The sequence below is a fragment of the Sphaerodactylus townsendi genome, linkage group LG10 (assembly GCF_021028975.2).
Source record: "Sphaerodactylus townsendi isolate TG3544 linkage group LG10, MPM_Stown_v2.3, whole genome shotgun sequence".
NCBI lineage: Eukaryota > Metazoa > Chordata > Lepidosauria > Squamata > Sphaerodactylidae > Sphaerodactylus > Sphaerodactylus townsendi.
Window position 1 is genome coordinate 34616216 of NC_059434.1, and position 72089 is coordinate 34688304.

The following is a 72089-nucleotide window of genomic DNA, read 5'->3' on the forward strand; positions in this document are numbered from 1 at the left end:
AAGGTCTTTGTACTTTTAAAGTTATTGTTGATACCATATTGTTCTTGTTGACCCTCTTTTCCACTTACAGAGCCAGTTTATTGTTTTTCTTTGAAATAAATATTCAAAAACCTTTAACCTACGGATGCTTCAATTGATGTAATTTTATTGGTATCTATTTTTATTTTTGAAATTTACCAGCAGCTGCTGCATTTCCCACCCTCGACTTATACGCGAGTCAATAAGTTTTCCCACTTTTTTGTGGTAAAATTAGGTGCCTCGACTTATATGCGGGTCGACTTATACACGAGTATATACGGGTAACTGTATTTTGCCTATCAGTATGTTCCATTTGCTTGAATGGAAAGGGGTGAACTAGGAAAAGAGACAGCCAAACTACATTTGTTCCTCCTGATATAAAAATAGAAGTCTCACAGTGCTGTTTGAGTTTCCAAAAGTTTATTTATTCATTGCACACTTGGTTTCAGGAGAAGACTAGTTGTTTCTATCCCTGGAGGAAGTGCCTACTATGAGGTTTGAAACGTCAGGGATAATTAAGACAAACTGTGCTTTTTACACCAACAGAAGAAATATATCTCCTAGAATAACTCCCTATTGATGCTGTAGAACAACAATAGCAGAGGAAAAGAGAGAGAGGAACTAGCACAGTTAAGGCTGCTTACAATGCTAAATCAAATGTCAGCATTAGCACGGCTCTGAAGCTTACAATTTTAGTGAATCCAGCAGCTATATTATTACCAGTGGAGGCAACTCCAGATAAAATGCTGAGTAGCCAAATGTAAAGGCAATGTAGGAATCAGATAAAAACAGAAAGTGAGTTGTCCTGTGATTCAAAATCTAACCAGATTAGAAAATGCAAATTTAATCAGGTAAATCAGAATGCCAGGCTTAAAAAAAAATCTGAGTGTCCTTATGCTTCATCTCACATATAATATATATTATTTTTAAAAAGTAAACCTAGAAGAACTTACAGTGGAACAAAGGATTTAAACACTAGTTCTACATTGCAGGAAAAATGATCTGTCAATGACAGAATGCAATAGGGATATACAAACATAAATTGGTCCATCTGTTCAACAAACCCAAATTCTTTTCTGCTGAACATTATTTTTAAATGTATCTATTCATCTGTAAAGGTTAGCACATTTTCCACTAATCGTAGAGCCTCCTGTTCTGTGTATTGTACCAATTTCCTTCAGTCAAAAACCCGTTCCGCACATGCAGAATAATGCACTTTCAATCCACTTTCAATGCACTTTGCAGCTGGATTGCACTGTGTGGAATAGCAAAATCCACTTTCAAACAATTGTGAAAGTGGATTGAAAGTTCATTATTCTACATGTGTGGAAGGGGCCTTAGGGGGAAAGATCTGTTAGTGGGCAATTTCTGATACTTGTTGAGAAACATCAGGTGCCATTCTGAGAAATCAACACACCAGCACACTGATTATACAGACAGAAATGAATGGCCCTTTCCCCACTTACCTTAAGCCCCGTGCTACTCTCCTCAAGTAGTGCGGGGTCCAGCTGCACTTCCCACTTCAGGGGCGGTGAGAACACAGCTGCCCCGACGCTGCCTCTCTCACGCCCCCTCAGTGCGCGAAATTCCTGGCGCCTTTTGGAATGGCGGCTTTTGATGACCCCGCGCAAAGCGCGGGGTCGTGGCGAAGCCAGGGCACGCGCAGCAACCCTTGGACAAAGGTAAGTGGGGAAAGGGCCAAAGACAAACAACTACTTTTTAACCATCAGATGAACAAGAGATTTCTAGCCATTTCAAAAGGCTAACTTTTCTTTGCTCAAAGTTGCTTAGCAAAACTTAGTACATTCCTAATGATGTGCAAGCAGACAAAAAAGAATCAAGGTATAAATCCAAACTCTTCTTCAATCAAACATTTCAAATTCAACCTCAAGAAATTATCATCAAATTCTGTCCTAACAAAGTTGAAGTTAAAAAAAATTAGTCCACTATTCTGAACATAAGAAGGAATTCTTCAAATAGGCAAGGGGGAGAAAAAGAGGTCCGATTTATACTCCCATTCCTGTAAGGAGACTCAAAGGGGCTTACAAACTCCTTTCTCTTCTTCTCCTCACACTGACATCTTTATTTATTTATTTATTTATTTATTTATTTTTCAGATTTTTAGACCGCCCCATCCCCTAGGGGCTCTGGGCGATCTTGTGAGGTAGGTGGGGGTGAGAGAGTTCCAAAGAACTGTGACTAGCCCAAGGTCACCCAGGAGAGCAGAAACAAATCTGCTCCACCAGATAAGACTCCATTGCTCATGTGGAGAAGCAGGGAATCAAACCCACTTTTCCAGATTAGAGTCCACCCTCTTTTAATCACTACACCATGCAAACACAGTTGCAGGTTAGAAAAAAATAGTTTAATCCTAAACTTGGACATCAATACTGATGTATATCTTTTGTGACAAACTTTGGATAAGTAGAATATGTTTTGAAAACCATGATTTGAAGAGTTTAAAGGAGTCCAAGCAACCAGTATTTGAGCCAAACCACCAAACCAAAGAAATGATTCTGTTTTCATGCTAAATATATGTCATGAACCAGAGGCGTAGCTCCAAGGAGGCGGGGGGGGCACGACACAATGGGCGTGCGCCCCTGAGAGGGTGTGGTGAGGGTGTCCTGGGGCATGGTGGGGGTGTGCTGGGGTGGGGCAGGGGTGTTCCGGGGCGGGACATGGGCAGAGGATGCACCAGTGCAGCAGGTGCTTTCCCCCCTTGCTATGCCTCTGTCATCAACAGAACTATTAGGAAGTACCACTAGACTGAATTTATTTGAACTTCTACATCATCTTGTTGAGGTATTACAGGTAAAATCAAGTTATGAAAACTGAACACATTCTCATTCTAATGTGATTGCAATAAAGGTATCTCCCAGAATGTAAACATTAATGAATTTAAATGTACTTAAAAGCCCCCAATCTAATAGCTATGCAGGTCAGCTTTTAAAAACTTGGTGTTGTAAACAAATAGGTTTTATTCAGAATGATGGAATAGGTAATGCATAACATTGATTTTATTTTAAAAATTAGGAAAATAATCTTTCCAAATGGAGAATAAACTAGGGATTGGCAAATTTTGTAAAACTGTTTGACAGTTGAACAGTTGACAGTTGAACTTACCATGACTGAAGATGATGATCAGACATGAGCAGTGGTGTACTGCTAATGCAAACATGGCGTATCTCATTTGATCACACGGGGGGCACCCAGCAGCTCCCTCCATACTGCACAGGAGGGTGCCACGGCAGCAGGCCGGCTCCTGTCCAAGAGCCAGCCTCCCTATCAGCAGGAAGGGCTTGGACAGATTTATGGAGGAGAAGGCGATCTATGGCTACCAATCTTGATCCTCTTTGATCTGAGATTGCAAATGCCTTAGCAGACCAGGTGCTCGGGAGCAACAGCCGCAGATGGCCATTGCTTTCACACCCTGCATGTGAGCTCCCAAAGGCACCTGGTGGGCCACTGTGAGTAGCAGAGAGCTGGACTAGATGGACTCTGGTCTGATCCAGCTGGCTTGTTCTTATGTTCTTATGTTCTTAGGGAGGCTGGGAAGGCAGGAGCTGGCCAAAGGCGCCTGCCTGATTTGTGAGCCACAGCCACAATCTGCCTCTAAAGCAGGAGCCAGCCTGTGGCCGTTGCTCAGGAGGTGTGGGGCTCCGCAGGCAAAAGGAGCAGCCTGGCCAGGCCCGGCCAAGGGGCAGCCCATGACAGGCTCCTGGTCTGGCTGCTCCAGCCCACCAGGCGCCCCTCAGTCCAACCCTGCCAGGCTGCAGGGGGTGGGGGTGGGTGCCCAAAGATGTTGTTATCCCGGGCACCATTTTCCCCCAGTATGCCACTGGACATGAGACAAACCCATCATCCAGTATCATTTTGTGACAAATATCTCTAACCAGGTCTTTATCTTTCCCCCCCAAAAAAATTCAGCATGTGCCTCAACACTGCTGATCCAAACAGCTCAGCAGCCAGTGACATTTCCAGGGACTGCTTAGACAAATACCAAATACCAATTATCATACCAATTACCAATATGTATTACCAATTTTTTTTAAGGCCAAAAAGCCCTCTGGTTGCACAGCAGGGAAAACAGCAGATACAGGAATTGCCAATTGTGCAGTATTGCACTGGATCCTGCAATACAGGTGAAGCAATCTGCTGAATACTCTCAAACATTTGAACCACTCAACTGTTGATAAACAGTTGAACCATTCATCAAAAACTTGGCTTGATGTTCATGACTTGTGGACAAGATATGAGCCAAACCAATGGATGTTCAAGCATGCATTGGAAAAAAAAACCTGGCTTGTGAGTTGCAAAAGAACTGTTTCTTAGAACTGTAAAGGGCTGTACAGCTGAAGTGGAGAATTTTCTGAATTATATCTGAATTAATTTTCTGAATTTTCTGAATTATATCTTCCCTCTCCTAGCACTGGCCTTGTTGCCATCATGTGGGTTTAAGCAACCTTGATGTGTTCTGCCATGCCCTTAAAGACATCCTCACCATTTTCTTTATTTGAGCCTCAGTTATACCCTTCGGTAGAATGGGCTTAGTTGTTTTTGTACAATATTCTGTGGGAGGGAACCTTAGTTAGACCCTGTCCTTTTAAGAAGCTCTCTGTAGGCAAAGAGTACTACAGTACTTTATTAGCATGTAGTCCTTTTGTTTTACAGTCTGTTTAGTTTTCAGGTGTCTGAGGGAAGCTGGAAACATCAATATCTTAGCCGTTAAAATGTTAAAGATCCATGGTATTTTGAGTAATCATGTTTCAACCGATCACATGGAAATAGAGTCCAAATAGAGGACAGCGGGAGATCTCAGAAGTGGCACAAGCAGTGCAGACTTTCTTAGAAGCAGATAAAGAAGAATTGGTTGTCTGCAAGTTCTCCAAACAATCTCCAATTGTTTCCAGCATTGCAAGCATTCATTATTAGTTAGATTTCATGGGAGGAGTCAGAGTCCTAAACTTTGAATGTTATTAAACCCTTTTTGGAACTGTTGCTCATTTGTCTGTGGGTTTTACACTCTGTTCTGTCCAAGTGCAAAGCACCTGATTTTAGTTTGCTTGGGGAACAGAACATGTTCATTTTGAAAACCAAGGTTAAGGGTGAGGTAGAAGGCAGGAAGCAGAATCTCTAACTAGTCTCCCTGTTTGAGTTCTTGTCCTTTCAATTCTGACAGAAGGATGGTTCAAGGCTGTAAATGACCCTGAAGCCAGTTCAATGGAGCCAAGAAATATGGGAGGTATTGGAGACAGTGTGTAAAAGAAGTAGAACTCTTTGCCCTGATGTTCATTTTTCTCTCTGCAACTATATGTTGTGGTTCCCACTTGTAAAAACATATGAATTTTGTTTAAAATAAAAAGTTGTGTATTTCATCTGCAAACCTCACTTAAACCACCTTAAGCCATTAGGGAAAGGTGGAATATAAGTGCTTTAAGACTACATAAAGACCACAAGGTAGATTAGTGCCAAACTTCTCTGAGATATCTTAAAATGTCGTAATATTTATCAACATTATAACAGGATATATCTTGAGGCTCCACAATATTCTTCTCTTTCCTTGTGTTATAAAAATGCCTCCTTTTAAAGAAATTAAGCCTGATAGCTCTTCTGCTAATTAGTATTAACAGGGCTAGCACAGTGTCATTTTGGAGATGCACTAAGTAATTAGTCGAGAAAATAAGGAGCTATCTGATTCCCAGAGCCTTTCATGTTTCTTGTTCCATTGCATGGGGGTTGAGTTGGATAGAAACAAAAGTGAATGAAGAAAATTATGTAAGTAGGACTATTTTTAAAACACCTCATTGTATCCTTTGTTTCAAGTATAATGATTTAAAAAATGGTTACTTCCAACAGGAATAACCTGGAATGTAATTCACACAATTAAACATGCTCTATTTTTTTGTTTCACATAGAAGTTAAAAAACATTTGTTACTTAGTATGAATTTTACACATTGACCAGGCAGTCCTGAGCAGGTCTACTTGTAATCCTATTCAAGTGTGTCCATTGGGGCTTCCATTCTCAAAAAAGTATTCTTAGGTTGGCATTACAAGTTATGAACTTACCACAAAACAGAGCTAGATAATTAGGTATAAACTTTATGAAGAAGCACATTTTCAAAGACATGTATCCATAACTGCTTATTCCATTGACCTTACAAATCAACCTGCACATTGCAAACAGGTGCTAGAAAGACTGTGACAACTACAGATCCAACAGTCTCTAATACACATTTTGGTCTCTGCAATGGAATTCTATCAATTTGATTGCTGGAAAAAGTGAAACAAAACAATTTCATGGTTCATAAGGAGAGCATGAAAAGTGATAGGGAAGGTGTAGTTTTTGCATAAAAGTGGCTAAATCAACTGAAAAGTAACAGGCACCCATGATACTTCTGTGTAAAAAAATATTCAGAAGAATGGTTTGTTAAAATTAGAAGAAGAGAAGAAGAAGAGTTTTGTATTTATATCCCCCCTTTCTCTCCTGTAGGAGACTCAAAGGGGCTTATAATCTCCTCGCTCTCTCCCCCTCACAACAAACACCCTGTGAGGTGGGTGGGGCTTGCAAACCTTGCAAACCTAGAGATGCCTTGCAAACAGGCTAGCACTCCCTGTGATTAGAACAGAAGTTTCAACATGATCAATACAAAGTATTGGTCACGTTTATCAAGCACAGTGGAATTTGCTCCAAGTAAATTTCTTTACAGCTGGGTTGTAAGCAACTCCATTAACTTTTTACCCCCGTCAATAAGAAAACAAAAAAGGCCACTTTCATGGCACCATGCTATTTTTCCCTTTACTTTTTTTCTGCTCTCTTTCTTTTCTGTCTTTCGACAGATTTTCAGCAATGATTTTCACCTTGTCCAAAATGACTGATTGAGAATGGTGATATACAATATACATGTTGATTCCAAATATATTTAAGTGGAACTTGTTTGCAATAAGATAATTTGCTTTTTTGTAATTAAAAATCAAACTGATCATGCTTGCAGTATTCATTTCTTTTTGAGCTGAGCATTTTTGCTATGACTGAAAACTCCATACATGCATAAATGACTCCGGTGGCCAGGGATGACACTGCTGTCACACTGTCATGCCTCCTCCAGAGGGCTTCCAGGTGGTGGAGAAAGGCAGCAAACTCCAGAAAATCCCCAATTGTGTGAAAGGTCTCCATAGGGTGAAATGGACTTATGTCACTCTTTTGGAGGTTTCTGTTCTGTTCAGATGGCCTGAAAGTCCTGTGGAAAATGACTAAAATTGGCTCCACCCCCAAGAAATGCCTTTAGCTGGTTCCCAGCAACTCCAGTGTCCAGCTTTAGGCTGGAGCAGCTCTGTGGGGTGCAGGCTCTTCCAGGTCAGGTACCATGAAGCTCTGCAGCACCTCCCATGTCCCTGTCTTCCCTCCCCACTGGCATAAGGGCCACTTGCACTGACAGGATGGACAAGTGTGCCAGCACAGCCCAGTACCAGCTCCAACAGTCAATTTCACCTCCATCTGGATTGGCTTGTTAAAGTACTGTGCCCCAGTCCAGAATTTCCCATGGAGATTGATGCAGGGACACAGTTGCTGAATGGGCTTGCCCCACCCCCAATCTCCACAAGGAGATTGGAAGCAGGGACAGCCAGACTCACCCTATTCCCATCTCCACGTGATGCTCAGGTGTGGAGCCAGTCAGCTGGCCCCACTGCTGAAATCCATATGGAGATGGAAGTGGGGTGAGCCCAGCTGACCTATCTCCCAATTTCCACATGGAGGTGGGGGTTAGGCAGGCTCCACTCAGTGGTGTTCAACTGCATTCCTACCCCAAAATTCATGGAGAGTTCAGGGCAGGGGCACAGCTCTGGGGAGCCACCCCTGTGAAACATTTTAGGAAATTATGCCCCCGGTGGCAACCCTATATATTGGTCTACTATGTATAAACCAACTGCGGGTTGTTCCGTAGTAAAATCAATCAATCACTGAAAAAATAAAAAGCTTAAACTATTACCCTGAATTCCCACCAACATTTGCTTCACAAACTTCTACGGTTGTTGTAGGTATTTTTCATTGTAATATATATTTAAAGTAAATCTACTTCTTTTCAGTATGGCTTGACTTTCTTTTAAAATGTCTCACATTTTAAAAGTGCTTCAGATATTGTATTTATTTGATCACCAGAATCCCAGTTATAAACAACAAAAGTTCACTTTGTATTTCAAGTGGTTGTCCTGGTAACGTCTATTGCAGAATTCTTAGGAAAAAGTTTTCTCTTGGGCCAATTTTGTCCATAAACACTGTTGATGGTTTCTCTGCCCTAAATCATAGTGTTACATTGTTTCTTTCTGGATCCAGAATGCACAATTTTGCAAAAAGCTTCCACTTCTTGCTAATGAAGCAGGTCTACCCAAAGCTTCTGCTTCTTGCACAGTACATTGAAATATTCCACCCTGTGCTTATTTTGCATGCAGGTCTGACTCCAAAAGAATCTGGTCCAGTCAACCATTATATTTTCCTACTTATTGTGTTATGATTATTGTTATGCCAAATAAAGGCTTATTATTATTATTATTATTATATTTTCCTACTATCCTTCTAGAACCTACATTCTGGCCTGATTCAGTTTTACAGGTGGCAAATCCAGACTGCTATATTTAAATCAGTTTCCTCAAGCAATCTTAGGATTATTAGAGTATCAGTATTATAAATGAATCCATAAAGACTGCTTCACCAGATTGGACTTCTTGTGAGATCTACCTTCCTCTTGAGACTCCCTTTTCTGGGCATCTACAAAAAGCAGTATAGACTTCAACTGGTTCCAGATACAGGTCAGGAAGGAATGTGCAGGCAGCAAAAGAGAAGCCTGTAGAAAAAAGGTGGAATTCATTTGCAGTAACCTCCTCCACTGCCATTCTAAAACCTTATGGGGTCCTTGCCAGCAATAGAAGACAGGCCACATGGAGGACAGGAAGAAGACTTGTTTGTAGCCACACAAGAGCCTGTGGATGGTGTCGGGCCCCACACTTCATAAACATATATAAAACCAAAGTATAAGTAAAAGCAGGATGTGATTCTACAACAATCATAAAACAACCTAATTAAAGCTGCAGTCATAAGCAAGTATGATTATAATAAATGGACCATAAGGGTGCTTAATTTTCTGCACAGCCTAAATAAAATGTCCTGGGGATGCTTAAAAAAGGCATCCTGGGACGGCACACCACACAAATTTTTCCCAAGACATCCTCAGGATGCCTTATTTTTAGCTAAGGTGTCTTTTTTGGAGTACGCTTCAAAGTGCACCTTTCCCCCCAAAGCCCACCTGCAAGACATCTCCTGCCTGGCTGTGAAGAATGCAGAGCTCAGGAGGTGTCTTATTTTTCCTGTCTGACCTTTTTGCTCTCTGGTCAGTTTCACCCTCAGCTTGTGCCCAGCCTTTTGTGTACAGCTGAAGGGATTCTCCCTGCCACCATTTGCTGATGGTAGCCCCAAGTCATTTGCTCTACATGCTCTGATTCTGGGTGCCTTTTCAGCCCCAAAAGTACATAATTGTACTCAGCTGGTCCTGCCTATTCTGGCAATATGGGGGGGGGGGTATAATTTTGGAGGAGATCTCTTTAAAGATATGTAGACATGCATAAGAGAATCTTAACTGCTCAGAGGATACCCATTGAAAGGCATTAGGACTGCAGAGGACAGGTCTACCTCCCATTGAAAATACCTGTCCTCCATGACCCCAATGATTTTCAATGGGAGTCCTCCAAGTGGCTAAGATTTTCTTATGCATGTATGTATCTTTGAAGATATCTCCTCCAAAATGAAAAGAAAGAAAGAAAAATATATATTGCCAGAATTGGGAGGATCAGCTGAGTTCAGTTATGTACTTTTTGGGACTGAAAAGGCTCAAAGTCTGCAAAGCAAACATCCTGGGCAACATTCAGCAAATGGGGCTAAAGAGAATCCCTTCAGCTGCGCACAAAATGTCGGGCACAAGCTGAGGGTGAAACTGACCAGAAAGCAAAACGATCAGGTTGGAAACACTCTCTTTGCTCCTATGACACTTTGGAAAGTATACCAAAAGCAGCCTCTGGATGTCTTATTTTGGTTGTGCAGAATGAAAAGTGGCAGTCGTCTCTTTTTAAGAAGTCCCAACGTCATCTTATTTTCAAAGTGCAGAGTGAAAAGAGGAAGTTGCCTCTTTTTAAGACTTCCCACACGTGTCTTTTTTGTTCTGTGTGGAACAAACCTTCATCTGGGTTGTGTTCAGTATAGTGGTAGTAGCAATTACCATAAATACAATATGTTGTTTTCAAATACTTCATTGAACGGTTCCTTTTTAGCTTTTTCTGTCTTAAGGCTCTGTGAATGGGAAAGAAATTTTGTTTCCCTATGACAGTGGTGGCGAACCTTTGGCACTCCAGATGTTATGGACTACAATTCCCATCAGCCCTTGCCAGCATGGTCAATTGGCCATGCTGGCAAGGGTTGATGGGAATTGTAGTCCATAACATCTGGAGTGCCAAAGGTTCGCCACCACGGCCCTATGATGACAGTATGAAATGTCTTCATAAGATTACAGGGCAGCTAAATGCTTTAATTCCACCTCTTTGAAATAAATATCCCCTGCTTCCTGTTAAAAGGGACATTAAGACCTCTTGTGACCCCAAGGAAATTTGTCACAACATTAGTTACCATTGTCATCAGTGGCAAGCCAATTTGACAGCAATCTATTATGTTCTACTTGCATATGCTTGCACATTTTTTATTAGGAAAGATGAGGGATGTCAAGACTGAATTGGCCTCTGGTTGTCTGTAGAGGTGACACAGTTTTGCAAGTATCCAAATGCCTCTTCCAGAAAACAAGGTGGCTGCAGGTACAATTGAAGGTTAAAAGGCAATTTGTATGCTGAAGAGGTTAGCAATATGTCATAGTCACCTTGCATGTCAGCCACTGCACTATTTGTGGAGTAGGAACAACATGACAAAATACAAGCAATTGTTCAACATAACATTTCCATCCCTGCATATTTAGATGTTTTCCTAATGGAAATCAAAGTCTTCCTTTGGGAACTAAATTTGGGAACCACTGGAGTTTCGATTTATCAAGCGCAGAACAGAGATAAATGTGGAGCTGAGGTGAAATCAAACCAGAAGCTTTCTGAATGCACTTTGAATTCAAATAGTATGCACAAGTCATTAAGGACTAGTTTATACCTGAGGTGCTGTGAAGGTTCAATATTTCATGGGCAGGATTTTGATCTATGATTTATCAGTCAGCTGACAACATGAAAGCAGAGAGGGGTCCCCCCCCCCCACGCACTCAGAATCAATTGTTCTTCAGATGGATAGATTTGTATTTCTATCCCCTTTCCAGCATTGAAAGCAAGTGGGATATGCCTGTCAACTTGAGTGACCAGCTATGTATGTCATATTAATGTAGGATTTTTTCCCCTTCAGACTTTATTAAATATTGTGATGAGGAAGAGGGCATGGTCACAATTCACATTTCTTGTGGCTTGTTTGGCTTTTCCCTACCTTTAGTTTGTTTCTAGATTCACTTTCTTTTCCTTCTATAAAGGGTCTTGATTATACATTTCAGTCCTCTCATAACACATTCAAGTATCTAAAAAGCTACATTATCTGTATCCTTTATATTTCCTAAGCTTCATTATTTAATTTTTTGTGACTTTCTTCCCCGTGGGAACCAAAAGCAGCTTACATTATTCTCCAGCCCTTCATTTTTACCCTCACAATAACTATGTGAGGTATGTTGGTCTAAGAATATGTGCCTGGCCCAAGGTTACTCATCAATAGGTTTCATGGCAGAATGTGGATTCAAGTGTAGGTCTCTCAGATTCTAATATGACACTGTAACTACAGTGTGTGAACACCTCAGATTGAAGTACTTTTGATTTTTTGTGGCACTTCCAAGCAAGAATTGTAGCCTGATATTCACCCTTGTTTTTAATCTAAACAACTCTGGTAACAGTGATTTCTCAGCTAAAGTATTATCAGTATATATTTTATCTATGAGATAGACAAGAGCAGTAAACAGACATGTCCTTGCTGGTTCCAAAAGCAAACTTTATTTTGAAAACAAACAAACAAACAAAATTTTAGAGTTTATCATATACCAGTACTGTTACTATTGATTTCCTCTCTGAATGACAAAGGAGATGTGATATAGCTTACACCTAGATGAATACTAAATATTTTGGCGAGGAAGAAAATAACCTGACTTTCAAAGCCATGCCAGCTAGAGGGAGACTTTTTTTCCTCCAACTTAACTTCTTGAAAAGATGTTAGACAACATTCTGAGATCTATTTTGTTGAAAGTCAATCAGAAACTTGTTTGTGTCTATTGAGACTGGTGAAATGGACAGCTTGATATAGCCATGCATGTAATGTTTTTAATGAATCTTTACTACTGAGGGAGAAAGAAAAAAAGACACATTTACCAAGTTTTGACTAGACTGTGCTAGCATCCATTTTACTGCCATTTACTTAGGGAAGACAAAACCAGAGGTCTTTTCTCTCACCAATGTTACCAGAATGAGAACACTAGCCTGGATTACAACTTAACCTTCTCATGACATGGACAGCCTATTTTAATTGGAGGTGGGGAAGTAGAGCAGTGGCTGGGAATAGTGCCAACACACCACTCCCAAAGGGAATTGGTGGCATGGGCATCAGCAGAGAGAGAGAAAACACCTCTTCCAGGTTAGCCTATTCCCTAAATAGACTTCCCTGTGCATTCTGCATAGGAAAGTCTGCGCCACTGAAAGGGGATGTTCCTGGGCTGAAAAGTCCACTGGAAGCTGACTAAAGTTGCCTCCTCCCTTGGGAAAACCCCTGCAATCCCCCTCCCCCACCTCCCGAGCTAGCAAAGGCCTGAACAGCGTAGCAACAGCATGTGACCTGATTTCCATGTTCGGTCGCTGTGCTGAAACTGCTCCCCTGCACCAGTCTAAGTGTCTAAATGCAGGTGTCCGTGGCAGTTGGCATAATAGTGCAATGAATGCTGGCACCAGATCAGGGATCATGTCACCTCTGGTGTGACTTCAGCCCCTCTCCCCCACTTCGATCGCATAATTAGAAGCCTCTAATTGAGGTCTTTTGCAGCATTTCTGCCATTTGCTGCAAATAGTTGTTCTTGGTCCAGGTGCATTCAGGCAGGAAACAATACTGAGAATCATGTTACCACATAACAACCTGCAACAAATCTAGATCAGCTTTGGTCATTGAAATAACTGTCTACAGTTAACTGTCTGAGCTATCAGTAGATAATGTTGTTGCCATTCTAAATAGGGAAAGTATCCTGGAAAGAAATATTTTTGACACCTTGATCACTGGAATTTCTTATAGGCTGCATTCTGAGCCTCACTGTTTAAACAGTCGACAGACAGACAGACAGACAGACAGACAGACAGACAGACAGACAGACAGACAGACAGACAGACAGACAGACAGACAGACAGACAGACAGACAGAGACTAATTATAAATGACATATTACAGAATACCTAATTCAGGCAGGAAATCCACTGTTCAGAACACCAGTGAAAAATATACAATTAAGTGTTATTTCTGTTCAAGGGCTTTTTCTTGGTTCTATTCATCTTTAAGTTCAAAGACTGCAATTTGATTTGACCTTCAATTATATGTTCTAATAGTACTGAATTAGCATCAACTAGCAATAAAGCCCATTGAATGAAGAAATTCAGCGGGTATGTTAAGGGCACCCACTAATCCCTCCTGACTTTCTTCTCTCTTTTGCCCCCCATCCCAGCTGCATCTCTCCCCCCCCCAGGCTACTCCTCACTTTCCATCTGGCCCAACACCTGAGGACCATTGTGTGTGCCAGTGCCTTCACTTTCTTTCAAGGGTCTTCAGCTCTGTTGTCCCTGTTCCCTCACAGTAATTCAGGCAAAAAACTTTGCAGCACACCCCGTACCCTGTTGCAGTGCCTCGCCTTTTGGGCTGGTGCAGTGGACTCATTGCGAGCTGCTTTTGAGCTGCCATTCTTCCTGTTCACCACAGGCCTGCTGCTCCTAACTGTGGCCTCTGCTTGTCGGCCCAGCTCCTCCTGATCCCACTGGTCATAGCAGCAAGTTTTGGGTGCTAGTTCTCCAGGTTGTGGGAGTGGGGCTGGTGGAGGCTAATGGTCTTGCTCTATGGCCATCACGAGACATTGGTCAATCATTATGCAGGACTCACTTCCAGCCAAGAATCACACATGACTTGGCTGGAAGTAAGTCCTGTATGGTGATTGGTTAGAGGTTCATCATCATTATTATGTGTTCCAACCTTACTCAAGGATGTTATTATTATTAATGTTTATTAGAAGGTTTTCTGTGCACTGAAAAAAAAGTAATTTTGCAATATTGGAGCTATCTTTTGAACATGAGATTTTGTTGTTTTTTTCTGGTCATTCCTTATAACAGTACTTCAAAATATGAATGGTGGAACTGCATTTTTGAATTGAAGTCAAAGTATTTATACTAAACAGCAAGCAAGAATTCTAATAAATGAGACTATAATACAGGAGATTGATGTAGCAAAAGGGACACAACACAGTTGCCCAATGTCACTTATTTATTTATTTATTCTAGGAATGGAGATATTAGCTACAAAAATTGGGCAAAATAAGATAATTTTCAGAATAAAAATTGACCAAAGAGTATAAAAGGGGTATAAAGTATATAGTATAAAGTAAATATTATAAAGAAGAGTATAAAATGAGAAGCTAGGCAGATGATGTTGTAGTATCAGTTATGAAACCAAAATGTCTTTGATTTGCAGAATGGAACACACATATAGATTTGGAATCTTCTCTGGATATAAAATGACTAAAATAAGACTGAAGTAATGTCGACATCAGCAACAAAACATAAGAAGAAATAGAAGACAATAACAGAATGTGATATAACCAGAAGTTATAATGACCCTTTCTACACAATTAATTTAAAACATTTTGAGGCAGGAAATAAAATGCTTCCTTCATGGAGTTCCACATTTTTATCCCCCAAATGTTTTATTTCCAGCCTCAAAACATTTTAAATGAACCCCTTGAAATGATTCTTGAGACTGAAATGTTTTGAATACATATTCAGTTGTTGTGCACGAATGGTCCCGGTTGCGGTGAGAAAGACGGTGCTGCGGAGCACCGTCGCCCAGTCGAGCTACCGTCTCTGCAGCTGTCTGGCGCATTGCCTAGGCCAGGGGACACGCCCCCCTGCCCTGCGTGACCAGTCCGGCATCACAGGACAGGGGGGCATGTCCCCAGACCTCGGAGATGCACTGGACGACCGCAGAGACCGTAGGTCAACCGGTCACAGGAGGGAGAGATGGCACCTTCTAGCCACTGCCGTTCGCACAGCAGTGGCTGGAAGGCGCCATTTTCCGTAAACCTAGCTCGGGAAGCGAGGTCGGAAAATGGTGGCTTCGCGCCGCACAGCCTGGAAAACTCACAACAACCAGTTGATTCTGGCCATGAAAGCCTTGTGGGTTTCCTTGGATAACACTACAGTCCTCCTGAGGTTTTCCCCACACATTCAATTTGGATGAAAAACCATGAAGTAAGCCCAATGAAAGAAGGGATCGTCCATCAAAATAATCAGACTGTATTATAAAAATGGAACAACAAAAGAAACGATAATAAAACAAAAACATATGAAACAACTTTTAAAAAACAAAATAGTTCCTTTTGCAATGGATAACAGAAATGAAATAAATTAAAGAAACTCTCATTCACAACCCTAGCATTTATTGCGTGTGCAACTGAGAAGAGAGAAATACCCCCCAGACTAATTTTGGCTCAGAAAACAGCATGGGGGCAAGGCAGGAGCCATTCATCCTCCATGCTGATGTTCTGATCTGAATAAGGTCCCCAGAGAGTTTTAAATTAATATTCCCTACAGCTGTTATGGGGCTGCAGAGAAAGAAAGTTGCGTATAGGAGACTGTAATTAGCCATAATTCTCAGTTGTTCTACTACATTCTTATAGGATGTACCATCAATTTTTCTTGCATCAATAAAAGGAGCCCAGCATTTCAGTAAGAAAAAAAAAACGCACTCAATTCTTACAGAAAACATTGTTTTAAAGGCAACCTGTGAATATTATGTACACTTCAGTTTCATTGTTTTTGTCAGTGTTCTCAAAGGAGTCTTAGAGCCTAAGGGATATTGTATAGCTGCACCTGCTCACATTTTTGATTCTGTGTCACCAGCAGTCCCTGTGCCTTTAGGCTTAGCTTCTCTGAGTGCCACTGTGGTGCATGTAAGATAGAAAGGAAATTTGTGTTTTGAAGCTAAATTGGTGTTAAATTTTACTCCCTCTTTTCCCTTGTCATCTTTTTACAAATGAATTCCCCAGAAACCCCTCCCGGCCTCTCTCATTTACTTTCCATCTTGCATGTTTAGCATTTAAATGTTACCATCACTAGTATGGCTGAAAGGATTCTCATCCAAAGGCCCTTATTGGAAACAATAATCGTTTTATGGTGCTTTCCACCTGAGCCAGAATCATATCACCACTGTTTTCTATCTCTGCCCACCTGCAAAGAGGTGACCAAAGAGTGTCCGTATGACTGGCAGGCACCACAAATGTGCTGTAATAGTCTGACCTTCGCCTGATCATCAAAGCAACATTACAGTTGAGGTTCCATGTCTACGCTGTATACGCTGCTGAATGTTCATATGCGTTGAGTCATATGGGCTAATACAGTTTAGTTTGAACTAATGGATCATGCAAAACAAGAACAGTTTTAATACCCTCTATCTAATTAGTAAAAAAATGCCCTCCCCTTACACAAACCCTCAGAAATTCCCCATAGGCTACAATGGAGCTCAGTCAATTCAAATGGAGAATCTGGGGAATTTGGGAAAATTTCAGTCTGAAAGGGGACATTTTTCAAGGTAGAGGCACCAAACTTGCAGGGTGGCTTCAGGAGACCCTCCTGATAAGTGCACCCTGATTTGGTGAAGTTTGATTCATGGGGTCCAATTCTATGGGTTGCTCCATCTCCCATTAGGAACAATTGGACTTATGGCAATGATGTTGATTGGCTGTTTTTTGTAAGCCCCTTTGACTTTCCTTACAGGAGAGTCCTTCTCCTCTTCTTCTTTCTTGCATACTAAATTTTTTTAATATTGCTAACAATCCATTTATGAATGGACTACTTACCCCACAGCTGTTTGCATTGCTGCTGTTTTTCCCATGGTTTGTTGTTAGCACAGGGATTTTCATCCTGCAAAATGTTTCTAAGGCCGCTTCCGCACAGAGGCAGAAGCGACCGGGTCGGCATAGTCGATGCCGACCCAACGCCGCTGGGACCGTTCGCATGAAAGAACCGGGAAGACGGTGCCACTGGGCACTGTCGCCCAGTGGACTTACCTGGTCTCCGGCCCTCTGGTGTGTCGCCGGGGCCTGGGGACACGCCTCCCCTGCCCTGTGCACCTGCTTCAGCATCGCAGGTCAGGGGGGCGTGTCCCCAGGCCCCGGTGATGCACCGGAGGGCCGGAGACCAGGTAAGTGAAGGGAGGGAGTGGGGGGGGAAGGCGCCTTGGAGCCGCTGCTGTTCGCATGGCAGCGGCTCCAAGCTGGCATTTCCCAACAACCTCACTCCTCGAGCGAGGTTGGGAAATGCCGGCTTTGCGCCGGTCGGGCGGCGCGAGGGCGGCGCGAGGGCGGCGCGGCTCCGCAGCAGCTGCGCCTCCTGTGCGAATGGCGGCCTGGGGACGGCATTTTTGCTGTCCCCAGGCCGCCATATTCCGCCCGTGCAGAAACGGCCAGAGATAATCCACCATTTTGCCCAACTACTGCTTCCTCATTGTTTCCATGCAACCTTTATTTAAGAAGGTTGCCTGATGCCTTTTTTCTGCTTTCCCTGGTCTATTGTTAGTTTGTTAGACCATGCCAATTTCAATTGTTCCAGCAATAGACCTTCAGCCTGAAAATTAAAAAAAGAAAAGAAAGTGCTTCTAACCCTTTAGAAATGGTGGCCTGAAGAGTGGGAAGAACTGCTGAGGGGTACGAGGGAAAACAAAAGGGAGAAAACCCAAAGAAAGCTAAATTCATGCTAATCTCCTTCTCTTTCCCTAAGAAGGGAGAGGGAAAGTTGCACTTTCAACGTTTTCAGATTATCTGCTTTGAAGGTGAGGTGACTGTCAAGGGAGAAAAATGTGCTTAACTGAGAATCAAACTCGAAGAGAATGTACACTATATTTGAAGGAGGCCACAAATGTGTAATGGCCTTAGTTTAGTATGTTGTGGAAAGGGAAGTAAGGCTTTCAGTTCTGCCTTGGGAAATTGCTGGAGATTTGCAGATAGTGTCTTGGAATGGCAGAGTTTCAGGAAAAAACTCAGAGGAAGTGTGGACCCACAGGGGCCATCCTCTGAAGCTGCAATCCTCTGAAGCTGCAATTTCCTCTGGGGGAACTGACCCCTGTGGTCTTGGGTTGTCAGGTGAGTGATGGCAATTAATAGGAGTATTTGGGGGACAGGGACTTTGAAAGTCACATCACATGATATCATAATGTTGCTTCCAATTGAGTTCCTGAAAGTGACATTACAATACTCTAGTAATTCTTCAATATAGTAAAACCACTGAAATGTGGGAACTTTCTAGTGCATCATGATGTCACTTTCTGACTAATCAGCTAGCAGTGATGCCACATGTTACCTCCCATTTTTGTTCCCACTGAAGCTAAGAGCCTTGGTGGAGCTTGGAGCCTTGGGTGGGAGATTACCCATTGACTCTGGCAAAAGGCATCTCTGCTGTAGTCTGTAGCAATTACTGTAATAATTTTAAGAGAATTATAGGACCTATCTTTAGATAGTTAACCCTAGTGTTCAGAAAAGTTCAGAGTCAAAATGGAAGTTTAGTTTCAAAGTTAAGGCAGTAAGGTTATCATTCACAGATAACATATCAATATGTACATACTTGGGGGCTTTCTGCATATGCAGAACAATGTGACTTTATAAATTAAACAAAAGCAGTTTCATCTGGCAATAACTCAAATTGAGTCTCCTGATGGGATGCCCATAGGTCTGCTGTCTCATCACCAGGAAAGAAGAGAAGGGGTGAATATTGGTCCCTTACACCGATAGGTGTTTCTTGTATGATCTGTTAAGAAATGGTTGAAGCAGCAGTAATTTGAGAGCAGATGCTATCAAAGCAAAATTATTCTAACTAAAAGAGCAATGAGCAAATGTTCTTCATTTCAGTTCTTTTCACATTTGATTCTCTGCTTTTCCTTTTTGGCTTGGCAGAGTCATCTGCAATGTGTATGGTGGTTGTAGGGATTTTATAGACAGGTTAGACAGTACTCATGCACAATGTATGTACCAGGTGTCATATGTATATGACACTGATTTATTGATGCACAAATAAAAGTGAAATAGGTGACTTAGCCCCATTGTCTGTATGTGCATTTGTCCCGGGGGCACTCCACTTTGGAGCAAATGGCACAAGAACTGGGTTTTGCACCAGAAATCAGCATAAGTCCCCCTGGGGGGCAGAGTCTCATCAATGTGTGGGTGTACTGTGTGAGGTGGTTTATTTGGGGGTGCAGAAGGCAAACAACAGCTCTCATTCCTAATTAAAATCTTCACTGCAATACAAGCCTCTTTGTGACAACCCAAATAGAAACTCATAGTGCTGGAACCTGTGTCTGGGTGACGCCACTGTATGTCTTCTTGCAAAGGACAGTCTAATGTGTGATGTGAAGTGATCCAAAAATTGTATTGGGGTGCAGCCAGGTCTGTGTTTGTGTGTGCATTTGTCTTGGGGAGTACCCCACTTCATAGCAACTGGAACAAGAACTAGGTTTTGGTCCAAGAACCAGCATATGTCCTCTTGAAGTCCCTGGAATCAGGAAGTGTAGGATGCGTGATGGTTCAAATCTTATTTTGGGGTACAGAGCTTTTATATTGTCCTCAAGGTTCAAGTACTTGGAAATGCAAATAAGGAACTGGGAAATGGGAACCAACCTAAGCCTCATGGCCAAAGCCTGAAAACAAACTTTCAGGCCTATGAATGGTTCCTTTTGATTTACTCCTTTTGCTTTAACTGCTTTTAAATCTTGATTCAACATTGTTTTGAAGTGAAGCACCAGGCCTTATTCTTGGATCATGAGAACATTTGCTGAAGAAACTGAAGGCTGTGTTCTTGGCAATGATTGTCCTAATAGCTCTTTAATCATAGAATGTCTTCATGTGCCTTGGCAGCAAAGAAAATAAGACCCAACTTGGTTGCTAAGGCAGCAATCTTTTAGAGATGATTCTTGATTGTTCTGTTTTATTGCTGTATTGCTGTATATTTTACCAAACATTGCTCTATATTTTAGCCAAAGCTGTATATTTTAATTTATGTACACTTAGAATTTGATATAATTGCTGATGTGTTTGAAATGGCCCATGGCTATATACAAATAAATTCAGTCATCAAATAGCTCTTTAAAAAAACACTTCAGTTTTAACTTCTACCAAGTGTTATAAGCTATGGAGTAGGCTTCCTACATAGACTGGTGCTATAGGTTCAGGAAAGTGTATTTAAGGAAAGCTAGGAGCAAATTTAAAAGTAAAAAGAAATCATGTCCTGTATTTGAAGACACAATCTTTTGGGAGGGATATCTGAGGAGCTTGAATAAGTGTTAAGAGATGTTTTAGATGACCTTGGCATTGACTAAAGACTCGTTGTTCTCTGCTTTATCAAGACAGATTTTTTAAAATAGCATGTTAGTTCCTATATCCTTAGCAAATTGGGCCAAGGACACCTTGTGTAGTGAAACCCAAGTAAGTGGAGTCATATTCTCAGATGGTTATTTGAGTTGCATGGCCCTGAGGCTTCCTAAGGCTAAGATGGCTCTGTTTAAAAAGAGAGAAAGAAAAAGAGATAAATTAATGAACCAAAGCCATTTTTCTATTGGGGAAACTAAAGCTTTCATTGTAGACTTATGCTTGGAGTTTGAACGATAGCTAGGAATGTTCTTTAATATTGCATGCTCATGCAGCCATCACTATAGTGATATTAAATGATGCCCCAAAGATATGTAACTACACTGTGCTACAGCTTCTTAGATCACAGATGAGAAAAGAACTTGCTGAACAGTTAGATGAGAAACACAAACCATTTATAATGTTTATTGCCATGTTAATTTAGAAAAATAGTTGTTACTATTTGGTTTTGAGAGAAAAAATTGTTTCTTATAAAATAGATAAAAGTTTTAGCACAGCAGAGGCTAATAACTGGAGAGATAGCAGCTTCTCTCATTTCATCCAGAGCCTCATGTACACCCTAATTTAAATACAGAGATACACCAGCAAATTAACTGAATCAGAAAACACTGCAACTGGAGTTGTATTTATTCATTGGAGCCTCACAAGAAACTACTAGATCAGGGCAACAAATTCCTTGTACTACTTTTTGTAGCTCTAGGGCCGTTTCTGCACGGCCCCCCAGGCGCCCCCACGCCAGCAAGAAATCTGCCGGCGTGGGGGCGGAGGCTGTTCACACGCAAGCGTGCGTGCGGCCTCAGGAGAGGCCGGCGGATTCATTGACAGGCGACTGGCCGCCAAGATGGAGTCGCCTCTGTTCTTCTTCTTTCATCTCACTCTGACCTTGAATACTGTCGTCGGCCTGCTGGCCTCCGAAGCCTTCACCCACGCTGCCCTCTGACCTTCAGGGGTCGGAGGACAGTGAGGAGAGAATGGCTTCCAGAGGCCAGCAGGCCGACGACGGGGACAAGGTGAGTGGGAAAGGGAAGGGAAACAGCGTGTTCCCGGCTGCGCTGTTCGCACCGTTCCTCCGGGAAGACGCTGTTCCCTCAAAAACAACCCTTTAAAGGGTTGTTTTTTAGGGCAGCCTGACGCCGCCCTGAGGGAGGGGAAGGGCAGCCAGGTCGGCGCTGCTGCGTTTCAGCAGTGCCTCCTGTGCGAACGGCGGCCTGGGGCGGCGTTTTTACCGCCCCCAGGCCGCCGTTTTTGGCCCATGCGGAAACGGCCTAACTCTTTACATTTTAAAGAGTATCTAAAGAGAAATGACCAATAGTTCATACATAGAAAATTCCCAGTGGCTAGATACATCAATATGGGAATTTTACACAATTGCTGTATGCAGGTATGACCACTCAACACTGGTACCCTGACCCAGGGAAAAACACTCTTCCATCATAAACGTTTATAACTGACCTTTGCTGTATGTATTTGCGTGAGAGAGAATGATGATGATGATGATGATGATGATGAAGATGAAGAAGAAGAAGAAGAAGAAGATGATGATGATGATGATGATGATGATGATGATGATGATGGAACATGGGGATTATCAGTTTATCCCACTAGCATGAGACTGTGAACTTATGTTTTCTTATCTACAGCCTTGTTTTCTGGTGGCAACATTTACCCTTAAAGGTAAAATAGCCTCCCCCCCTTTTTTCCCCTTACTTGTACAGTGTAAAGAGCTGTCAAGTTGCAGCTGACTTATGGCAAACCAGTAGTGTTTTCATGGCAGGAGACCAACAGAAGTGTTTTTTCCTCGCTATAGTGACCCTGGTTTTCCTGGCAGGTCCTCCATCAAAGTACTAGCCAGGACCAACACTGCTTAGCTCTTGAGATCTGGTGAGATTGGGCTAGCCTGAACCATCCAAGTCAAGACAATGATTTCCTATGGTATTAATGTAAATAAGGTAGGGTAGCAAACTTTATTAGTTCTAAATAAGGAGGATAGCAATCGTTTTTCTCCCTGATCAAATCAAACAGTCAGCTTTCTTTGTCATTGTAGTCTAACATCTTTCATTGGGTTAGCTTTTCCTTATCTTCTTCTGTAACTTGAAGACATGTATGAAACTAGTTGTTTGTGTCTGGACAGAGATATGCTCACTGTAAATACTGGGAAAAGGATACCAGGAAAAAGTCTTATTTTCTTTGTTTGACCCTCTCAGGCTATTTGACCCCCTATGTTTGAAACCCCCCCCCCACTTTCATCTTCTCAGTTCCTTTTTTAATCACTGACTTCTTTCAAACAGAACTTCTGATGCTGTCCTCTTCTTCAGCTCCACTAAGAACTGCCAAACATCAGGGACATAGGTATAGATATTTTATGGGAGGGGTTCTGGGGCGGGGCCTCCTCAAGCCTCGCCCCTGGATTCAGTGCTTATAAAAGCAGCTCTCCAAAGCCAGCGATGGCAGACTCCCCTGCTCTGCCCCCCCACCCCCACCCCCACCAACTGGGCTCCCAGCCAGCAGCTGGCAGCCCTTTCTGCCCTCCCCTCTGGGCAGAGGTGTAGCTAGGAAAAATGGAACCCAGTGAAAAATCTGAGTTTTACACCCCCTTCCCCCCCCCCCCGGACAGCTACTATGATACTGGAATCCACCCCTAATAGCATCATTTTCAATGATATTTAAACTAGAGAGCCTAAATTCTCTTTTTCAATCCACCTTAAAGAGAGAATCTGGGGTCTCCAGTTAAAACAACATTGAAAGTGATGCTGTTTTGGGAAGGATTATCCCCCACCCTGAAACAGCATCACTTTCAATGTTTCAGCTGGGGACCTCAGATTCTTCCTTTAAATCCATGCTGAAGGGGGTGGATTTAGAAGGAGAATCTGGAGAAATTTGGGGTGTGCCTGCTGTCAGGGGTGCAATTGTTAAGAAAGCAGCACCAAACTTTCAGAGTATCTTTAGGAGACTTTTCTAATATTACTTTCCAGGTTTGGTGAAGTTTGGTTCAGGGGGTCCAAAGTTATGGACCCTCAAATGTGTAGCCTCCATCTTCTATTAGCTCCCATTGGAAACAATGGGGGTGAGGGCACCCCCTTTGGGAGTCCATAGTTTTGGACCCCCTGGACCAAACCTCACAAAACCTGCATGGTAAGAGACTTTCCTGATGATACCACCCAGGTTTGGTGAAGTTTGGTTCATGGGGGCCAAAGTTATGGACCCTCAAAGGTGTAACTCCATCTTTCATTAGCTCCTATTGGAAACAATGGGGGATGGGGCACCCACTTTGGGAGCCCATAACTTTGTACCCCCTGAACCAAACATCACCAAACCTGGGTATAATCATCAGGAGAGTCTCCCAAAACATCCCTGAAATTTTGGTGCTGCTAGTTTAAAAACTGCACCCCCTGCAGGCCAAAAACCAAACCAAACCACTAAAAATACAAAAAAACACAAACAGGGGGACAGAGCTTTGTACATGCAATGGGGGGGGGTTGAACCTGAGAAACCCCCCCTTACCTACATCCTTGCCAAACATTAACACTTCATGAATGACTCACAATCTACTCCCAACTTATTATTTTTTGATCTTCCCTAACTGGGCTAAGAATGGCTGTTATTGTCTTTCATCTAAGTAAAGCTCACTGTTTTTGAGGCCTTTAGTTCATCAGTTCTAAAGGCCAATAAATGTGGTTGCATTAATCATTAATTGACCAGTCATAAGTTCAGCCAATCACAATGATGCATTTTGAATCCTTTTGTATTGTATAAATATGAGAGATTCACTGAAAACCTTTAAGAGAACATCTTTCTCTTTCGTAATCATAACTAGGCATCAGCTCGTCAGCTTTATAGATGTAGTTCTCTCACAGAATCACTTCACATTCACGTTTTTTTAATTAAACACTGCCTTATGTACACAGAAATATTATTTACAATCTTCATATACATTTGTCAACTTACCACACAAGATTTTAGTTATTTTAGTTATTTAGTTAGTCCTCAATATGTATGAGAAATGTTAAACTGCTTATCTGAGAACATGTTTTGTGCAACTGAAAAGCTTCCACACAAGTAAAAAGACAGTTTAGTAATAATATGACATATTTTGTATGTTTTTTTGTTTCTGAGCCAATATGGCAACAACAGTCTGAATCCTGAATATCAATCCCATTCATTTATGATTCTTTTTCACATCTAGAAATACAGAAAAAAAATAATTTCACATGCTTTCAACCGAATGGCTATGTTGAGTGAATAAAATAAAGAATATTTTGTGTAAAAATAAATGCCTTCAAAGGGAGGGGTCAGCCTAATGAAAAGGTGGGTGGTAGAGTGGTGGCTGAGGATAGCGCTGCCTATCCACACAGCTTCCAATGGGGTTTCAGGAGGCATAGGAAGGAAGAAAAATGACTGCCAGAAAAATCCCATAGGAAATATCGACTTATGCCACACTTTTTGGTGGTGTAAGTCGGCTTCCAGCGTAAGGGGGATTCCCAGACTGAAAGTCTTTTAGGAACCTCTGGAATACCCTCAGAACACTGGAGCAGTATCCTGCGGTGAAGGAACAACAGCCACTTCCTGGTTCTTGCACCATGGCACCCAGCTGCTAGCGTGAATCTTGAGCCCTGTTGGGAAGGGTGGAATATAAGTCGAAAAATAAATATAAATAAATAAATAAATCTCTTTGTGCTGGTATCCATGCCACTTTGAACAGTGCTGGTGTCATACACACACACACACACACACACACGCACAAAGCTTAGATCCAACAAATCTCTACAAAAAGCTGTAACAAAAGTTGATATTAATTACTGTTATTCTTACAATGGGATTGTTTTTTTAAAAAATCACTTTTAAAATTACTTTTAATATAAAATTGTTTTTTTTAATTTACCTCTTTCACTATTTGTTTCTCTCCCCCAAATCTTTGTATATAAAACGGTCAGTGCAAAAAGAAATAATGAATACATGTAGTCTCTTCATTTCTATGCAGAGCAGAGGAAGGAAAGCAAGCTCTTGTCCTTGACTTAACATTCACAGAAAATCAACCTACTGAAAGATAAATATGAAAAAAGTATCAGCACGTGTAATGTAATGATGGATTTCTGTTTAACAGTTTATAGTTTAAAATTAGAAGTCTCTTTTAAAATAAAACCAAAAGAGACAGCCCTTGTTTACTACCATAGTGTTCATATAAAGATGAAAATATTTCCTGAAACTCAAAACTTCATACAACCACCTTTGAAGAAATTATAAGATGGGAACATGTGAAACTGTCAAAAGTGACAATAATAATGCATTTATAATTAGCGAAAGTAACATATGTAGTTTTTAATATACTCTGGGGGTTGTATTCACCTGAAAGTTCAGATTCTCAAATTTCTTGATGCAAACAAAACATCAGATCAAAATCGCATAAAAATCAGATTGTTATATACCATCGCTTGAGTATCCAAGGTGTATTTAGCTTTCTTTTACTTCATTTATTTTGTTTTTTTATATTTATGGAAGCAAGATTATTCCTCCAGTAAATAAAAGTGAATGGAAAACAAATACTGAAAAGATTAAACTAGGGGAAGGAGTCCATTATCTTTAATCTCCCACTGTCTTGCTGAGCTTTGTTTGTCTTTTTTGGCCTGTTGCTTTGTTTCCTCTTTTTTAAGGCTTCTTGCATTAACTAGTTTTGATCTCTTTTTCCCTTTCTAAAAAAAGCTTCTGAATTGGTAATAAAGGGAGCAGGCATTTAAAGCATAAGAAATTCCAAATCAAGCTTGTATCCTAACACGCTTTTCATATTTACCATTGTACTCCATGATTTACTGTACTATGATTTACCTCCACTGATTTTCAGGAGTCCCTCTGCTTAGGACTTCTTTTGGAGCTCTTTTCAACTGTATTTACATAAATCTGATTTTTGTAGTGGTGTCTAAATTGGCACACATTTTATAAACATCAGCCAACTGCTTTTTGTATAATGTACATCATATAATGTAATGATATTAAATGGTACCCCTACCTAAGTGCTAATCTATCATCATCAACTCTTTATTTTTTAACCCTTTTAAAGAAAACTACTAATGGAGTAAATGAAGATATTTATCCCTTTGATGTTAATTGTATTCTGTAGGCACCTTAGTTCAGTTGCCTCCAAAAAACACATTCAAGAAGCTTTTGATGTGCTTGGAGTTCTTGGTATGTAGCTTAGGCCTTTACAATTCAGTTTAGTGTTGGGAACAGCTCCAAGAATTGTATAAGTATTGACTGCATCCAAGCTTTGTGCACTCTTGGTTCAGGAATGAATACTTAAAAAGACAAACAAGTCATTTTTTTGTTGGTTTGTAAAAATCTGTCTCAAGCTTACAATGAAAAGAGTTCAGTAAAATGTTGTAAATAAATCAGCCATCAAATGAAGTGAAGCGAGTGTAGTGAAACTTCCATGTTTTCAGGAACTTATTACACCCAATGAAGCATGCTGGATGGGTTGGAGGCAAGTTGTCTCTCTTTTTCCTGTCTGTCTCATGAGATTGTTATAGGATAGACTGGGCAAAAGAGCTACATTAGCACTGTCAGCTTATTTCTTCACACAATTCATGATTGAATTTATGGAACTTTGCTACCACCAGGGAAGTTATCATGGCCAGCCATATCAGAGTAGATGTTTTTTTAAAAGGGATGAAACAACTTCTTGGAGGACATGGTCCATCAATATCTATTCCCCACAGTGGTTCAGTGAAATTCCTCTCATATTCAGAGGATATGAACCTCTGAATCACCTAGTTTTTTTGGTGGGGAGAAGGGCAACAATATGTGAGGGCTTCTAAAATGTTCTGTGCCCCATCTGATTACTGGCCTATATGAGAGATACAGCATATTGGATCTAAGGAGGAGCTAAACATTTCTTATAGTTCCATAGCAAAATTGGCTAGCCTCTAGGAAAATGGGTAGAGTATGATACTGTTGCCTACAAAGTATATATAAAGTTAATACAGTTTTTTAACATTTTTTCTTCTAAGGATTAAGGATTGAGCACTGATCTCTTGCAAAACACCATTGCAAGGAGAGTTTTTTTAAAAGGAGTAATGCTGGATGATCTGCTCAGAATCTATAAAACCTTTTTTTCATGGAAGAAATCAATTATTCATTCGAGTACTTGACAATATTCCAACACATTCTTTTAAAATATATATGTGGATCAAAAAAAAACAGACAAGAGATATTGGACTTGGAATACTACAAATATTAGATGCAAATAATTTTTTTTTATAAGTGGAGCTTCAACATAATATATGTAAGCAAGGTGTTACCTTCTGAACCATATTTGAATGATCAGGATTTTAAACTTTTTTTTGGTGCGTTGGGTTTTACATATTATCATTTAATGAGACTTTAAGAACTTATTTGCATAATCCTCTGCAAGCAAAAATAATATTCTGTAATTGAAAAGGAGCCATCAGCATTCCTTTTTCACAGCTTCTGTATTAATTCAGCTTCAAAAGAGGGATGTTTATGACACCTGAAGATAAGAAAATACAAAATACAGTTGTTAATCACTGTGTAATTACAGAAAGCTCTTTTTTCTTTAAAGTCCACAGCACACAAATAGCTTCTGTGTTTGTTTCCACATTCAGCCTCTCTTTTTAATATTCTTTTGTTTTAACCTTTGCAAAAGAAAGTTACAATAACTTATCCTGCAACCTGAGACAATGAAAGGGAATTCCATTATAAGTTTTAAAAAGAGAGTGCAGAAGCCTCACTGGCAATGAATCTGGTTTCAATGATATGAGATTTCCCCGGGCAGATATTTCACTGCATCCCACATGTGCTGTTCAAATAGATTGGAGAAGGGCTTGGGTCTCGAGTGGTAAAGCATATGTTTTATGTACCAGGTTCCAAGTTCATTCTCTGAAATCTCTCAGTTAAAAGGATTAGGTGAAGGTATGAACTGCAAGCCATCAGAGTAACTGCAAGCCCATCAGAGTAAAATAGTGCAACTAGTGAGCTTATTTAGGTTAAAGGCAGATTTAAATGTTCTACATGAATGCAGTGCTATGCATCTGGTTTGTAAATGCTCTTTGGGCATCCCATTTAATTGTTTGGGTGTGGCTTTTTTGATGCAGGTGGATTGATGGTGCACATCTATGTCCTGTATAGCAACAAGAGATTTATCATTTTAGAGATTATTTGGGAAAATCTGATATTTTTAGTTGCTTTGATGTGAAAAAATCTACTGTTGTAACGCTTGATTATTTGGATGATGCCAAGATTATGATAATACTTATATTTAAAATAACCTGTAATGCAATTTAAGAGTAGGCGACGAGGAGGACACCGTGAATGGGGCGGAGACGGGAGACAGTGTCTTCCCGGTGGCGCGGTTCGCGGTTCGCACCGCGCCGCAGGGAAGACGCTCCCTCCCCAACAACAACCCTTTAAAGGGTTGTTGTTTAGGGCGACTTGACGCCGCCCTGGGGCCGTCATAAATGGAGCGCGTGCAAGGAAACGGGCCTTGACAGCAACTTTTTTTGTCCCACATAGTGCTACGACAAAAAAAAAGAAACTGTCTATTGTCCAGAAAGCAGTTATTTTTCCCACGCACCCCATTAGCTCTCACTTCCTTTTTAGCTACAGCTCACATCCACCATTTTCTCTTGCTTGTGATTTTGCTGCCCACTATTTGGTAAAGCTACTGAGAACTCACTCACCAGCCATTTCCCTGTAATAAGTACATGTATAAAGTTAGTTTTGACAGCCAATTCAATGCACATGTCATTTTTCCTATTTTGTGTTTTGTTTTGAGGGAGGTGTCTTTGAAGTTATGATGATATGATACAAGAATCTGCAATACGCACATATTTCAAGTCATCGCAGCTTCAAAGACACCTCCTTCAAAACACTTGAGAACCAATGTAGTGTAGTGGCTAAAAGCAGGTGGACTCTAATCTACAGAACTGAGTTTGATTCCCCACTCTTCCACTTGAGCAGCAGATTCTAATCTGGTGAACTGGATTTGGTTCCCCATTCCTACATTATAGGTGGGTGACATGGGGTGTCTGTTGTGAAAAGAGGAAGGGAAAAGAGTTTGCAAGTCCCTTTGAGTCTCCTTATAGGAAAGAAAGGGGGGGTGTATAAATCCAAAACTCTTCTTCTATTTGTTGACACAACAAAGCACCCTTATTTGCATGAGTTTCATTGAGAGTAAAATTGATGGTAAAATCAATGGATTTGATACGTGTTTATGTACGTAGCACCTATCTTTGATTCCCTGATCTCATGAATGCTGTCATTGAATGCAGTGATTCTCATTTAACATTCTGAGCTGGAGAACTCAAGGAAGAGGTTGTAAAACAACTGAGTTATTACAAGCAGGACAAATTGTTGTTCCCAACTAAATAATTGCCAACTTTAATACTGTCAAGAGCCTCATGGTCCAGAATGGTAAGGTGCAGTACTACAGTCAAAGCTCTGTTCATGACCTGAGTTAGATCCCGATTGAAGTTAACTTCAGGTAGCTGATTCAAAGTTGACTCATCCTTCCATATTTCACAACCATCCATCTTGTTGAGGTAAAGTATAGATGTTGGGGAAGGCAATGGCAAACCACCCCATAAACATAGTCTGCCTGGTAAACGAGGTGATGTGACATCACCCCATGGGTGAGTAGTGACCTGATGCCTGCACAAGGAGATCATCTTTGCCTTTTTTCATATCATCACTAATTAAAGGATATGAGTTCTCTAGGCATGGATGGTTTATCTGACCTAAAGCCAGAGGTTTGACAAAAGGCTTTCAATGTGCTGATTGTTTTTGTCAAGCACATGCATGGTCTGTTACCTGATTTCAGAGGTTAGGCCAATCCATAGAAAATAATGACCCTTTAAAATGTAAAGGGGAGGAAGACCCTGCCAAAAACAGTTTGGCAGATCAGATTCTGTTTTCTCTCCCTCTTGGCTCCTGGCACCCAAATTAGAAAATTCTGAGGAATAAATTTGCTTCATTTGTGAAATTTGGGAGAGTTTTAGGAAATTTTGGATATTTCTAATCTGACTCAAAACAGCTTATAGTTTATTTTTGGCTCAAGCTTATCTACATAACCATGGTACTAATATGATTTATTCCAATAGTATACGAGTACCCTTATTAAGGTGGGAATAAGTTGGGTTGAACATGGTTTCCTAAGCATGTCAAATAGAAGAAGAGTTTGGATGTATATACCCCACATCTTTCTTCTGTAAAGAGACTCAAGGTGGCTTACAAACTCCTTTCCCTTCTTCTCTCCACAACATACACATTGTGAGGTAGGAGGGGATGAGAAAGGTCCAAAGAACTGTGACTAGCTCAATGTCACCCAGCAATCTTCATATGTAGAAATGGGGTTTTCAGAAGCAGCCTTGAGGAGGGCTTGGGGGATTTTCTCAAAAATAATTTGAAAATACATTCTGAGTGTGTATGTGTGCCTTTCTTGACAAAGCCTGAACACTGAAAACATGGGGTCAGACTCAGAGCAACAATTTTTCAGGTACAAGGAGTTCCACCATAGGTTGCAACCTTCTCAACTCCCCCTTCTGCAACAGCCTGATATATTCACTGTAAATCCGCACTTGTGTGAAAGGGATTTGCTCAGGAACAAGATTTTGGAGAGTATTTTGGGGCTGCTATGGGATGGAGAAGACAAGAAAGTCAAGCTTCTTAGTCAGAAGTCCTTGTACCATCTGAAAATCCATGCTGTATCTAACATATTGTTTTTATGCTCCATTTGTTACATAGCCTTTATCTACAATGAATATCAGTTACCATTTAAGAACATAAGAACAAGCCTGCTGGATCAGACCAGAGTACATCTAGTCCAGCACTCTGCTACTCACAGTGGCCCACCAGGTGCCTTTGGGAGCTCACATGCAGGATGTGAAAGCAATGGCCTTCTGCTGCTGTTGCTCCCGAGTACCTGGTCTGCTAAGGCATTTGCAATTTCAGATCAAGGAGGATCAAGATTGGTAGCTATAGCTAGACTTCTCCTCCATCAATCTGTCCAAGCCCCTTTTAAAGCTATCCAGGTTAGTGGCCATCACCACCTCCTGTGGCAGCATATTCCAAACACCAATCACATGTTGTGTGAAGAAAAGTCCTAATTCTTCCCCCCAGCATTTTCAATATATGCCCCCTGGTTCTAGTATTGTGAGAAAGAGAGCAAAATTTCTCTCTGTCAACATTTTCTACCCCATGCATAATTTTATAGACTTCAATCATATCCTCCTCAGATGTTTCAGCATTCACATTCTTGAGCAACTGGATTAAGCAAGAATCTGCAATAAGTGTGATTAGAAAAGGTAGGGGGGATTTTTTGGGGATTAGAAAAAACATTTTTAAGTGAGCAGAATGATAATCAGCTGTCCTTTTTCAGATGCATTTGACTTTCTAATCACCTGCTAGCTAGTGGAGACATGCAAGTGTATGGTAGGCACCAATTAACAAGAGAAGTCCACCAAGGATAATAGAACTGTTGATAGCTGTCTGTGGAACTGTAAACATGAACCAAGATGACAGAACTGACTGGGAACAAGCCAAACTGTTTCATGTGTTTAGTTTTTTCATGGGAGGGTGATTATTAACATGATAAAAGCCATTTTTCTCTACCTATGTGAAATTTCAAAGAATTTTGGGCCATTGCTTTCCACTAGCTTGTTAAAGCTGTACTGTCCAGAAAGGACATACCATTACAACTCAAGCTGAGATCCTCTTTTGTTGTCTGTTACTTTGAACTCAAGATAGATTTGATCTTTTTTTGTGCACAAGGGGCTGAATTCACTCAGATTTTGTGACAGTTTGTGTACAGTTGCTGCTATGCTGCTTTACAGTGTTTGCTTCTTCCCATCACTGGTGAGACCATTCAATTGATCTGTTCCATACTGTAACACTCATTCTTCATCAGTAGACACAACATCCTTTACACCCACACTTAGAGGATTCAAGCAATAAATTATATTAAGGAATAATGATTTCTGTAATTTCACTAATGATATCTGTAGGGTTTTTTTTAAGTGGGAATATGGGCTTCCAGCAGGGTTTCACATATGTGGGCAGCTTGTTCAGAATGTGGCACTATGATTGCATTTCTATATGCTAAGAAGCTGAGAAGTTGTTGCTTGCTAGTACATCAGTGATTCCATTCTGTTTGCCAGATTGCATCTAGAGTGCAGTCCACATTGCTTTGCCCACTGTGAGATGATTGTATAGTATACCTCAGGGCTAGGCATTAATACAGATATTTTGTAATAACTGCATGAAGAAACTTAAAGACATAGCCAGTATGGTTAACTATCATTAAAATACTCAGCTGAAATGGGTGCTATTTTACATAGAAGTGTCAGCTTTCTAAAAAAAAAAAAAATCTTCTCTCATTTTTATTGGGGATAATCTTTCCAGGGATGATGATGATGATGATGATGATGATGATGATGATGATGATGATGATGATGATGATGATGATGATGATTGTTGTAGATTTCACAGCTGCCAGATCTTTAGCTGGTTGTTGGCCTTCATTACAATTCGAGCCTCACCCAGAGGTCTAGGAAGTTGTAATGTATTGGCGTAGTATTCATGCGGATCCAAGCAGGACTGCCTTCTGAAGTTGACAGATGTTAATTTTGTCAATTCAAAGATGTTTCAAGTGCTGCCCTAGTGTTTTTGGGATGGCGCCCAGCGTGGCGATTACCACTGGGACGACTTCAGCTGGTTTGTGCCATAGACACTGAAGCTCACTTTCCAAATTGCAATATCTAGTGACCTTCTCGTGTTCTTTTTCAATGACCCTGCTGTCACCAGGGACTGCTATGTCGATGATGGTCACTTTCTTGTCCTCGATCACATGTCTGGTGATGTCTGGTGTATTGTGTTTCAACACTTTGTCCATTTGGGTTCGAAAGTCCCACAGGATGTTGACCTTCTCATTTTCCATTACTTTCTCTGGACAATGTTCCCACCAGTTATTATTATTAAAAATTAATTTTCTTATGCCGCCCAATCCCCAAAGGGCTCTGAGCGGTGAACAAAGGCCAATAGGCACATTAAAAATACAATAATAAAAAAATAAATATATCAGCATTAAAATTATTTAAAATACAGTACTGTATTTAAAATACAATAGCAGCGGCACATAAAAATGTATTGGTGGCGCCCGACCCCAGACTTGGGAGGGAACTCGGCAAAAAACCAAGGAGAACATAAACAGAATCAAAGAGGGGTATCATAAAAGGTGGCAAATCCACAGCCAGCCTCCCCAAAAGCCCGGTGGAACAATTCAGTCTTACAGGCTCTGCGGAACTCTCCAAGGTCCCACAGATGGAGGAAGAGTGTTCCACCAGGCAGGAGCCATGGCTGTAAATGACCTGACCCGAGTAAAGGCTAGCCATATCATTGAGGGGCAGGGGACTACCAGAAGATTTGCCTCTGCAGAGCACAGAGGCCTACTTGGGACATATGGGGTCAAACGGTCCTGAAGGTATGAGAACCCCAGGCCATGAAGGACCTTAAAGGTCAACACCAACACCTTAAAGATTATCTGGAAGTCTACCGGGAGCCAGTGCAGGCGGCACAATATGGGGGAGATATGATCTCTGATAGAACCACTCATAAGAAGGCGAGCGCCTGCATGCTGGACCAGTTTCAATTTCTGGGTCAGCCACAAGGAAAGGAACATAAATATTTGCCTCCTTTAAAGTGACAACTGCCACTTTAATGGAGAAAAATCCAAAATATTACGTGAACTAGTGCTGTGTAAACTAGTTTTTCCCCCTCCTCCAAATATGTTGCAAGCTCTTAAAAAGAGGCAATCTTCAGTACAATGGCAGTCTACACTCTCTTTCCTAGTGTGTACTTTGCTACAAAAAAGAGAAGACTAGTCCACAAAAAGTATAAATAAAGGGAAAAGGCTAGTTTCTTTTAGAAGGTATGAGCTGTGTCCTTGTTTGTCACCTTTCACTGGGAAAAAAACATAATGATGTGGCTTCATTTTTTATTCCTAGTTCAAAGAATATCAACCATCCATAACTCTGCGTTAGGATATCATTACCTGCACAGGTACAGATTTCAACTTTTTTGCCTCAAAAGGGAAGCAGTGGATCCCAAATCATGCAAAATTTTCAGCATAATTCAGGACACTTTGGCTTTGCTGCCATTTTTTTAAAAAATCCCCTTTCCAGTGGGTCAACCATGCTAGACTGTCAGCTCTGGCCTCCAGGTTCCATGTGGGACTCATAGACCAGGGAAGGTGCAGGGCTCCACTGCAACAGCCTCTGGATTTCAGGTGGGACTCGGAAGTTGGAGTGGGCACAGAGCAGCATCCCCAGTTTGGCTGGGCCAAGCCAAGCTCATAGCTCTACACAGAGCTCCATCACTAGGGCCTCAGTCCCATCCTCCACATGGGACTCAAAGGTCATGACCAATGTAGAGTTCCATTGTCACAGCTTCCAGATTCCATGTGAGACTCAGAGGCAGCCCCACCCCGCCCCTTCAGGTAAGTGAAGGGAGGGAGGAGGAAATGGGGGTAGAGATGGGAGGTGGATAGATCGATAGATACAAACACATGCTACATATATATGAAAGTGACTGAACTTCATATGACTAATAAAGGTCTCTGAATTCTGAATTCTGGCTGAACTAAATGGGTGGTTGCCAATAATATTTTTTCTGCTTTATTTTTAAATTTAAAAGTTGGACATTATTGGCCACAGGCACTGCTAGAGTGATTATATGTGTTAGACAAATATAGATACTTCCCACTTTGTATGAAAGGCAACTTGGAAAGTCAGCAAGACTATGTGCAGATCCAACATTATTTGTTCCAACTGGCACAGAGTCTCCTACCATTCCTAAAAGCTTTTAGTTTCATTGTCATGTCATGTGGAGACTGCCAAATATGAGTCACATTCTCACATTCTGTAGGAGCAGAATTAATGTAAGGCACATGTTTCCATTCTGTTTATATTTACAAAAGTATACTTCTGGGGAGCTGCATTATGATTCTGTGTCATTGCTTTCAGATGCAAGTTTTGGAAGCTGTTTACTTGAGATTTAATAGAAGCTATTGTGTTGATTGGAATTGAGTAGAAAAATTCAACCCAAATATCTCATACAAATTTTGATCAAGCCACAGTCAAGCTCATGCTAGAGGAATGCAGATATCACCTATATTCCACTGCAAGGGTCACACATTTTGTTCACAATTGAAAACCCAGACAACCCTTGGCTGATCTGTTTCCTTCCCAGTTACACAAAAGCTCACTAATCAGATGCAGAGACAGCTAATATATTTTGGCACCTGAAAATGAAAAAATAGCATTTTAAAAAATCTGTAGCACTTTACTGGTTTGCCCATTTGTTAAGTGCCTTGGAGATTCAAACTAAGAGTTCTAGGATCAAGAGCTATGCTGCTCCACTTGGCAAGTCACTGAACTGCCCAAGGAATAATTTTAAAGGGATTTAAGAAGCCTTGAACCCTAGAAAGGTTCCTCCTTTCAACATTGTGTATTGACTCTTACAAGCAGGAAACAGCTACAATGCTCCAGAGAGGACTGAGAATCCCTGGCTAATGACCTTTACTGCTGATCTTCCTACTGTTTTTCTCATCACTGATGATGGTTTCTGTTCTGGCTTCTGGTGTGTGATTCAGAGGTAGAGCTTCCATTGGGACATCTGGGGACAAATGCTCCAGGTGGCTGCCATTCTGTCACATGGGGAGGCAGAAAATCGCCCCCAGACAGTTGCACCCCCATCCCGAGGCAACAGTGCCTTCTGCTGCTGCTCCAGGGCTCTAAAAGCCCCATTGCCACCCTTCCCCACCCCCAACAAGCCCTCTCGGGCTCACCCCACCCCAAGCCTTACCTTTTAATCACCCCTGCCCCAAGCCTCACCTTGCCAGCTCTTCAAATCCAGTCTTCACTTTGCACTCTCCCCACCCCAATACTAACCTGCCAACCCTCCTCATTTTCATACTCACCTACCAACCTTTCCCTCACCTAGCCACACCTTCCAACATTCCCACCACCCAAAGCCTTACTTTTCAACCCTACCCCACCCCAACCCTCCCCTTGCCATCCTACCCCACCCCAACACTAACCTGCTAACCCTACCCACCCTCTGAGGGGGCAGAAAACTTGGGCTCCATTTTTCTTAGCTAAGCCTCTGGTGTGATTTGTCAAGGTCTCATATTCTGATTTTGTGATATCAGACCACTGGTCTCCTTGGCTCTTGATTTATGACTTGTTTTCTGATATTCTGAATTTTGGGTTCCTCTTCTTGATTCGGTCTACCTGCTGTCCATGACCCTCTCTGATACCCGAAACACTGTAGTCTCTTCATTCTGACTAATGGTAGAGACAGTCCTGATCAATCAAACATATTAGAGCTTTAAAAAGTTTTTTTTTCTGGCAATACCATCACAGTAGCTTGGTCATCTTTGTTATGAATACAACCATACTATGGTTGTTTTTGCACAGTAAAAATGCCCTGTGCTATATCAGGGTGTGCAGCTGCCATGGCACTCTTTACACTGCTGTTGACTTTGCACTGCTCCCCGGCTCTCCTCCACTTGCACTGTGAGGTCTTTGGCAATGTCTTCCATGAATCTCCCCCACTCTACTCCCCCCACTCATTTTCACCAATTTAGTTGACTCTGCACAAAACAGGTGCTGGGAATTGGTGCTCTCTGCCCCCCCCCCCATCAAAAATCCCTGCATATGCGAGGCAGTACTCCAAACCTCCCTCATCTAAACTCCTTGTCTATGTAAGGGAATTTCCCCCCTCCCGTTTGCACATGCCTCTTCTCTGCAAGGTTTCTCAAGGTTTTTGCAAGGTTTTACAAAGGTTTCTCCCTCCATGTTTTTAATTCCGCTGCAGGGGTGGGGATGGCGCCCGTTCATTGGAGGGGTGGGCCAGAGCGGTGAGGAAGGAAAATGGCCTTGTTCTGCTGCCAAGGAGGTTTCTTGGCAGCAAAAGCCACCAGAGCAATAGCGGGGCATTCCAAAAGGTCCCCAACCTTTGCAGTTCTGTAAAGTCCCCTAGCAAATCCACTGCTGCAGGGTGGTGCTGGGGCAACAGGGTGCCAGACACACTGCAGCGCCGGGTGCTATGGGGAACTCCCCATTGCTCCAGGGCATTCCCCATGTCAACAACAGGGCACTTTTAACGTGCAAAATTAGCCAAAATAATGAAGAGTAATGCAACATGTTAGGCTCCTGAAAAGTGACTATGTCCAAATTCTGATCTTGTAACTCAATTAAAGCAAATGTAAATACAGATTTCAGAAGTTGGAGACCGAAACCTGACTGTATAGCAAATGCATTCTCCATAAGTTAATTTGCTTTACTCTACCTGGAAAGATTCAGATATTATTTGATAAATTGCTAGTTGATTGCCAATTTTGACGTTAAGAGGAGTGACATTTGCTTTTTATCAAGCACTCAAAATTGTTGTCAGTTTTAGTACAGATGGTTTGCACATGCAAATTTCTGTACTATGTTCCTGTTCATGTCTCTCTTTTCCCTCCCCATCTGCTGTTTCCCCAACCCTCAGAAAAAAATATATATATGAGAGGATTTTTTTGGCTGATTTGGTCCTAATGAGACTGTAAAATTGTAAACTGTGTGCAGGAGTCTCCTAATCTTTTGTTTCACTGTCCTACAGCTAAGCTGTTCATTGAGTGTTCTAAACTGGATCACAAACACATTATGTGTTCTTGCATTATAGATTGATTCAATACATTCAATCAGAATACAGGACACCGGGGCATGCTCAGACATGCTTCCAAAGTAAATGGAGCAAACTTGAGCATTTCTTCCCAGTCCTAACTCTGCTCCTAGGAAGAAGTAGGGAGTGGCGCAGAAGAAGAAAGAGGGATATGTAAGGGGTTATATAAGACCCCGTTTCAAACCTGGTATAATTGTACCATGTAGAAACAGCCATGGTTCCCACCACAAAAAACTACACATGAGCAAATAGGTGCCAGTCCAAACAGATCAGCAGCCATAAATATTCCTAAAGACTACTTAGATATACACTGAACGGTATTTTATTTTTAAGTGCCATTCATGGCATTAGCAGCAGTAGATATGTTTGCCTTGGCCCCTTTTTGCCAAATGAGACACAAGGCAGCACTAGTCAAAAATGAAAATGTTCCAGTTAAGGGGAAAGGACAGCAAAGCAGCTACATGAAGAAGCTATGCATATCCCTCCCTCTCATGGGATATAATAGGATTATTCAGTCAGTTTCAAAGAGCAACAAGAATGTTTCAGGTTCAGTGGCGTATCTGCCTAGGGACAAGGGGTACTCCTTGTCCCTGGGCGCCACTCTTTTGGTCACGTGGGGGGTGCAAAATCGGCCCCCCACATGACCAGGAAGTCCTGCTGTCTCGTCATTTTCGCGTGCCTTGACCCTGTCCAAGGCACGCAAAAATGAGACAGCAATACTTCCTGCTGCCTCCAAGCGCCCTCAACCCCACCCTGGACTCCCCCTCCCTTCCTTCCCCCCTGCCGGCTGGGCTCCCAGTTGGCAGCCTGCAGTCTCTTCTGACCTCCCCTCCGGGCAGGCCAGAAGAGATTGCAGTCCCGGCCTTGGAGACCTTCTTTTATAAGCACTGAGGCGGGGGGTGGGGCTTGGGGAGCAGGAAGTGTGGACCCTAGGTGGGCACCCTAGACCTTGCCCATGATGACATGGGCAGGGTCAAGGGCAGTGGAGGGTGGAGCCTGGGGGGGGCAGAGCCTAGGGGTGTCCTGGAGACAATTTGTCTCCCAGAGCCATTTACCCCTGGTACGCCTCTGTTCAGGTTCCCCTGGATTGGTTGGTGGGGGGCCTTTTTTCTCTGCTTCACAATGTCACTAAAAGGGGGTGTTAAAATTAATTAGGCAATAACTAGTTGGCAGGGATAAGGGGATTGTTCATGACAGGTGGGGATGAGCAGCAAGGACCCTGTAGTATAAATGTTAGGAAATGTGCAAAAAAAATTCCTCATTTTATAGCCCATTGCAATCCATACTTGCACAGTGGACACAGGAAAATATTTGGTAAAACAGAGCTCTGTGGGTAGAAACAATATATACAAATAAACAATTATCTGTGTATTTATATAAGCGCTCTCTCTCTCTCTCTCTCTCTCTCTCTCTCTCTCTTTCTCTTTCTCTCTCTCTCTCTCTTACATGCAACAAAAAGCCACCATAGCTCTTGACTATGTCTGAATCCACAGCTTTGAATCTTTACACAAACATCGGAGTGTGTCCAACTGTAATAGCCTAACATTTTCTCTGGAATTGTCAAGGAAGTATCCTGCACAAGGGTATTTTCCAAGAATAATTTGCAGTCTCTTTAAAGTCTGTTTTCATGCTACCAGAGCTATAATAAACAAAGCTTTATAGCACTACTGAATCACAGAAGGAAAGTGCTTGATATATTTAGCACCAAACAAGATGGTCACCAGCTTCTTCAATATCTCTTGCAAGCTTGAGTCTGACATGCTATATTACTATAAAAATAACTAATTTACTGATACTTGGCACAGCTGATGTATTTTTAGTTGCTGCAATCCTTTCACAGCACTTTTTAGTCTTATTAAGAACGCACTCTTTATATTTTGCCTATACCCATCCATTTTGATATTTGATTTGTAGTTCTTTTGATTTGTCAAACAGCTTACATTTTGTGATGCTGCTGTTCAACAACTTTATTTAGTCATTTAGAAGATGTATCTGCCACTTCTTCTGAGAATGGTTTCAAGTGGTTCAAAGAGAAAAATAAAATAAAATTCAAATGAAAGCCATAATGCCGAAATCAACAGTCAGAGAAATCCAGCAGTCAGTTAAACCAATACTACTAGCAGAAACAGCATAAAGAGACCTGGGCAAACCATGAATGCTTAGACCTTTTGCCTCAAAATAAACATTAAATTCAATACATGAATACCATTGAACATCTAATTTATTTGTAGCCCACAGGGACCTGAATCAGCTTTCATAATTTTTCTCTTCTCCATTTTATCCTCCCAACAACTGTGTGACATAGGTTAGACTGAGATAATATGACTGGCTCAAACTTACCCACAGCGACATCCTAAGCGGGGGAATCACCCTTTGAATGCAGCACAAGCCTGTACCATTTAAGAAACAATTGTATAACATCTAAACTGAACTGTAACTGAGAACTGACACTGAACAATCTTATAAAGTCTGGGTTGGTAAAACCAAATACTGAAATATATCCTTCTGATTTGCCTCATCCATTCTATCTCTCCAATTTATTCAGCTCCCTATCCTATCTCTTATCTATGTTAATAAAGCTTTTATTTTGTTTATCTGTGCCTCAATATTATTTCTTTGTGTGCTTTATATAAAGGAGTTTGCCAATAAATGTTTTAAAATCACAGGCTTCCTTCACCTTCAGGGAGTATAACAGGGCTGAGGAAAAATGCTTCTTGTCACCAAATGCTACCATTTCTGAAACAGTTCAGTTCCTGAGGTGAAAAAGGTAGGACAATCTGACAAGTCAAGTCAGAGAGTAGTTTCTCTGCTTTGCGGAGGTGTAATGGCAGAAAATGGCACCCAGGACAAGACCTAATTTTTCCACCACCACCCACCCCCCTGCCCAGAGAGGTTGCTTCCAGCGAGCACCCCTCCTGCCCCTCACGGTTCCCACAGTGGGAAACCAAGTGCTTTGGGAAAGTTTATCAGCAAGGTTGAAAAATATTGTTTATGCAACTCAGGCAGTGATTCAAGGCTACTCAATCAGTCTCCTTAGCCATGAAACTCACAAGTAGGACAAGAAAAGCTGGGGGAGGTCATTCCTGGGCACTCTTTCTCAACAAAGCCTACCTCACATGACTTTTATGTGGATACATTGAAACAGTGAGAAAAACCATGCAGGCTACCCTGGCAGCCCTTACAGCCCTTACAAACCCCTCGTAAACAGTCTATTCCTGGTTCTGGGGCAGGAGTACACTCACAGACACTCACGCAGCAGCGACCCAAACCTAGCAGCCATTTTCTTCTTTTCTTTCCCACCAACACCCAGCTGGCCTCCTTGCAAATACTAAAAATGCAAGCATACACTGTAGGATTTGGCTTGCACGCATAGTGTCCCTGTCTTTCTTTCCCCACCAGCATTTCTCTGCCTGCTCCTCTGTGTCTTTTCCCAAGCAGTAATTCTCTGCCTGTCTCTCTTTGTCTTTGGCAGAATGATCCCACCCCTAAACTCTGCAAAATTGTCTTTGCAAGAAGATGGACCTTTATTCTTGCTGCAAAGTCCAGGAGGTAAGAATGTCTTGGTCCCCTCCCTCCCTCCATTTGCATTCTTACCTCCTGGACTTTGCAGCAAGAATTCCGCTAAAGAAAGAGAGAGGAAGGCACAGCATCACTGTTGGGGAAAAGACACAGAGGGGCAGGCAGATAATCACTGTTGAGGGAAAGAAAGATAGAGGGACAGGCAGAGAATCGCTGTTGGGGGAAAGAAAGACAGGCACTATGGGAGTTGGGTTCTGTGAATTTTGTTGCAATCATATTGGAGGGTCCAACTTATTGTGTTTGCTGGTGGTGGTTAAATGTGAGCTGATAACTTGATCATTTTGGTTTGTGCCAAGCAGCCATAAATACCTGTCAAACTAATTTGCATCAGGTTTTTTCCAAAACTGTATATGTGCAAAGATGTACAAGGATGCTGCTGATTTAAACTGATCAACATTCATTAGCAACACTAAGGACTTAGCGATACATGGGAAGGTAGGATTTCATTGAAGTACATCATTTATCGATAATTGATGTTGATGACTTCCAAGTGATCTAATTTTCTATTTACGTAATTGCCTACTGAGAGAAACAGTTGTGCAGCAAAATAGCAGAATGCAACTAAGGTGTGTGGAAACAAGCATGCACAAAGAACCAGTTATGCTATACTGCATGGTTAGTAATGAGCACCATGAAACAACCCATTGAATGCCCGCAAACAAGCTGATGACTCATCAAACTGATGGTAGAAACATCAGGTCTTTCTTTGTATCCAACAATCAAGGTGCCAGATAGGGTTGGAGGTTCAGATGGTCCAAACCTGAGGTTTGGACCAAACCCCCGCGTATTTGGACGGATTCAGACAAACATTATCCGAACCTGAGCCATCTGAATCCAGCTCAATCCAAATTCATGGTATTCGGCTCGCCAGCCATACCAAGATGCAGCTCATCCAAATTTAAAAAAACACTCCACCCGCCCCACCCCACCCACTGCCAGCACCACTCTGTAACACCCCCAAAAAACACTCCCCAAAGAAAAACTCCCCCCCCCGAAAAATACTCACCCCACTCAACCACATTCTGGCTGGTGCTGCCACTGCCGAAGTCTCCAAGTGAATGAATGAAGCAGCAGCACAAAGCTGGGCTGCTGTATGCTGATACTGCTGGAAAATGGCTGGGAGTTTCTTCCCCACCAAAGAATCTCCATCCAGTTCAACCTACCTTGTCTGTGATTGCTGCTGGCACTGGCAAATGGCAATGGTGATATGCTCAGTATTCTTTGTTGTTGCTCTCTCTGCTGTGCTTCATCCTGGGAAGCTGTGGGTGAAGGGAACAGACACTTCATTCATTGATTTCCCTGTGCCAGCAAGATTCTCCTTACAGGATCTCCTGTGCTTCCCTTATTGCATTGATTATTATTATTAACCTGTGGCTTCAGGTCTCTGAGTCTCAGTCCATTGCATTGGTTTTCTGCTTTGATACCTTGTTGCCAGGAGAATGTGCACCCCACAGCCCTTCACCAGAAATTCCCCATAGGCTGCAATGGAGCAAAGTCACTGCAAAACAAAGAATCTTGGACAGATTTCTGGGGGTGTCTGTCAGGAGTGCATTTTTAAAGCTAGCAGCACCAAAATTTCAGAGTATCTTTAGGAGACTTTCCTTATGATGCCATCTGAGGTTGGTGAATTTTGGTTTGGGGGGGGCAAAGTTATGGATCCTCAAAGGGGTAGCCCTTATCTCCTTAGCTTCCTTTGGAAACAATGGGGAATGGGTGCACTCCATTTGGAGGTATATAACTTTGACCCCCCTGAACCAAACTTCACCAAGCTTGGGTGGTATAGTCAGGACAGTTTCCTGATGATACTCTGCAATTTTGGTGCTGATACATCTACAAATGTGCTCCCTGCAGGCCGAAACATGCAAAAACACCTAAAAATAAATACACATCCGAATTTCTCGGATATTCCCAGAGATTCGGACATGTCTGAATCTGCATCTATTAGTCCAAGAAAAATCTGAATCAGCCCGAATTCTTTTGGTATAGAACAACTCTAGTGCCAGCCAAATAGAAGGACAGAAGAGAAGATTTTTTTTATTTATACCCAACTTTTCTTATACCCCATAGGTGTAAGGAGTCTCAAAGCAGCTTACAAACTCATTTCCTTCCTCTCCCCACAACAGACAACCTGTCAGGAAGGGCAGAGAGAATTCCGAGAACACTGTGACTAACCCAAGGCCACCCAGCAGGCTTCATGTGGAAGATTAGAATCCACTGCTCTTCACTACATCATGCTGGCATGTATTTTTGCACTACTGGTTCCTATGCTGGTACCAATATATTTCTTGAAATACTAAAGTATATTTAAAATATGCTGGCTTATTTTGGAGCAATGCTAATGTTGGAATTAGTTGACATCCTAAAACATTCAGAGGTAAGTTTCATGTTAGCATCCAAAGTGACACAAGATCCATCAGTTATGCTCTGGTATATAATTAGCAGTGCAATCTTTTTTTAAAAAAGGTACATCCTTCTAAATATTATAAGGGTATGATTCTATTTAGGACTTCACTGTTAGAACTGTAAAGTAGGACAAGATTTTCAGAAGAATGCTTCATTTGAATGAAGGAAAAACAGTACTTTATTTTCCACATATTTTCTTCTGTAGGAGAGATGGTTTAATCCTTGTGTTTTTTTGAGATGGGCCACCAACATAACATAATTGAGCAACATAAAAAAAACAAGGATGATATAAGGAAAACTGATGGCCAAAAATGAGTTTTATTGAAGTCCTACCAAATTAAGTCATATACATATCTTTTTTTCTGCTTGCCAAATTCAATCAAAGAGTCTCCTGCTCACTCAAAAGTCATTTGCAGAAGTAATTTGCATCATTAGCTGCAGATTACAAAAACTGAACTAATTCCCTTAATCATTGGTCCAAAACAGGTGGAACCTGTTTTTGTTATAATCCATTGTTCCTGAGATCAAAGATCTACATCTGATAAGGAAGAACAGAGCTTTTTGCTAGTTTGGTGTTTGAAGTTTTAATCTTTATGCATTAGTTTAATCATGAAAGAGTGTTTCAAGATAGTGATCATTGGTTCATCTTAAATAAAATATAAATGATTTACTTAGGGTCCTATGAAGAGGAAGTAATAATAAACTTGCTCTGTAATTCATCATACTATGTTAATAAAATCAAAGAAATGTAGTGCTTATTTGGAGTATGGGAAGCAAAACTTAGCTCAAAAAGGTCAAAAGGCCCAGCTGAGAAGATTTGGCACTAAGGTTCAGAAAAACTTATTTTTGGTGAAGTGAGTAAGGTTCCTTCACACAGCAGAATTGGGACATATATTAAAGGACAGGAAGTCATCAATGGTTTGATTTATTTTACCACTACAGAAATAGCAATGAAATTACATTCTCCCGACTCAAAAATAGTTGGGCTGTTTCAGTTAGGTAAAGTCATGTTACCTAGCTTAAAGGGGGGAAGGATTGGGGGGGGTTAGCACTGGGGAAGAATAGCTTGGTTTAGCAAATACGTTGGGGAAAGATCTTAGCTTGGCAGAGCACTGGGGAGAGCAACTTAGCTTGGCAGAGCTTTGGGGAGTTAACTCACTTGGCAATGCGAGAGGAGGCTAGATTGGAATCTTTGAGACTATGTATATGGGGAAATATGGCATGGAGCGTTCCGCAGAGTAACACAAGAAGTCCAAATCAAGTTTAAAATGTTTATATAAATTTGGTTTCAAGCACACATACAGTAAGATATGGAGGCACATACACACAAGTTCCTAGAGATATAAAAAAGTGAGAAAAATAGGTTTGGATGATAGAAAGGGAATTGGGAGGCAGCAGGGTGATACGTTACCTAATGGTTCCAATGCAGCAGTTGAAGGAGAAGGCAGGGACTCTATGCCAGAGATCCCGTAGAAGGATGATATCGTGTGTCACACCAACTTGACCAAGGGAGGTTCAGGTTAGAAATGAGCAATGAGCTTAAGGTAAGCAGGACTCTTATAGGGTGGATTGCTAGTTTGGCGAGAAAAGAGACCCTTTGCATTAGGTTTTGTTTCTTGCATCTGTGCTGGATTGCAGGGCTAAGCTAATTAGCAGCTCTATTGTTCTAAACCTAGGGGATTGGTAGTCAATTGTTCTCTTGATTACATTAGCAACACCTTGAATAGGTGGCCGGCAGAGTGAGTCTCTGGCTATTGTAATTTAGCAGAGGTAGCGAGATTAAATCAGGGATGGGAGCACTTAGGAGGTTTTAGGAACAGCTGAAGGGAAGGTTGCAGCATCTCAATTCAAAGGATAGTGCACTTCCTTTGATCGACACTTATGATCAAATTGTGAGCTATGATGAATTCCACCACTTTGATCTATATGGGCAGGTGGAATTCAGAATCCAAGTGATTAATAGAGAATTCCATGTGATTGGCTAGCTTGAACTAAGGAGAGTTCAGAAACAGTCAGCCAGGGCCTGTGGCTGGGGGCAAGCTCTGGGTGCCATTTTATAACGGTACACCACTACATTTCTCTGAGGGAAATAGCCACTCAGGAAAATAAGTGAGGTGGCTTATTAGAGTGGTGATATTTGTATAGAGAAAAGGGGAGGATTTTTATTCACTGAAAAGGAGTCAGAATTAGTCAGAAAATTATTCTCTGGAAAACAACCAGTAGGCAGGACAAATGCAAAGAAAATGGAATGTCTGGGAGTGTGAGAGAGAAAAAACTTAAATTTATACTAAATGTTAACTGAAAGTCCTTCTTAAGGAAAGAAGCCAAACTATATATTTAAGGTTGAAACATCCATAAGTATCCAAATAAGGAAGCCTGAAATTGTGTCCACTGTGAAGTCTGAACTCCAGGAAATTACCTAATTTGTAGTAAACACAACTGTGAACTACAGTGTCAACTTAACTTGTATTAACTCCATAACCTACTTGCTTCCATTTCCTTGTTATATTTTTACCTTGCCAAACCTTTGTTGTTCTTATAAATAAATACTTTTATTCTTTTCATCTTTTAAAGAACCAAAGCTTCTGGCGGCTTAATGTTATGTTTCTGGCAGCAAAGAAATTTTTTGTGTGTGATTTCTTTTTATCAAAGTTTTCTGTCCATACTGACCAGCAGATCTTCCCTGTTTCTGGAAGTTTATGCTACTGAATTCTTAAAATCATGGGGGCAGCTGCTCAGTAAACCCTGAAAATGTCAGACTTTTAAAGGGAAAGTTTTCCTCAGGGCACTTGTGGGCAGAGCGGAAAATCATTGCAAGAGCCAATCAAAGATATATTACACAGATAAATTCAAAGAGTTGTTAAACACTAAGTTTGCAGATGCCAGTTGCCCAGAAGCTGACTCACAGCTGATCAGGAGAGTCCACTGGGAGGGGAGTTCTGACTCTGGCTACTCAGCAAAGTAGCTACACAGTGAAGTTGCAAAAAAAGGAGAGAAAGAGCTCATTTCTCCACCCTCTCACCCAGCTGGGCAGGGACAGAAGCTAAACTTGAACTCTCCATTCCCAAAAACAAAACAAAACAAAAAAACATATTGCCTCCCATGCAGTCTGGTTCACACAAAAGCAGTGTAGTAGTAGTATTTTATTTACGATCAATAGATCCATAGTCACACATTAAAGGAATTTAAATTTTTTAATAAGTTTAAAAGACAAAATATACATTATAGAAATAAAATCAAATTGGAAATATGCAGATTTAAAATCAGACAAATTGCAATCAACAATTAATCTCACAATCCAAGTTAAAAGTGGAAGCCCTGATCCTTGCTGCCACAGACAGAAATGTAGTGGCCATGAAAGTAATATTATTATGTTGATCCTCTAGGAGAATCTTTACTAACTTTACAGGTGGATAATTTTTCCAACCTGGTATCAGCGGTAATAATCCATCATGGTGTATCCTCTGGTATAACTTACAAAAAAGCAAAACATGCATCAATGATTCCACGGCATTACCAGTACACGGACAAAATCTTTTAGAAAATGCAATTCCCAAAAAATGACCACATACAGCCTCAGTGGGGAGCATGTTAAATCTGGCCTTCGTAAAGATTATTCTGTACTGAAAATGTGATATATTTATCAAATAATTTGCTGGACTAAGTGGATTATTATAATTCAATCCCAAAAAACAAAGACAGCAGTCAGATAGTGATTGAATTCAGAGTTCAGCCAAAATAACATCCTTACATCTCTGGATCACAGTTTTTAAAGCCATATCAGGTCCCAATAAAGTAAGAAAAGATGTACAAAGGCGGTGTGAAGTTACTAACAAAAGCAGTGCTTTTAGTAACTTCATTGTAAAAAAGAGAGATCCTCCTACACCCCAAAGCTGAGTGTACAATGGTACACTGCAAAAAAGGAGAGTTTCTCTCCTTTTCTTTGCAGCTCAAGTGGGGAGTGCAGGAGGAAAGAAGGAAAAAAATCATCGCATGAATGGTCCCGGAAACTACCGGGAAGACGGCGCCATGCTATGCCGTCGCCCGATCAACCAACCTTCCCTGCGACCGTATGGCGCGTCGCTGAGGCCAGGGGACACGCCCCCCTGCCCTGCGTGACCACTCTGGAGTCGCAGGGCAGGGGGGCGTGTCCCCAGGCCTCGGCGACATGCCGGATGGTTGCAGGGAAGGTAGGTCGATTGGGAAAGGGGGGAGGAATGGCGCCTTCCAGCCGCTGCCATTTGCACGGCAGTGGTTGGAAGCCGCTGTTTCCCAAAAACCTCGCTTGGGGAGTGAGGTTGGGAAACAGCAGCTTCACACCGCTGGGGAAGAGTGAGGGTGACGCGGCTGCGAAGCAGCTGTGCCCCCTTGCAAACAACTCCCTGGGGACGACGTTTTTGCCGTCCCCAGGGTGCTGTTTTTGGCCCATGCGGAAAGGACCTACGTTTTATTAATTCTCCACAGCTTACCTGTATCTGGTAGATTGTTTATTTTCCTTACCAGAAAAGCTACCAATGAATTCACTGTTGTTTGGACAATCCTATCTTTGCTCCAACTTAAGAGAGATAAACCAGCAGCTTTTTATTCATTCTTTCCTGCATACTAAATGGTTTAAGAGATGCTACCCATCAAAAATATCAAGTGAATATGCTTTAACTTCCTCACCAATTGCATTGATGTCCAAAGTGGGACAGAACTTAAACTGTGCTGCAATTTAGTTAGTTCAGGGGAGGGAGGGAGCTTTACATTGCTTCTATAGCTATGTCCAACATCTAATTGAAAATCTGGCATATAGCTGCTTTATTTTAATCAAGCACCTGTAAGATTTTATTCATATTCTTTTATGATTAAAATATAACAAAAGGAGCATTAAAAATGTTGAAGAACCAGAGGCATGATTTTTTAAAAAAAATTAGGGGGTTTCCTACTAAAAATGATTCTGTGTATTAGCTGGTGATGAAGACTGACTTCTATGACACTGTCTTTGTTCATATTGTAACATTTGCCATACCGCTTGAGAATCTTCTTCAAGTCCCTGTGCTCTTGCATTAATTGAACTTGGCTGTCTAACATTTTTCCACTCAGACACTCTACACTGTATATCTGATACATCTTTTATTGAAGAGATCTAAGAATGCTTCATCAAATGTTGAGCTATTTCCTTCAAAAGAAAGGTGAATGGAATTGCTTGTTGCCAGTGAAAAATGATATAGAAAGCATCAAATTCACCCCAATCCTAAAATTCATGGAGGTTCCAGTTGTCTGAATGAGCCACACGAGTAAGAGGTCAATTGGGGCAGCAAAAGGATCAGTGCCCTGATGAACTCAATGTACTACCTGTTTTGCTTTCATCTGCTCATTGTAACTGACCTGCTAGCTCTGGATTCTTAAATGCTTATTCATCAGCTGTCCCATAGAAATCATTCACCAAGCGTCCCTCACCATCTTTGTTTTGTAGTATTTAGATGAGCACAGTCCAATCCTAAACATAACTCTCCCCTTCCAAGTCCACTGAAGTCAATGATACAGTGGAATTCTCTGCCAAGAAACTTGTCGAAGCCAACTGAAGCTACCATGTTTCCCTGAAAATAAGACAGGGTCTTATGTTATTTTTGCTCCAAAAGATGTGTTAGGCTTATTTTCAGGGAATGTCTTATTTTTTTCCCATGATTTTGCACTCCCCCCTCGCCCCCACATGACTAGATCAGCTGCTTCAGGGGATCTGTAACTAGGGCTTATTTTTGGAGTAGGGCTTATATTTCAAGCATCTTCCAAAAATTCCAAAAAATCATGCTAGGGCTTATTTTCAGGGTAGGTATTATTTTCAGGAAAGCAGGGTAGTAGTTACCTACAACGTAGTCTTTCCTGGGTGGCAGATATGTCAACATAATTTGACATCTTGCATATTATAGCATCACAAACCCCAGTCCTACTCCCTTATAATAGTAGATTATCTAAGTTAGGGAGGCATGATAAGATGTTGACATAAAATTCATCATTTTCAATCAATCTGCTGATTTGTCTTCCCTAAACTTTCCTCATCTATATATATAAATGTGAAATATCACTCACTGACAGACTGACTCATCAACAGAACTCAAAAACCACCAAAGCCACACACATGAAATTTGGCACACCTGGTCCTTACATACCCCAGGTGCTCAGTAAGAAAGGATTTCCCAAAATATTCACTTTCAATCAATTTATTACCTATTTACTGTTTTAACTGCTCATCTCTGGCCATCTGCATGAACATTCTAAGGGCAAACCAACCACCCAGTCCACAGACATGCTGCATGAACATTGTAAGAGTGACAGTTCAACACCACCAGCTTCATGTCCTTCACTAACTGCACTCTACCACTGCCCTCCACAATGCATGTGAACCTATTTGAAAACAAACCCATCAGTCCACAGACAGGCTGTGAGGAAATATGCTGCATGTCACCCCAAAGTTCACAAACAGGCTGCAAAAAAGTATGCTGAATGTCACCCTGAAGTTAACAGACAGGCTGTGAAAAAGTACTGCTCCACCCACCCTCACGTTAACAACACTGCTACAGCCAAATACTATCAAAATAGATTACAAACCACACTATCACCTTGGACTACTAAACATTTGTTGGTTTTTGCTCTCGGCCTCTGATCACCCTGTGCTTGGTGTCGTGCTCTGAAGCATCAGGATGAGTCCCCAGGAATGTGCTGCAGTGGCGGTACAGTCCAGCTCCCTGCCCTTCAACCCTACCCTGAACCTTTTCACAGCCTCCTCACTCATCAGCATCCAATGGCAGAACACTTCCTTTCTGAATCCCAAAAATACAACGGTTGCTTCCAAATGATGTCTTTTGGAGCCCACCAGGTGAAAGAGAGCAATAACACATTGCATTAGAAAAAGACAACTACAGGAAGCTGCTGCAACATATGTGAAAACAAACCCATTAGTCCACAGACAGGCTGTGAGGAAATATGCTGCATGTCACCCCAAAGTTCACAAACAGGCTGTAAAGAAGTATGCTGAATTTCACCCCGAAATTCATAGAGAGCCTGTGATGAAGTATGCGCAGCGAAGCACAGGTGCCGCGGTGGTATTAAATACATGCTAGATGCATTTGCTAGTGTTGACTATCCCAGCCCACTCATACAGAAGAAGTCAACAAGGGGATGGAACAAGAGTTTCTAGGATAGGACGTTAACCAGTGAAGAAATCTGGGGAAAGTTTCTTTAAACTCTACAAACATTTCAAATGCTAGAATGTCCAATTTCAACAATTCAAATATGAGAATATTTTTTAAAAATATTTTGGTAAGTTTTTTTAAAAAATACATTTTTTAATAGATGAAAGTTGGCAAAAGGGGGATAAATTAAGAATGCATTTTTTTCTGGGCAACAGAGGTACGGATTTGACAGGAAACATCTACTCTGGCTGACAGGGGCTCTCCAGGGACTTAGGTAGAGATCTTTTACAACACTCACTCTCTGATGCTTTTTTTTTTCATTTGGAGATGCTGGGGATCTGAGCTGGGACTTTTTATATGCAAAGCAAATGATCTGAAGCAGAAGTACAGTTCCTACACATTATATTCAATCCACTCTATCCCAGGAAACTAAAGGTTGTTTTCCATACATTTATGTTCTATTGTTTAGAGACTAATGAACATGAAAAGCAAAACTATTCCTTGGCGGGGGATGGGGGACAGTGACAACATTCCTTGAACTGGTTTTAGTTCTAGTTTCCAAGTTTCCATGGCTTCAGTATGTGAACATGAAAAAAGTCAGTTGGGGTGATGTTCATGAATTTCTGGATACACATCAGAGCCATGACATAAACTGGAGTTGATGAGGTACAACTTGATAAGCGAACAAATGTTCCAATACAGATACTGTTATCAGGATTGTATTTGAATGGTAATTCAAATATTGTCTATCTACGTTATACAGAATAAATCATCACCTTCTCCTTGTATCTTGAACAAGGCCTGTATTTTGGACAGAATTGTTAATGTGTCTCCCAGCTGTGACTGAGCTTTTATAGAAGACATTTGAACAAATTTCAGCATAAGGCCACCTGATGCAAGAAGACCAAATATTCAAGTCACTATGTACTCAGTAACACTCATCGTGCTTCCAATACCTAGAGTTCTATGTATAGGGATTTATCTTTTCTGGGCAAAGCACATTGCCAACTACATGATCATTTGGTTGCCTTGAAAAGCAACCTCTTTGGGATAGGAAGAGAACCAAATCCAAGTCTTCCCATATTTTTTAATTGGTGCTATTAAGCTATTTTTAATTGGTGCTATTAAGATCATGCTATCCAGGGATGTACTCATATAGGTTCCACAGTGAGGATGCAGTGGGCATGAAAGTTGGGACCATATTGGCTATTGTCTGATTATTACAAAAAAAAACTGACAAACCCTATCCCTTGGATTATGGGTTTAATTACTTTGCCTTATTACCCATGAGAATAAACAAACAAGCAAGAATTAAATTCCTCCCTGGCCAGCATAAAGTAGTATCAGCAGGCAAACAGAGATCTGGGGCTCAGCTGTTGATTTGCTTGTTGAATCTGTTTGCTTGCTGTTCTTCATTCCAACCTCTTCTAAACTCTATAAAAGAAATCTGTTTTTCCGCCTGGGGGGATGTCAGATGGAACTGTGTTACTGATTTGTCTCTTCTGAGTGCCATTATTTTTACTCATTTTCAAAAAAGAAATATGTTATCCTTTTTGAAATGGATACATGTTCAAATAACTACAATGAATATTAGAAAGACCTTAAAGTGAGAAATCCTTTCACTTTATCATAGCTACACATTAGTGTGAGTATGCAAAAATTCCTGATGAAATGCAGATGATGTTAAAATTATTTGAAAGGATAATTGGGTCCTGCAACTGCTAATTGAATATTGTCATCAGAGTTTTTTTGTTAGAAAAAAAGTGGGAATAAAAGGACTTTTTAAAGTATCAGAAAGAACTGATGTATAAGTTTGACTTCAGCCATTTGACTAATTTCATTACATTTCCCCCCTTGGCTATGAACTGCAAAATAACATTTCCTGTCTTAACTTTTTTCTCTAGGAACATTTATTTAGGGAATGCTGAAGTCGATTCCTTTCACTGAAGTTAAAAAGAAAAATGGCGTTTTTGTTGGTGTTTGTCAGAGGTAACATGTTTGCAGCAACTGTCAGCCGAACAATTTATGTGCTTCCAGCTGAAATGGAATATTTTATTTTAACAAGTGTTAGACAAACTAAGATGCCATTTGAAAAAACGTAAAGAGATGTCATGAACGGTAGAGTTTTCCAGGGCTGAACTTAAACCTGCATTTCAAAACAGCAAACAGTTTTGAATGGGGAAAACACATTCAATACATTACATAAACCAAATATAGAAATTATACCAGTGGCCTTGAACTCCAGACTGAACCATGAACAAGATGCTGTTCATGGCATCTTGAACAGCAACAACTTTGTTGAAATACAAAGACCTGTTAAATGGGACAAAGCTAGCTAACTTTATGCTGCTATAATTTCACTTGAGATTTGTATAGGTATTTCTACTGTTTTGATCACTTTATCACTGGAGGTCAAAACCTATGTCAAAACTATATTATTATTTCAGACTTTCACTGGTCCTTCAAAATCTGATATCCAAGGAGGTAATGCTTTCCTCCAAAATGGCTCTATTGGAAACTTTGTACTACAAGATCCCAGTGTCAGTCCTTGACATCTCCAGTAAAATGCTCTCAAATAGCAAGTACTGGGGATGCCTTTTTATTCTAAGAACCTAAACAGACACAGCATAAGGCAACATAGTGCATGAATTACCAAGATATACCCTAACCTGCTCTAACAATTTAATGTGTGTGTAAAGTGCTATCAAATCTCAGCCAAGTTATGGAGATCCAATAGGGCTTTCAAGGCAAGAGACAAACAGTAGACAGACATTCTTGTCTCTGTATAGCAACCCTGGAATTCTTTGGTGATCTTCTATCCAAATTCTGACCAGGACTGATCTTGCTTAGGTTTTGAGATCTGAAGAAATCGGGCCACCCTGGATCATGCAGGTATTTTAATACAGCTCAGTAAAAATGGCCTTTGCTATTTTCCTTGGCAACTTATCTTAGGGGGTTACTTACCTAAACCTTTAATTCAATTACATAACACTAGATTGCATGCCAACTGTATAATATTTTCCATTCAATCTGTCACACCTATCACGACAGATAGATTATCTGGGATCAGCTCAGAAAAAGCAAAATCTACACGATGTTATCAGAAAATGTGTGAGCTTGAAATAGCTGTGAATAGCAGTGAACATGTAATTACAGAATGCTTTTATGAAGATACTGTACCTACGTCTCCTTTATAAAATATTAACAAAAATGACTTTGACTGTTAACAAGAACAAAATAGATGAAATCCAAGTGTGTCCCATTCCTTTAATAGGATACTAAACACAATACATTAATATATTTTACAGACTTACCAGGAAACATCAAGGGATCCCACACTCACTCAATTACTCATTTCTTCAACGGCTGTTAATTCCCTGTAGATTCCAACACATCTGTTGCTACCATCCTGAATTTAAATTGACCATGTTAATATACATTTCATATGATTTTAACTAAGTTGTTCTTCGGTACCAATGGTTCTTGGTACTTGAAAAGTGTTTTGAGGTTGATGAGCCATTTATATGTCAATGAGGCATACTAGCACATTGTCATGTGTAGATTAAATAATTTGGTTATCATTTTCTAGCAAAGCCGTGCAGTACAAATTCTGAATATTACCTATTGCAGTAATCACTCCAAGGAAGAACTATACAGTGAGATTTGCTTTTACTCAAGTATACCGAATTGAGACAAGGAGATGCTACTTTAGTCTCTAGCATCAATTACTCAAAAACATGGCTGCCAATAAAAACAGCTTCAAATAAATGGATGCACAGGAGGTCTATTAAAAATCTATAAATGCTTGATTGGAATCATGAAGCTGCTTCTTCTGGTTCAGTATATTAAACCCAAGTGCCATTAATGTTTAAATTTTAGTGCAATTACCTGATATAATCAGGGCAAGATTAAGACTTTTAGAGGTTCTAAGCCCGTGGTGGCGAACCTTTGGCACTCCAGATGTTATGGACTACAATTCCCATCAGCCCCTGCCAGCATGGCCAATTGGCAGGGGCTGATGAGAATTGTAGTCCATAACATCTGGAGTGCCAAAGGTTTGCCACCACTGCTCTAAGCACTGAAAAGATTATGGTGCCCCCATATACTGCTTTGTACACCCATATACTGTATAAGTAATCTATATATAAAAAAAGCTAACCATCCGTTTGTTGGTGACTAGGGTTGGCGGTTCGGCTCAGCCCGACCCTTGGATCGGGCCGAGCTGAGTCTGTTCGGAAGGTCTCAGAGGGCAGAGAGCCCGACCCTGACCCCTCCGAACTATGCCCTTTCCGAACGCCATGTGTTCGAATCGGGCTTTCCCCAAGCGGCGAACTGGTGCCGCTGTAATCTCCCTGCTGGTCCTCGGCTCCGTCCACATCCCCAAAGGGGAGGGGGGCCGGGTGGAGGCCAGGGGGAGTATTGAAACGCTCTGCGCCGGGCACCAATGGAGCCCATCCTGCCACCGGCCTCTTTTTGGGATCTATCAACCCTATTGGTGACTCCCTAATGCCGAAACGGCTGGAAGGATCGCCCCCAAATTTTCACAGGACGCCCCTCCCTGTTGCGGGCAGGTAATCGGACCTTCAAATCACCAAAAGTCCATACCTGAGCCAGGTAAAACGTCTTTTTCCTGGTGCACCAGGCCATGAAGCTGGCTGTGTTTAACTGTCACCCTTAGAATGTTCGTGCAGCCTGTGGCCTGAGGGCTTGGTATGAGGACTTAGAATGTTCATGCAGATGGGCAGAGATGAGCAGTGAAAACAGTAAATAGGTAATACTGGTAGGTAATATGAGTGAAGTGAAACACATACACACTTTGCCATGTGAGATGTCAGGTGGGGTTCTCCCCCCACACACACATGCAGGTAACTTTCACTCTCTGTGCCTCACCCACTACTACCACACAACACACATACTCTCATCCACATCCAGCTCATCCTCACACACCTCATTCTGCCCTCCCTCACATCCAACCACCACTTACCCACTTCGTCAAGCCATATAAGCCTGTAAGACAGAATTATTCCACTGGGCCTTTGGAGAGGCCGGCCACGGTTCTACTGCCCCCCACTGAAACACTGCCGAATTTTCATCTTTGTCACCTTGGTTGGGCCTGCTATGACTCCATCAGGGCCCACCTGTTCCCTCCCTTCCTTCTTTTATCTTTCCCTTGCTTTTAGCCTTAGGAACGGGCGCCTGTCTGAACTGTTTTATACTGTTGAATGGCTTGGATCGTTTAAATTTATATGTAACTGCTGCCGGAATTTTAATGCTTAAGTTATATTGTTGAGTTGCTGTTAATAACAGCCATGTTGTTGAGCCGCCTCGAGCCCTTCGGGGAAGAGGCGGCCTATAAATCTAAAATATAAATAAATAAATAAATAAATATTTGCCACAGCTCTCTTTAACTAAAAGCAAGCTGGAGTTTGCCTTTTTCTTCTAAGAAAATCTGTGGGGTGGGGGTGAACCAACACTACTGCTTCTGCTTCTTTTGCACATGGCCCTTTAAAAACCCAGGGAGCTGGCCTCAATCTGAGCACCTCACCACCCTGCCTCTGCTGCCTGAGTGGGATAGCCTCCTAGCCCCAGTTCTGCTTACCCAAGCCAGGACTGTGCGTGTCAACTAGCCTCATGGACAGCAGGATTCGCACTCTGGGCAGTTCCGTTGTGGAATGGAAAGGGTTACCTTATACTAAAAACCAAGACAGCACCATATAATAATGTGAATTGAAAAGGGAAAGAGGGATTCCATTTAACCATCCCAAAAGAAGAAAAAGAAGAAGAGGAGGAGCAGGAGGAGGAAGAAGAAAAGGAGGAGTTTGGATTTACATCCCCCCTTTCTCTCCTGTAGGAAGCTCAAAGGGGCTTACAACCTCCTTGCCCTTCACCCCTTACAACAAACACCCTGAAAGATAGGTGGGGCTGAGAGAGCTCTGAAAATCTGTGACTATCCCAAGGTCACACAGCTGGTGTGTGTGGAAGTGCACAGGCTAATCTGAATTCCCCAGATAAGCCTCCACAACTCAAGCTGCAGAGCTGGGAATCAAACCCGGTTCCTCCAGATCAGAGTGCACCTGCTCTTAGCCACTATGCCACTGCTGTTCCCAAAAGGCTATGCTGGGGATCATTGGACCTGCATGGACATCTGTGTGGGTTGCTGATTGTGATGAGAAGGACAATTGCCACAGCAACGCGTGGCCGGGCCCCGCTAGTTCCAAATAAAAACAATAGCAAATTGTTTTAAATAGATACACACACACACACACACACACACACACACACACACACATTATAATGAATAAATATCCTTATTTATATGAAACAAAACACCTACTATATCATTGACTTGAAGATAAAATACTCAAAATTGAAAGTTTCTATTTTTGAAAAGAATTTTTTCCCTTGTTGATGGCCTCTAAATGCTAATTTGTTGGAGCAAGTAAGGAATTTTCAGTACCTGGGTTTAATCTTCCACCATACAGTCTCCTTGTCTACTCATAGTAAATTTGCTCTTAAGAAAGCTACTACCAGCTTACTAGCTATCTTACATTTTTTATTCCTCCAGGGGAGAGTTTTCCATTCCACCTGCTTTAAAAATGTTTAATGTCAAAGTAACAATGCTGTTATTTTATGCTACAGATGTATGAATAAACAGAACATCTCAGGAACTTGCTGTTGTTGATACATTTCAAGCTATTTTTCTGAGACCAATTTTAAATGTACCAAATTGGGTTTCAAATGTCATACTGCTATTAGAAACTGGTGAACACCCACTCATTAACAGAGCATGGTTTGTAACATAGAGCCTCTGGCTGAAGATGATCATTTCTTGGGACTCAGGCCTTTTATCTTAAATCCAGGATGATTACTCCAATAAATGGATGAAGAACACTGTCTAGAGAGCAGCTTCCATTGGCATTTCTTCATCTCTCCTTGCTGTAATGGATTATGATGTTGCTCTCAAGTCAATTGACCAGAGACTATGGGGCATTGTATATGCAGAGCGTTGGTCTCACTCTCATTTGATTTGTTCGCCAAATACATTTCATTAAAACTATGAGATTCCTTTTGTATCTTCTGAGTGCACTGATTGTACCACATTATAGAAGGTTATTCATGAACGCAAGGTTAAATATATTTCCTTCTGAAAATCTTAATGGTTAAGTGGTACTCCTTATTCTTTTAGAGTATGTTCTTGTAGTGCTCAGGATATTGAAACTGTGCAGTGTATCCTCTTATCGTGTCAATATTATCAGCGCCAGTGGCAACAAAGGATTTTTCCACTTTTGTTAAAATTGAGAGATAGATTGAATTATTTTTGTATACAATATTTGTTGAGAAATAAAAATGCTCATGTGACACTGGAGGTGGCAAAATGTTTGGCAGAGGTTTTTTAATTTAAAAATCAGAGAATCCCCAAATCTGTATTTTAAAATGAAAACTGTATATAAACTTAAGGAAAAAATAAATATTTTAGATGACAAGACTGTCTTATTTTGGGATTTATTTGTATATGGTTTGTTTTGTGTATATGGGTTTATTGACTACCATAAATTTAACTAACATCGTTTAAATTTTCATCAATCGAAGATGCAAAATAATGTTTACTGTTGCTTATAACTTTGTACTACAAAAAGTTTTCTCCTGCATTTTTTAATTGCAAAGTCTTTTATCATAACCTCAAAATTAATCTGACAACAAATCTGCTTCAGTACTTAGCAGAATAAAGGAGAAAAGACCTCCACTGGGAGCTAGTTATTTGAGGCCCTAAGATCATGTTAATTTTGCTCAATGGTTAATACAGGACAGCATATCATTAATTAATATTTTAGAACATAGGAAAGCAATATGATCATACATGGAAAAACATTGCTGAGATTATTAAAATAAGAAATTTACCTAATTTTGCAAAACATCCAGTCACATAAATTCATGACCTGCCTGGCTGATAACTTCCTTGATCAAATGGTAGAGAAAGCTATGGAAGGCTGTACTCAATGTAATACTGGCTAATGGACAAGAGATGGGGTGAATGTTGAGGGGATCTTAGGACAAAAGGACCATGCCCCTTATAATTCCTTTAGCTGTGGGAGACCAAGGAAACTCTCAGGCACACATGTATGTTAGATTTTAGTATGACAGACTTTAATAAACTCAGAAGCATGGTGAACGTCAGTATATGGGAAAGGCTGCTGGAAGGGAAAGTGAGGAGTGGGCTCTCATAAAAGAAGAGCTCTTGAAAGCTCAAACTATTGCTATTCCAACAAGAAGGAAACTGTTGAAGATGAACAGAGAACCCCCTTATGAGCTAAGGGTGAAAAAGGATTTATTCAAGAAATGGAGGCAAGGACATAACTCTAAAGAAAAGTACCTGCAGGTTTCTAGGAACTTTAGGTCAGTCAGAGAAACCAAAACTCACATGAGCTGATGATGATCAGGGAGACTCACTACACCAAGAAAATATTCAGATGTTTGAAGAGCAAACATAAGATAAATGAGGCAATAGATCTACTTTCAGGCAAAAATGATAAAAAAAACTCTGACAGAGGACAGAGAAAAAGCAGAAAGGCAAAGAGGTTTTTTTGTCTAATTTTTCCTCCAAAGTAATAAATAGGATTATATAGCAATGTAGTAGGTAAGGCTTGGGTTAATATGAACAGAGAGATAGCATTGGAGGAGTTCAAAGCTCCTGGTCAGATGGTATACATTCAAGAGTGCTCAAATAACTTTCTAGAGAGTTTGCAGAGACTTTATCAATTGTATTCCCAAACCACTTGAAGGATAGGAGTTGGGTAAAAGTTATCCCAATTTTCAAACTCAGGAAACTACAGGTCAGTCAACTCTGTCCCAGTGAAGAAACTGGAGCAAATTTTAAAGGGATACATCTGTGAGCATCTAAAGGAGATGATATGGAGAAGTCAGCACAAATGTGTCCCTAAAAGGTGCTGTCAGACTGACTTCATTTTCTTCTTTGATCAACTGATGAATTTACTGGATTGAGGGAATATTGTTGATGTTGTTTACCTGGATTTCAGTAAAGCTTTCAACAAGCTTCCCCATGATGCTCTGATGAGTAAATTGGAAGACTGCAGATGAATTATAGAATTTTTAGGTGGATAAGGAACGAGTTGGAGAACTACACCCAAAGAGTAGTTGTCAACATCCATCTGAATGGTGGGAGATGTTCACTAAGGTGATACAGGGCATGCTTATGAGCTCTAGATTCCACAGACTATTTTGATGACCACTGACACTTCACTTATAGGTTGTGGTGCACACTGCCAAGGCTTTCAGGTCTAGGGCTTCTGGTCACAACATGAAACTTTTCTGCATATTAATTTGCTTGAATTTAGGGTATCAGTCATGCTCTGGTCTCTTTTTCAGGTCTCCTGTGAAACAAAGAAGTAATCATCACCATAGACAACATGGTGGCCAAGTTCTATGTCAACAAACAGAAAGATCTTTCAAGGTCTTCCAAAATACATTATTGAGGAAAAGAATTGAATTCAATTTATTACAACAGCACTTAATAAAGAGAGAAATAAAATATTATCAGATAATACCTTTTTGCAGTAGAGGTAATCCTACCTACTGGAAAGAATATAATTTCAACATTGAAACACACACAACAGTTAGCTGAACATCTTAGAGGTGAGAAATATCCAAAAGGCTCATAAGAAAGTTCCAGATCAGAGCAGTTTATCAGATAAAAAAGAAGGCAAACTGAATCAAGTAATGGCCATAGTGTCTAAAAAGTAAAATGAAGATTTTCTTATTTAATGTTAATGGACTGAACTCCCCCTCAAAGGCCCTTTCTGCACGGGCGGAATATGGCGACCTGGGGACGCCAAAAACGCCATCCCCAGCTTCGCAGCCGCGCCGCCCTCGCTCCGCCCTCGCGGCGCGAAGCCACCATTTTCCAACTTCGCTTGCCAAACGAGGTTTATGGAAAACGGCGGCTTGGAGCCGCTGCCGTGCAAATGGCAGTGGCTCCGAGGCGCCTTCCCTCCCCCCATGTCCGGGCGACCTACCTTTCCTTTGGCCCTCCGGCGTGTTGCCAAGGCCTGGGGACACGCCCCCTCTGCCCTGCAACTCCAGAGCGGTCGCACAGGGCAGGGGGGCATGTCCCCTGGCCTCGGTGATGTGCCGGAGGGCTGCAGGACAGGTAGGTCGACCTGACGATGGCGCAGCTCTGCGCCGTCGTCCCGGGAGATTCTGGGACGGTTCATGCGAACGGTCCCAGAGGGGTCGGGTCGGCGTCATCTATGCCGACCCGACCCCTTCCGCCGCCGTGCGGAAGCGGCCAAAGAGAAAAAGAATATTTAACTGACTTCAAAAGCAAGATGGAGATGTTATTTGTATACAAGATACACTTGAGAAGAGAAAGCACCAACATTTGTTGATTAATAAAAATGGGTATTGAATACTCAGCTTCAACTCAACCAAAAAAAGTAGAATTGTTCATTTATATACAAAATAGATAATAATTCTTAATCAAATAAAAAATTAGATGACAGATCTGTTGTGAAAATCAAAATGTATATGCTCCCAATAATTCTAAAGATTTTTAAAAAATACTGTTTCAACTAGTACTGGACTTTCAGGACACCGAAGTAATCTTAATAGGAGACATAAATGCAGTAAAGCGTGGCCGCGCCTTACCGCAGCCGCCATTGCGGGGGTGGGGCCCGAGGAGGGAGGCTGCTGCCTGCCGCCGATGCGGCCGGTCGGCGGAAGGCTTCCGCGCATGCGCGCCGGGTCGGGCGCATGCGCGGTTGGCGGCAGCGACATCGGCTGGCCTGTTGGGAGGGCCAGCCGAGTGGTCGTCGCTGTGACTGGCAGCTCTTGTGTCAGGAGAGAACGCATCAGTCAAGGGGGCGGGGCAGAGCCTTTAAAAGGCCCTGCCTCAAGGCCAGGCCCCATTCGGATCCTGGCAAGAAGACGGTTTTCCCTCCCACCCGGTCCCTGCTTTGTTGGGTTGTATTTTACTTGTTGTTTTGTCATAGCCATTGGCGGGTTGCGCATGGGGGATGATCTGATGGAAAGGGGAGCTGTGGGAGCTCCCCTGTTTTGGCACACCTCCTTAAGAGGTGGGGGTGGAGCAAGCTCAAGGAAGGGACGCCCCGCGGGGGGCTGAGAAGCTTGCGCCCTTAGAGTAAGTTGGATGGGGCCTCCAGTCATGGGCATTTCGCCAAACTGGACATTGTCTCACTCCAATCTTTCGCCTGTTTTATTCCTCCAGCACCGGGCTGAGGAATCAGTTTGCCCTGGGGTCAGCACTTGTGCTGCCCAGAGGCTTGGATCACCCCCCATGCTGCGCCATCTATATTTCCTATGCTTTCTGTTAATAAAGTTCTTTGGCTATGGCCATTTACTCATCCACTTTAAAATTGTGTCGGTAGTTTCTTTGGGGGAAGCATGACCGAGCAGGAGGGCCACCAATCCACCCGCAATAGATATGATTGTATAGAAAACGAAACAATAAATAGGTAAGTAAGTAAGTAAGTAAGTAAGTAAGTAAGTAAGTAAGTAAGTAAGTAAGTAGGGAAAGATAAACAAGCAACATCAACAATGGAGGTAAACTTTCTAAGAATGTGTTCTCATGCATGAAATTATTAAACCTGTGGATTTGTGGGATGTTAAAATCTGATTGTGAGAGATTATATGTTCTATTCTGACAGACATCAATCATATTCCACAACTGATATGTGTTGGATCTCAAAAAAGTTAATTACTGATCTAGAAAAGATTAAAATAAAACTAAAGATTTATGTGGATTATAACCCAATAGAAATAGCAAGGCATACTATGAGAAAAGGAAGTAGGAGAAAAACCTGCAATGGGATGTTACACTGGTTTTAAACTATTTGACATGTACTCCTTTTGAACCCATGGCTTCATGACTTTCAATATTCCTGTCTTAAAAGGCAGTTTTCCTGGTAGCCGTCACTTCAGCACACAGGGTTAATGATATGAGAGCACAATGGTGTGATCCTTCATTCACCCAGTTTTTTTCCTGACAAGTTCAAGTTAGGACTTAGTCTTGAGCATTTTTCCTGAGGTGTTGTCATGGTTTCACCTTTCACACGATGTAGTCTTGTCAGTGTTTTTTCAGGATTCCCCAGTCTGTTGAAGAAAGAGCTATGCATGTCCTAGTTGTGTGCAGTTCTCATTTTACGTCACTAGCACCAAGACCTTTAGGAAGGACAAGACATTGTGCATGCATTTCAGAGGACCCAAGAAGAACTCTCAGGTATCTGTCTCCCTCCCACACTATCTGGTTGAGTGATGTTTGCAATCAGATTGGCTTACTGCAAGGCTAAGGTTCCTTGCCCAATTGGCATTAGGCTAGAGTTCTATCCACTTCAATGTTTTTTTTAGAACAGAGTGGACCTTAATGATGTGTGCAGAGCAGCTACGTCTACTCCCTTGACATTCAACAAGCATTACGCTGTGGATGTCAATGCTAGGGATGAGACTAATGTGGGTCAAGCTGTATTTCAATCAGTGCTTCGTTGACAGCACACACTCACCTTCACAGTGTAAAAGCATGGCATTCTGCTACATGGGACTGCACAAAGGCTACGCCAATGAAAAACAATAGTGCTTACAGTAACTGTTGTTCATCTAGTGGTCTTCTGTGCAGGCACACATCCCTTCCTTCTTCTCCACTGTGGGCTGTCATCTAATGAAAGGGGTGGCTTCTCATGGTGGTGAAGGAAGATCTGGAGGGAAGGATGTGCCCCTCCTTCCCAGTCATGTGTCCTGGGTGGAGACTGGGCTGGCCCAGGCTGTGGCTGAGTAAGGGAACCACCCATCTAGCGATCTAAAGCTCTTAATTTTTGCTATCAAAAAGCTTTATGGTTGGCCTGTGTGAGTGCAGTCCTACATGTGCCTACAGAGGAGACTGCAAGATGAACAACAGTTATGATCAGCAACAGTGTTTTTTGTCCATTTACTTTTCCTTACACTGAGTGACTCCTATCTTGTCACTGCTCTTCTTTCTTTTCCCACTTTGCCCAGCATCTTCTATACAGGTTTGAAAGATGATACATGATGAATTTATATTAAAATTCTATCTAATGTAATTCTCCAAGTATTAGATTGTTACAGGAACATTAGGTTTTAAACCCACTTTGTGGATTTAACTAGAAATATCGCACAGCAGTGGCTGTTCTTAGATTCAGTTCTTACAGCAAACTATTTTTTTCTTTCCAGATTTTTTTCATTTTCACCCCCAATATAATTAACCTCTGAGGGTGGTGACAGGCTTGAGAAATGGTAAAGTTATTAACGAACATCATGATTCTATTATAAATGCAAAAGATCATATTCAGAGGAAGTTTTCATCAAAATCCAAAGGGTAAGTTGCTAAATTTGATTTTTTTTGTCATTTCCTCATGCCGCTAAGAGATGAACTAAACACATTGATAAGCCATTTGGAAGAACAGTAGTGTAACCTTGTTAAAATTCCTTCACAACCTCACAAGCTTTAGCCCTGGCAAATAAGCACCACTGATCAGCCAATGTCTTCTCTCTAATAGGCCCACTGATTCATTGCTGTCTCATTTTCAATATATACACCGATAGGGTATTTAAAGATTTAAAAATTATTTTACTGCTGTATGTCATGTCAAGGTTACAAGAACCATGTTCGTTTGTCATAAACTCTGACAGGTAGAAAGATCTGTCATGAAAGATGCATTGGATAAGAGCATAAGGACAGACTTTGTGGAATTCCCTGCACTGCCAAGAAAAAAGAAAGCAAAAAGGAGCACGATGTGTAGTAATCTGAAGTGAATGATGCTAAACTTCAATTTAGAGAGCTGAGATTTGTTATATCCATGCCTTGACCTGCAGAATATACAGGCAGGATATTACAGCTTGAACTGGTACCCCCAGAAGCCCACCAAGACCATGTTGGTTGGCTTCCCATGGTAGTAAATATAAGGCCATTTCCGCACAGCCATGCTGGGGGTTGGGTCGGTGTACATGACGCCGACCCAACCCCCTGGGACTGTTCTCATGAACGATCCTGGTAACGAAAGGGAAGACGGCGCCGTGGAGTGCCGTCGTCCGATTGACCTACCTTCTCTGCGACCGTCCACCGCATCGCCGAGGCCAGGGGACACCCCCCCGCCCTGCGCGACCGCTCCGGAGTCACAGGGCAGGGGGGACGTGTCCCCAGGCCTCGGTGACGCACCAGACAGTCACAGAGAAGGTAGGTCGATCAGGCAAAGGGTGGTGGGATGGCACCTTCCAGCCGCTGCTGTTCGCATGACAGCGGCTGGAAGCCACCATTTTCCGAAAACCTCGCAGCTTCGCGCCGCTGGGGAGGAGCAAGGGCGGTGTGACTGCGAAGCAGCTGCGCCCCCCATGCGAACAGCTCCCTGGGGATGGCATTTTCGCTGTCCCCAGGGCACTGTATTTGGCCCATGCGGAAAGGGCCTAAGAGTCATCTTGGAGGTGAAAGCAGCTGCAATTTCCTTGACGTACTTTTCACCCTCAGCTTTGTGCTGCAAACCCATAGGAAGCAGTCATCCCAAGTTTCTGCAAGTTTGTCTACCCTTTCAGTACAGTGCATATAAAGTTCTCAGAAGACTTAACTTTCCTATTTCACATATCTGAAAAGAAATGGCTTGACTTTTCAGTTAGGTAAGGGGATCAGAAAGGCTAGGTTGAACTAAATGCAACAGCATAATATATATGATAACTTTTATTAGGACCAGCCCAATGAGGCTAATGTGACTAGCAAGAAAATATGACTATGAGAATGGAACTGAGGTAAAATTACTTAATTGGCTTCAATTGACTCTTTGCCTCTTGCAATACATTACATTTATCTCCTGAGTTAATATGACTTCTAGGTGATTTCTAAACATTTTTCCAGAAAGGGATTTTACTTGTTAATTTAGAGAAGCACCAGAGACATTTGTTGGGCCTATTTTTTTTATGGAGGGTAGTTTTTGCTATTTAGAGTCTCTTGCATGGAATAACTTGAAACTTACTTTGTTTAAATTTGATCTGCATCTAACATACAGTGCAGGACCTGTGTGCAGACTAACAGCAATTCAAAACAATCTGGCCCAGCACTGATAGCAAATTTGGTATGACCAAGTCTTCAGACTAAGACAAGAAAAATCTGCTATTTCCCATCCTGCATTTTTTTAAAAAAATTGTAACATGTAGCCTGATGAGTTCTGGGGGGTTGGAAAGTTTGCATTGTACCAGTATGTTATTAGTTGGGCCTAATTGAAGGTATCATATAGATTGTGTTCTTGGTGTTCTGCCTAGCACATAGCTAGGCAGATGCACACCTTTGGATGTGGATGGGACACATTGCTGTGCTCCCTTTTGGGACATATTTTATATCACAACATTATATCACAACATTAAGGGGAGGGGAGTTGCATGCTTCATGCTTACATGTGTCGTGGTTTCAAAGCCCTAAACTTTTTTTCCATGCTGAGAAATGGGAGGGAGAAGGTCCTTCTTGGGCTCCTGGGAAGTTGTAGGTTCTCCACCAATCATATGTGTTCCCTTAGCCGAGGGTGGGAACGGGCAGAAGAGGGACTGTGGTGATAGCCGATCAAAACGCAGGAAAAATGGGATGTTTGCACCTGTGCTTTTGCATTGTAAAAATAATAGTGGGTTTGTGTGAAGGGGCAAAAAGAAAATGGATTGTTTCCTTCATGGAAAATGAGCACCCATGCAGGGGACAAAAAAGGAATAAAATAGACCCAGATTAAAAAATAACATATGTAACTTATTATTATGTTGTGCAAAATCCACCAAGAATCCAGGCTGAGTGTCCATAATGAATACTTAACACCTCTTTTGTTATGAATATAGAGCATTTAAGCAGACAGGGTTTTTCCTATCTACCATGAGATTTGAATACATAATCCTTGAAAAAGGATAATATAATATATTAAAAAAATATATAAAACCAATTTAAAGCCACTGTTTAAAAATTCCAATTAGGACTACCAATAATAAAAGTGAAACCAATCAGATGTTATCTGAAACAAAACTATATTCAATTGCCTCCTGAGCATCAGTTTTTTTGACCTGAAATGACCTTGGGAGCCCATGTTTGTTCCACTGAGGAAACTAGTATGCACTGCTAAACCTACACATAAGTTCCCATCAATACATATAAGTCTACCAGTTGGGGCAAATAGTAGCCTCCCAAGAGCATTTGAAGTTGGGGAAAATAAAAGGGGAGTCTTAAGCACATACACATCACAGTGCCAATCAACACTGAGCTAGAAGTTCTAAACATGGAATGCACAGTGTATGTCTGACTTCACAGGACTGTCAACATTGTCATTCATATTATTCCCTTTCTTTCTTTATGAATTATCCAGGCTTGCTTCAAATTGTCATGCTTACAACTTGCTCTTATGGATGCCAGATCTTTTGTGTGTCTTATTCCAAGCATAATGTCTCGGAGGGTAATTATGTTCATCTGTAGAATAACAGTTAGATTTGAGTCCAATAACACTAATTTCCAAGCATGCTTGTTATCAAAGCAGCTAAGCCAATAGTTATGCATTGTTCACAAACTGACCAGCAACTGTCATCTTTTTTCCACATCAGATGTTATCAGTTTACCCTCTAATATATTTGGCATATAACACAGAGCTTGACAAAACCCAACAACAGAGAATCATTATGCTTAGAAAGTTAATCATGGTGCCTAATATTTTCAGCAGTGATTTATTGTGTGTACCTCTTGGTGATTCTTGGTAGAAATATAAAGGTTATTTAGTTGAGACACAGAGGTTAGCTTTTTGTTATGATGACAACCAATATTATCCATTATGTATTCTTATACTACATCACTTTTGTGTTTTTTTAAAAAAGCAACAAGAAACTCTGAAGAGTTTTGGATTAAGTTTTGTGCAGCAATAATTAGAAAGGATGGTCATTAAAATATAAACCTTGAAAGTTGAAAAACATATCTAGTTCCTAAATTTTGAGGGTGGCTCATCAAGCCAAATTAAAATAGCCAAGGCCTATTGTAAAATAAGTTGTAAAATTCTACATATGTTTTAAATTCTGCTAAGTCCAGTGAGACCTACACCCTAGTAAAGTGAACTTGATTACACATTTAGCAACGCTCCTTCATTCCCCTGTGACTATTGTGAATGTCTTAACATTAAATCCTGTCCACACAGAATGTTTTCAAATAAAAGATGTTATACTAAAACTGGTATTTAGAGTAATGCCATATTTTCATTGATAGTTAAGTCTTTTTCATTCAGCTCTGCAGATGTGGCTTTACATGTTAATCAGCCTTGATCATTACATTTTACTAATGACAATTTCAAGATCTAACAATTATCTTAAAATCAAAATGTATGAATTAGATAGTAAATTACACTGAATTTCAAGAAGTAATAAGACCACTATAAGAGAAGTTTGGTTCATTTTATGCATATTGTTAATTAGTAAAATGAGCTGCTGGAAACAATGTAATTTAAAATTCGCCATAGATTTTACATGCCATATAAACACAGAAAGCTAAAAATTGCACAACTTGTAACATATCAAGCCAGAGCTCATTCACTACTACATGTTCACTGTGGGCTCAACAGACAACTAGCAAAAGGATGTGGTAGGACATGGTGTGCATCTGGGGGTAAGAGTGTTGCCAGCATGGTGATGTCATTTCCACGGAATACCCAGAAGCAATGGTGGTAGTGCTAGAAAATTTAGTGACTCTTAGAGCTACCACATTCATGTCAAGGTATTCTCTTTAAGTGAAGTTATTGTGCAAGTGCTGGTGGTGAATTTTTATTAATATTAAACATTTAATTTATCTTAATTTTCCCCCTTCCACTGCAACAAGAGGCAGAGGGGAATGGGAACTCATAGCAGGGAATCCTCTGCCAAGACAGGGAGCTTGGAAACTATAATAAACTACCTGATACCATTCTCTCCTTGAGATGAAATGCTATGAGGAGGAAGATATCTGGACCACATACAATTGTACTTTTTCTGGCATTTCTGAGATACCATGCTTCAGTTCAATCTGAGAAATGACAACTTTGGAGGTAAAATGTCTTTGTTATTGTGGGAGTGAAATTTGTGTCAACACTAATGAGTATTGCTTTTGTTTGATTTTTACTCTTGTGCACTCTTGTTCATACATTGATAAACAATACACACCCTTTGTGTGTGTGTGTATGTGTGTTTATCAGTCAGACAGACAGACAGACAGACAACAGACAGACAGACAAATAGAAATAATTATCTCATTTATCAACACATATACATAACTGCACATTAGTTTGGGCAGTGTTTTAACAAGTAAAAGTGGCAATGAACATGCTATTAAGTGAGATTATAGATCATCTAGAAACACTGGATGCTGCTCTAACCACAAGCTTTTTCAAAACTTATGTTTGGCATTGAGGAGGCCAGGAATAACATGAGAATCATAGGCCCCTTCCGCACACGCAAAATAATGCGTTTTCAAACCACTTTCACAACTGTTTGCAAGTGGATTTTGTCATTCCGCACAGCTTCAAAGAGCACTGAAAGCAGTTTGAAAGTGCATTATTCTGCATGTGCGGAATGAGCCATACTGATATATGTAGTCAGCATATTGTATAAAATAGATTTTCAGTTTCGGTGTTTTATATTCACATACATAGGCGGCACTTGCCTGCAAAATCTGTGTACTACCCCAACTACTTCTAGCAGGAAGATTATGGATAGCACATATTCCTGAAATGTACATTTGGCAGGTTTCTGCTATGCTCAGTAATAAGGTCCTTTCAAACAGCCTTTGTAAACAATTTTTGATGCGTTGCTTTTTTAAAACCTTTTTACACACAACTGTTTGTGTCCCATTGGCAAAGCAGGATTGAGTTTTTTTGAAAAATAAAAACACTTTTCTTACTTCCTCAAATGTTCTGTGCACTTCTTATTCTTTGCAGTGAGCTATGATGCATCTGAAATCACCATGGCCGTTTCCGCACGGCCCATTAACGACGGCCTGGGGGCGCTAAAAACGCCGCCCCCAGGCCGCCGTTCGCACAGGCGTTGCAGCAGCGGTGACCTGACTCCGCTTCCCTCCCCCCAGGGCAGCCTCAGGCCACCCTAAACAACAACCCTTTAAAGGGTTGTTGTTGGGGAGGAAGCGTCTTCCCGGCGGCGCGGTGCGAACCGCGCCACCGGGAAGACGCTGTCTCCCTTCTGCGCCCCATTCACGATGTCCTCGTAGTCGTCTGCTGGGCGTCGCAGCCCCGCCCACACTGTCCTCCGACCTCCAGGGGTCGGAGGGCAGCGTGGGCGGGGCTTCGACGCCCAGCAGGCGACGACGAGGACATCGTGAGTGGGACGCAGAAGGGAGAAGAGGCGGCTCCGTGGGGAGCCGCCTGCCATCTGTCGGCCTCTGCTTGGCCTGTTTGCATGCTTGCATGCGAACGGGCTTCCGCCCCCACACCGCCAGAACTCTTGGCGGCGTGGGGCGAATGGAGGCCGTGCGGAAACGGCCCATCTTTACCTTGCTCATTTTCAGCAACTTCCATTCCTTTTTAAATATATATATATCTAACTTTTTTGATACACTGATACACCAATATGGTGATAGCATACAGACATTCATAAAAATCGTGTATTGCCAATGTAAGTCAGAACAATATTTAAAAAGGAATATCGAGCACTGAAAATGTGTGTTTGTGGAGGGGAAGGGGAGGCGGCATGGTTTAAATGAAGCATAGAATAATAGAGTTGGAAGAGACCCCATCAAGTCCAACCCCCTGCAATGCAGGAACACACAATCAAAGCACTGGATAATGCTTCGGATATGGTTCATAAACAAATATAAATGCTGTTTGAAAAATTCATCCCCATGTCACCTAACATGGAATCAGACAGCAATGGATAACAAGTTAGAGAGCAGAACAGATATCAGCACAGTATTAGCACAATATGCACAATTAATATCTTGCTGCCCTGGTCCTATCAAAAGCCACAGGTACTGTCATTGCCTTAGCACGCAGGCTAACCCTACTTACAAGAAATATTATCCCAGACTTCAGCCTGGCAACTCCGTTGCGGCAGGGGAGGAAGAAGTGCAATGCCTTTTCCCTGCCGGCTGGCTGAGGCAGTCATGTGGCCTGGAACTGCCACATGACGGGGGTCCTGGCAGCCTATTAAAGGCTGCGCTGGCAGGGATCGGCCTCTTTCAAGGCCAGCATCGACAAAAGCCCTTCCTTCCCTATTATAATGGTTATTTGGGTTTTTATTGTTATGCTTTGTCGCAGTTCACTGGGCTGTTAGGGCATAAGAGCACATCCTATTTGGGAAAGCAGTAGGTTGCTTGCTGGACCTTCCCGGAGGCCTCCATATGAGGTCCGAGGTGGTGATAGAGCTCGTGAGGGCAAGCCTTGGGGCCGCGCCGAGAGCTCACTGCACGGCAGAGAGGGTGTCACAAATTGGGTTTGCGTCCATG